The 72,089-nt window shown below is 33.6% G+C and overlaps 4 protein-coding genes across 5 annotated transcripts; 1 reads left to right on the top strand and 3 right to left on the bottom strand.

Moving 5' to 3' along the window:
• Window positions 1-11,766: 11,766 nt before the first annotated feature.
• Window positions 11,767-19,428, bottom strand: LOC128162528 (uncharacterized). The gene is made up of 4 exons (XM_052825761.1): window positions 19,072-19,428; window positions 17,879-17,912; window positions 12,957-13,169; window positions 11,767-12,412 (listed from the first exon to the last, which is right to left on the bottom strand). The coding sequence occupies exons 1-4, from the start codon at window positions 19,417-19,419 to the stop codon at window positions 12,195-12,197; spliced, it is 813 nt and encodes a 270-aa protein (XP_052681721.1). The 5' UTR covers window positions 19,420-19,428; the 3' UTR covers window positions 11,767-12,194.
• A 10,348-nt stretch (window positions 19,429-29,776) lies between these two features.
• Window positions 29,777-31,227, top strand: LOC128164167 (C1q-related factor-like). Its single transcript, XM_052827908.1, has 3 exons — window positions 29,777-29,972; window positions 30,231-30,481; window positions 30,905-31,227. Exons 1-3 carry the CDS (start codon window positions 29,789-29,791, stop codon window positions 31,067-31,069), a joined length of 600 nt encoding a protein of 199 aa, XP_052683868.1. The 5' UTR covers window positions 29,777-29,788; the 3' UTR covers window positions 31,070-31,227.
• A 2,385-nt stretch (window positions 31,228-33,612) lies between these two features.
• LOC128162392 (neuronal acetylcholine receptor subunit alpha-10-like) lies at window positions 33,613-55,279 on the bottom strand. Of its 2 annotated transcripts, none has more exons than XM_052825572.1 (9): window positions 54,978-55,279; window positions 45,618-45,766; window positions 40,049-40,093; window positions 39,346-39,455; window positions 38,793-39,226; window positions 36,229-36,333; window positions 35,530-35,720; window positions 35,095-35,181; window positions 33,613-34,729 (listed from the first exon to the last, which is right to left on the bottom strand). In XM_052825572.1, the coding sequence occupies exons 1-9, from the start codon at window positions 55,042-55,044 to the stop codon at window positions 34,346-34,348; spliced, it is 1,572 nt and encodes a 523-aa protein (XP_052681532.1). In that variant the 5' UTR covers window positions 55,045-55,279; the 3' UTR covers window positions 33,613-34,345. The 2 variants fall into 2 exon arrangements, with proteins under 2 accessions (XP_052681532.1, XP_052681531.1); XM_052825571.1 differs by having other exon boundaries at window positions 33,615-34,729; window positions 35,524-35,720.
• A 4,086-nt stretch (window positions 55,280-59,365) lies between these two features.
• Window positions 59,366-69,671, bottom strand: LOC128164255 (dnaJ homolog subfamily C member 1-like). Its single transcript, XM_052828026.1, has 10 exons — window positions 69,497-69,671; window positions 68,996-69,097; window positions 68,468-68,514; window positions 67,851-68,022; window positions 66,468-66,738; window positions 66,079-66,218; window positions 65,270-65,389; window positions 62,548-62,611; window positions 61,351-61,730; window positions 59,366-60,343 (listed from the first exon to the last, which is right to left on the bottom strand). Exons 1-10 carry the CDS (start codon window positions 69,629-69,631, stop codon window positions 60,266-60,268), a joined length of 1,509 nt encoding a protein of 502 aa, XP_052683986.1. The 5' UTR covers window positions 69,632-69,671; the 3' UTR covers window positions 59,366-60,265.
• Between the last annotated feature and the right edge of the window lie 2,418 nt (window positions 69,672-72,089).

The following is a 72,089-nucleotide window of genomic DNA, read 5'->3' as shown; positions in this document are numbered from 1 at the left end:
GTCTAAATGACCAATGTTAAGCATTCAGTTGATAATAAAAATCGGTTTTTTTTTAATCCCAGACAGTCAATAGATTTGTTATTAAATCATTGAACATTGAATTTCAAAAAATAACATCCGTAGGCAATATCCCGTAACTAGAAAAAAATACGTATTTACTTTTTTTGACGTCAAATGTACATTAGCCTCTAGCCTCATTACTCCATGTTACCTGTAGTAGATCTTTTAGAGAGAGAGAGAAGAGAGAGAGAGAGAGAGAGAGAGAGAGAGAGAGAGAGAGAGAGAGAGAGAGAGAGAGAGAGAGAGAGAGAGATTTTAGTGTTCAGGAATTCAATATAAACGCAACATTTGTCAATAAACGCATGTATACATGCATACATGTACATATCTAAATGTTTGAATAAATACAAAACAACCTTTCTTTTTAAGCCATGTGAAATACTAAAAACGTTGGTGCATTGCTAAATGTTGTGTGTATACAATCATTGAAATGGCGGCATTTCTTTGATGCCGGCAAAGCGATCCAGTGAACTCTAATGCGGTCGAACTGCAGGGGTGCTTCGGCGGCATGTCTTTGATGCCGGCAATGCGACAATCGTCCGAATTTAGCGAGCAGTTGACAGAAAAGAGCTCTATATTTGTACTGAAAAAAAGCCGCTATTGTTTTTATTTATGACAAAAAGAAAACGGAAAACATTCAAATCCATCATTATAAAGATAAAATCGTTAAACAAAACACAGTTAAGCAAGAACAAGTAAAACGGCACTCGGGGACTGAACCCGGGTCGCCTGGACACAATTCCACCACTCTAACGACTGAGCTACGCGGACTCTCGCTTCAGAACTTTGGAGCCCAAAATCTCGAGAATGCATGGATCGATTTTAAAACAGATTTCATATTCAGAGGTTTTTAGAGTGTCTCTATCGAATAGTAACATAAAAAAAATTCAAGTTCAAAAAATTGAAAAATTAAGGTTTTTCATTTCCTTCCGCTGACGACCGGAAGTGACGGCAGACGTTCGGATATGCGTAGTACACTGCGGCCGTTCACTCTCTACGATCTCTGAAAATTTGAAAGTTCTATCTTAAATACTTTTGGAGAAAACTCGTGAACAAGCAAAAACATAAAATCTTTAATATCTCGGGACCGGAAGTGACGACCAAAAAAATCCCACGTACTTTTCTTACAAATGTTGTCATAAACAAGATCTGAAAGTTTTATCAAAATCGACTGAAGCGTTTTCGAGAAAACGTGGGAGAAAAAAAAAAGAATAATAACTAGACACGATCTCGTTGCGAGCAACGAGGAGGTCTTCCGTCCGATTTTTAGAAGAGGAAATGACCTTGCCTTTTATCTTCATCAACGAAACATATCAGGAAATGCAGATGTGATCTAAAAGAGCGATGTATGAAGGATAATACACCCCGTTGGATCCCTAATTTATAGGACCAGCCCCATTTTATTTCATATTAAATAAGAGGTCTTTTGACCTAGTAACAGGTCTAATGACCTGTAATAAAAAGAAACCGAAGAAAAAAAAGAGGGTCTGCCTTTGTAAACGGGAGACCCTAATAACAATAAGAATAGAAGGGTCGTCCGCTGAAGACGGAAGACCCTAATAATAAAAGACTGTTTTTGTCTTAATCTTAATTGAAGAATGTTTTTTAACTTGCACTACAGTCCAACGACCCTTTTATGTTGAATATTTTAGTTAGTAAATTAAATAAAAAGGAGAGAAAGAACAAATCTTGGCTCCGGCGAGATTAGAACACACAACCTTTGCAGGTGTCTCAAAACATGGCTGACGCAAATAATTCCCGAATTTGTCTTTGAATTTGGGGCGTTTCCGCCCGGGAGAGGAGCTGAGTTTTTGTATGAGATGATAAACAACCTGTAAGATGTCTGCCTATTCAGGTTTGGTAACAGTGCGAGGTCATTTGAAATATTGATGCTGTGTTTGTGTCTGGAGGGGAGGGGGGGGGGGTGTGAAAAGACCCGTGCTTGATTTTCGTCTTAAATAAATCGAAAATAGAATTTTGAGGTGTGGATCTCAGATTCGGTTAACAACAATTAGGGGAAGTCCTAAAACAATGACTTATGCATTTTACTCTGTTGAGAATATGTTTTCGTGTCGTTTACTATTATGTTTGACTGTTTTATTTCAGCAGGATTGATAAAATCTTTATAAATGTAGAAATAAGGAAATCAGTAAAACGTAAATTTATTCGCTAAAAATTTGATGACAGTAATTTCCACAGTTCTAACATCCATAAGTAGTTCACACGCTATCGTAGATACTATCTACAGAATTTTTTTCTACAGTACATGTCAAGCACGCCAATCGAAACTCAAATGCCCAAAAATTCATAACTCTCTTAAAAATGAACGAATAGGTCTGGTCATTAGTATAGTAATCTAGACTTGAACTAAGTTGAAAATAAAGGTTCAAGATGAAAGATCCAGTAAAATCAGGCCAAAAAAACTTAATGATTTTGTGAATAGGAAGGGGGGGGGGGGTCGGTGGGTGTAATGTGTAAATTTAATTTCCAGGTATAGGCAATAAGCGCCGTTTAATCTCAGGAATTTCGTCTTAATTGTTCAATCCGCTGCATATTTGACAGACAATAAGAATGGGGTCCGAGGTTCATTTTCACGAATTTTCATTAGGATTGAGTGAAGGGCTTGGGAGTTAGAATTTTTTTTACAGTACATATCAAACACGACAATTGAAACTCAAATGGCAAAAACTTCATAACTCTGTTAATAATGAACGAATTGGTCTGGTAATTAGTATAGTAATCTAGAATGGTACTTAGTTGAAATTAAAGGTCCAAGATCAAAGATAAAGGAAAATCGGGGCAGAAAAACGAAATGATTTTATGAATTGGGAGAGGGGGTCGGTCGGTGACTTCTATTTTAAAGGTAGAATATTAAATTCTAAATATCACATATTACACAATTTCTAAATAAAATACATATGTTAGAACAATGTATAAGCGTTATTTGAAAGATGTAACTATTGATTTTTTTTTTTTACATCTGTTTATTTTTAGGCTCAAACACTCACAAACGGGTGGTCAGTTTTCAAATCTTGTCGCAGTCACCTGTTCGTTTGTATAGTTACGTGTATAAACTTCGGAGGTTTTTCTTAATCCCAGACAGGCAACAGATTTGTATCAGTATATAGACATGCACACACAAAAGTACACCGTCTTTAATAAAAATGACTTTTTAGCGTTGACTTCAAATCAGTAAGAAGACAATCATTAAACAATGAATTTTAAATTATTTGAATCCATAGACATTATCCCATAACTTGAAATAAATACATGTATAATTTTTGGACGCCAATGTACATTTAGCCTCTATCCAATTTACTGCATGTTACTTGTATTAGTTCTTATTCAAATGCTAAAACAGTTGTACTTTAGAGAGAGAGAGAGAGAGAGAGAGAGAGAGAGAGAGAGAGAGAGAGAGAGAGAGAGAGAGAGAGATTTCATAGTGTTTTATAGTGTTCAGGAAATCAATATATAAGCAACCTATGTCAATAAACGCATGTATTCATGCATGCGTTTATCTTTATAATTATGTAAATAAATACTAATTAGTCCTCATTTTAAAGCCATGTAGAATAACGTTTGTGCATTGTTAAGTAAATGTTGTGTGCATACAGTCAAGGAGATGGCGGCATTTCTTTGATGCCGGCAAAGCGACCCAGTGAACTCTAATGCAGTCGTACTGCGAGGGAGCTTCGGCGGCATGTCTTTGATGCTGGCGATGCGACGAGCGTCTGAATAAAGCCAACTGCTGACAGAAACGAGCTCTATATTTGTACTAAAAAAGCTGTTATTATCTTTATTTATTATAAAAATAAAACGGAAAACAATAAATACCATCATTTTAAAGATAAAATCATTAAACAAAACAAAATTAGGGAAGAAATATAATCGGCACTTGGGGACGGAACCCGGGTCGCCTGGGCACAAGTCCACCACTCTAACGACTGAGCTACGCGGACCCTCGCTTCAGAACTTTTGAGCTCAAAATCTCGGGAATGCGTGGATCGATTTAAAAACGAATTTCATATACTGAAGTGTTTTAAGTGTCTCTATCGAATAAAAACATAAAAAAATTTCAAGTTTAAAAAATTGAATAATTAAGGTTTTTCATTTCCTTCCGGTGACGACCGGAAGTGACGGCGGACGTTCGGATATGCGAAGGGCACTTTGGCCGTTCACTCTCTACCATCTCTGAAAATTTGAAGGTTCTATCTTAAATACTTTTTGAGAAAAATCGTGAACAAGCAAAAACGTAAAATCTTTAATATCTCGGTACCGGAAGTGACGACCAAAAAAAGCTCGTGTAATTTTCTTACAAATTTTGTTATAAATAAGATCTGAAAATTTCATGAAAATCGGCTGAAGCATTTTTGAGAAAACGTGGGAGAAAAAAAAAAGAATAATAATAATAATAGAGGAAAAGAATCAAAGCAATAACAATAAGGTCTTCCGTTGGAAACGGAAGACCTTAATAATAGAGGAAAAGAAACAAAGCAAAAACAATAAGGTCTTCCGTTTCCAACGGAAGACCTTAATAATAACTAGACACGATCTCGTTGCGAGCAACGAGGAGGTCTTCCGTCCGATTTTTAGAATATGGAATGACCTTACTCTTGACCTTCATCAGCGAAACGTATCCGGAAAAGGAGGCGGGATCTATGAGTAATGGGCGAAAGACTATCTATCCCTTTGGTGTCCCTTATTTGAGGGATCAGCTCCTATTCATTCATTTAATCAAAAGGTATTTTTGTGTACCACTAATAAGTATTTAGAAATTGGTTACCGTTTTTGAGATATCTGGGAAAAATCGTTTTGATATCCGGTCCTTATACTCCTTTTAGGGTCCAGATAAAAACAATATATGGTTGTACATTGTTAAGCTCAATATTTTTAGCATCTTTTGTTAAATATTGCTTTCCAAAGTTTTCCTCCATTTTGAGATATTGAGCATCAAAGCCTTAGACTTCTGGCCCCTTAAAATCCCTAATTACGTAACATAAGAGTAAATGATTGCCATGTACAGGTACATTACATTAGAATGAACATAATCACTTCTATAACGTATCACAAAATAATTAACAGTAAAACGTTATCATTAAAATACTTTAGAGCCCCCTCAGCCCCTTATTAGAAGGGCCAGCACTTTTTTCATGATTTCAAATGAAAGCTCTTGTCAATTCAAACACTTTTTGTTCAACAAGTAATTACAAATTTGGTACGTTCTTGAGATATTTTGAGAGGGTCGTGTTAGGGGCCAACCCTGTAACTCCTTTTAGGGACCGCATAACAAAGAAATTATAGTTGATTATTGTTAAGCTCAATATTTTAAGCATCTTTTGTTTAATATTGCTTATCCAAATGTTTCTTCATTTTGAGATATTAAGCATTAAAGTTTTGGACTTCTGGCCCCTTAAAATCCCTAATTACGTAACATAGGAGTAAATGATTGCCATGTATAGGTAAATAACCTTAGAATGAACATAATTGCTTCTATAACGCATCAGAAAATATTTCACGGTAAAAGGTTATCATTAAAAGACTTTATAGCCCCCTCAGCCCCTAATTTGAAGGGCCAGCCCCTTTTTATGATTTCAAATGAAAGCTCTTGTCAATTCAAACACATTTTGTTCAAAAAGTGTTTACAAATTTTGTACCGTTCTCGAGATATCTGGAGAGGGTCGTTTTAGGGGCCGACCCTGTAACTCCTTTTAGGGACCGCATAACAAGGAAATTATGGTTTCAGATTGTTAAGCTCAATATTTTGAGCATCTTTTGTTAAATATTGCTTATCCAAATGTCTCTTCATTTTGAGATATTAAGCATTAAAGTTTTGGACTTCTGGCCCCTTAAAATCCCTAATTACGTAACATAGGAGTAAATGATTGCCATGTATAGGTAAATAACCTTAGAATGAACATAATTGCTTCTATAACGCATCACAAAATATTTCACGGTAAAAAGTTATCATATAAAGACTTTAGAGCCCCCTCAGCCCCTAATTTTAAGGGCCAGCCCCTTTTTCTTGATTTCAAATGAAAGCTCATGTCAATTCAAACACATTTTGTTCAAAAAGTGTTTACAAATTTTGTACCGTTCTCGAGATATCTGCAGAGGGTCGTTTTAGGGGCCGACCCTGTAACTCCTTTTAGGGACTGCATAACAATGAAATTATGGTTTCAGATTGTTAAGCTCAATATTTTGAGCATCTTTTGTTAAATATTGCTTATCCAAATGTTTCTTTATTTTGAGATATTGAACATCAAAGTTTTGGACTTCTGGCCCCTTAAAATCCCTAATTACGTAACATAGGAGTAAATGATTGCCATAATTAGGTTAATAACCTAAGATTAAACATAATTGCTTCTATAACGCATCACAAAAATATTTCACGGTAAAAAGTTATCATTTAAAGACTTTAGAGCCCCCTCAGCCCCTTATTTGAAGGGCCAGCCCCTTTTTCATGATCTGAAATGAAAGCTCTTGATTTAATTAAGTTTTTTTGTTCTACATGTTTTAACAAAATGCTTTCAAGAAAAGAGATATTTAAAGAAAACCAAGAAAAATCATGACGCCTTTTTTATCTTAATTTTCAAGCTCGGGCGAGCTTCGGCGCTCTTTGAGATAAAGATGATTAATGACCATTAGACACTATTTCAGTCTTTCGTCTATCAGCCCTGAAAAGTTCAACATCATATCTTTAATAGTAAAAGAGGAGTTCTCCGCACAAAATACCCCTATAAAAACTGATAAATCCACGATATCTCAAGACAGGAAGTGACGTCATCAACAAAAAAATTTTTCAACAAGGTTCAGACCAATACCTATCAGAATTGAAAATTTGACGTAAATCGGTTGAGCCGTTTTCGAGAAATCGCGTGCACAAAATCGGTAAGAAAAAAAATAATAATAACTAGACACGATCTCGTTGCGAGCAACGAGGAGGTCTTCCGTCCGATTTTTAGAAGAGGAAATGACCTTCCCTTTTATAATCATCAATGAAACATAGTAAGAAATGCAGATGTGATCTTAAAGAGCGATGGATGAAGGATTATACACCCCGTAGGATCCCTAATTTAGGGACCAGCCCCATTTTATTTCATATCAAATAAGAGGTCTTTTGATTTCAATACATTTTATGTTAAAACTTTAAAAATTTGTTACCGTTCTTGATTTAGTTGAAGAGATCGTGGGAACGGATAACAACCAAGTTTTGGTTGCAGATTGTTAACCACATTATTAGCGTATTTTGTTCAATATTGCTTCTTTCAATTGATTTTTTTTAATTTTGGGACGTTGATAATAAGTTCGGACATTTGGCCTCTTAAAATCCCTTATTACATAATATGGGAGTAAACAATTTTCATGTATAGGTAGATAACATTTCAATTAACATAATTGCTTCTGTAATGTATTACAAAATATTTCACAATTAAAAGTTATGACTAATAGACTTTAGAGCCTAATTGGCCCCTAATTGAAGGGCCAGTCCCTTTTTCTTGATGTGAAAAGAAAGCTCTTGTCATTTTAAACACATTTTGTTCAACAAGAGTTTAGAAAGTATGTACCGTTCAAGAGATATCTGGAGAAGATCATTTAAGGGGCCGTAACTCCTTTTAGGAAGTGGTTAACAAAAGTTATTGTTACATATTGTTGAATACTGCTTTTAAAATTGTTTCTCTATTTTGAGATATTGAAGATCAAAATGTCTGACTTCTGGTCCCTTGAAATCCCTAATTAAGAAACATAAGAGTAAACAATTTTCATGTATAGATACATAACATTTCGATTAACATAATTGCTTCTGTAATGTATTTCAAAATATTTCTCAATTAAAGTTATGATTAAAGGACTTTAGAACTCTATTGGCCCCTAATTTGAATAGCCAGCCCCTTTTTCTTGATGTGAAAAGAAAGCTCTTGTCATTTCAAACACATTTTGTTCAACAAGTATGTAGAAATTATGTACCGTTCTCGAGATATCTGAAAGAGATCGTTTTACTTTTACTCCTTTTAGGGACCGGATAACAAAAAAATATGGTTGCAAATTGTTAACGACATTATTTGGAGCATCTTTTGTTCAACATTGCTTTTCAAAATTTCTCTCCATTTTCAGATATGCAAGATCAAAATTTCGGACTGCTGGTCCCTTAAAATTCCTAATTACGTAACAAAGAAGTAAACAATTGTCATGTAAAGGTACAAAACGTTACGAAGAACATAATTGCTTCTATAAAGTATAACAAAATATTTCAAAGTAAAAAGATATTATTAAAATACTTTAGAGCCCTTTTGGCCCTTAATTTCAAGGGCCAGTTCCTATTCCATGATGTCAAATGAAAGCTCTTGACTTTTTAAAGTTTTTTTGTTCTATAAGTTTTAACAAAATACTTTTGAGAAAAAAGATATTCAAAGAAAACCACAAAAAAATCATGACGCTTTTTATCTCAATTTTTAAGCTCAGGCGAGCTTCGGTGTTTTTTGTCAGAGAACAATGAAAATGCTTCTGTCATATTCACAATCATAGGTCTACAAACCCTGAAAATTTGAATCAAATATCTGTTTTCGTTTAGGAGAAAATCACCGGACAAGCCGACCCTCTAAAATTCGTAAAAACGTCAATATCTCTAAAACGGAAATGACGTCATCAATATAAAAATTTTCCAATAAGGTTCAGATCAATATGTGTTAGTTCTGAAAGTTTCGTTAAAATCAGCCCAGCCGATCCCGAGAACTCGCGTGCACAAAAATGCGTAAGAAAAAAAAAGAAGAATAATAATAAGGGAAACAGAAACAAAGCAATAACAAGAAGGTCTTCCGTTGGAAACGGAAGACCTTAATAATAATAATAGGGAAAAAGAAACCTAAGAAAAACAATAAGGTCTTCCGTTGGAAACGGAAGACCTTAAAAACCTTACAATCACTATAAGGTCTTCCGTTGGAAACGGAAGACCTTAATAATAAGAAACAGTACGAAAACAATAAGGTCTTCCGCTGGAAACGGAAGACCTTAATAATGATAAGAAACAGTACGAAAACAATAAGGTCTTCCGTTGGAAACGGAAGACCTTAATAAACAGCAATGTTAAAAAGATCACCGGGATATGAAGTTGGTTGGTAAGTGATCAAATCTACTGAGAAGCCCTTCAGGCTCCACAGGATTTGATCACGTGACCAACCAACTTCATATCCCGGTGAACTTTTTAAATGGCTGTTTATTTCTTAAATATGCCATTGCCCAGAGCTGTTTTTCTGCTGTTAAAGATAATGACGTCATATTATAATGCTCTGGGCAAGGGCATACCCTACTTTATTTAAAAGAGTTGTGGATTAATACGAGGCATAAAATTTCAAACGTTGATGATATAGGTGCACAAATGTCGGCTCTTGGGTTATTCGTAACTTTTGACAAGAAATGCGGCGAAAATTCAGAGGAAGATATATGCTTGTCTTATTTCTGATCAAATAGATTATTTGTTTAGGATTTTGGCCGTGATTTTATTATTAATCTTACTCTTTCGTGTTACCTAATGTCGAATTCGTTACATCTCGCTATGACGTCAAAGCGATTAGTTGCACTAAGATGAAAATGATCTTATCAGTGCATAGGGGAAAGTCAGTAAAATATACCAGTATGGATAAAACATTTTATTTATGTATTTTAAGTACTAGTAGATCATTTGCATGACATTTACCTTACTGGTATGCAGCCTTTACTCACCAACGTAACTGTCAAGTTGAGAAGAATAGGAATTTGAGATGATAAACAAGAAAAAAATTATATTGAATATTTATTAACAATTGGAACAAAACAAAAAATGCAAACGTGAGTTTAAAATTCATGCTATGTCTAAAGCAAGATGATACTTGGTACCAAAATGATCATACCGAATGAAATACCTAATGATATGATTTTCTTTATTTGTTCAACTATTATTTATAATTTGTTGTTTTTTTTAAATAAGTTTGAAATTTATGAGAAGCATTGGTAACATATATTTTACTTCTAAATATTTTAATTATTTTCTAACAACACATTTATATTTAGTCTCGTTCAATCAAGTACAATATATATCCCTGAGCAAAGTTTCAGAGCGGTGCACAGACAAAACGTCTGTTTAAGCGAGGCTAGTTCATAATAGATACTCAGGAACACGTGGATGAGAGTAGAATAGGACATTTATTTTTTAAAAGTTTGAAAGATATCTTAATGGACAAACAAACAAGTGTACGATGTATTGGCATGTCGAAAATACGTAATTCAATAAGTCATTATAAATCTACATGAAAAAAGAAAAGGTCATAATTTCGTCATTTATACATAACCAGGGTGGACAGTTCTACAATGGGTACATGTTTAACTACTCTATACATACGAGTTAAGTTTGACATTCTCTGAAAGCTAAGTGGGCGAAAGCGCTATTGAATAAATTGCTGGAGAATAACGTGCAATCTTCCTCTACGTTTTACTTTCGGTGACCACCAAAAGTTACATACAAAAAAATTCCCACGATTACAAATAAACAACTGATGAACTTTCTTTCCTAAGTAAACATTTTGAAAAAAAAATATACTCGTTTTTTTCTAAAGTTGGAGCATATACGGTTGGCTTATATTCAGACTTTAAAATACACTCAAAATCTGCAAAACTTGAAAGAGTTAACATTTTGTTTCGCTTCCAGCGACAACCATATGTGACGAAAGAAATTTGTGTTGCCCACTTTTTCCAATACATCTATTTTCCCTGAAAGATCCAATCTTTATATTTTTGATGTCCTTTAGGAAACTTCTGGCAAGAAAAACAGGAAAATGTGCACAACTATCTAATAGTAGTATTGGGACAATTTCATTCTTTATCATTCCTTAAGGAGTCGTGTATATCTTTTGAACCACTAATAAAAACACACATCTAGACAATAACGAAAACAAGAGGTCCAGGGGCTACATCGCTCACCTGAGCAACAATAGCCTTAACACTGATCAAATTACTACTACAGTATCAAAATCAAATATCTTGACAACAAGTACAGTAGATCTTGCTCAAAAAAATTTAAAATATCTGCTGATTTTAATCCACATATTTTTATGGTAAATACCAAGCTCCTTTTGTTGTTGTACATGTAAACAGATTTTTCTCTATTCCTATATAACCCTCCTCCCCACTTTGTGGCCCCACTTTTCTCTAGGGAATCATGGTTTGATCAAACTTTATTCTGCACAACCCGTGCTTTCACACAAGTTACTGCTTTTTGGACTGAAAATTTTCCCAGAATATTTTTAAAGATTTTCTCTATATTCCTATGTAAAAATTCATCCCCCCATTGTGGCCCCGCCCTACCCCCGGGGACCATGATTTAAACAAACTTGAATCAACACTATCTCAGGATGCTTCCACACAAGTTTGAGCTTTTCTGGCCTTATAGTTTATAAGAAGAAGATTTTTAAAGATTTTCTCTATATATTCCTATGTAAAAATTCATCCCCCATTGTGGCCCCGCCCTACCCCCGGGGACCATGATTTGAACAAACTTGAATCTACGCTATCTGAAGATGCTTCCACTGCAATTTGAGCTTTCCTGGCCTTATAGTTTTTAAGAAGAAGATTTTTAAAGATTTTCTTTATATATTCCTATGTAAAAATTTATCCCCCCATTGTTGCCCCACCCTACCCCCGGAGACCATGATTTGAATAAACTTGAATCTACACTACTTGAGGATGTTTCCATACAAGTTACGGGTTTTCTTGCCTAATAGTTTTTGAGAAGAAGATTTTTGAAAAATACCTACAACTTTTCAATAATTCTAAATTATCTCCCCTTTAAAGAGGGTGTGGCCCTTCATTTGAACAAACATGAATACCCTTCATCCAGTAATGTTTTGTGCCAAGTTTGGTTGAAATCTGCCCAGTGGTTCTGGAGAAGAAGATGAAAATGTGAAAAGTTTACAACGACAACAACAACGCCAACGCCAACGACGACAGACAACGACCAAATTTTGATCAGAAAAGCTCACTTGAGCTTTCAGCTCAGGTGAGCTAAAAAGTCATCAAAAAGAAAGAGTATGATAACAGTAAGACCTTACAGATGCTCAATATAAGGAACAATAAATAGGATTGGATCGAATGGAATTGGATTGAATTTAACCTTTCCGGTAAATTTCAACCTCACACGAAAATAGAAAATTAAGTTGCCCCGGCTTGGACTGGACTTGCATTTTAACTGTAGTAGCACGAGCTTTCGGTGGGCAGTAGAACGAAACTAAATCACCTTCATGTGACAAAAGACCCGGATAAAAGCCGCAGATGTTGGTGACATCGTTGTTACTGTACGTGACGTTTAAGTTGACCAAACCGACACCTGCAAAAGTGAAAGGATAAAGACGTGTTATTATCTGTCTGTACGTACATAATTATGGATTAAATTGCATTGTGGTAATGAGAATTTATGTTGTTGATTATTTCTTAGAACTTATTTGATGTAATACATGTAAATACATAAACCAAAGTGCAATATATTTGGCTGCGTTGCAAAAGTTCTTTGCAAAAAGACATAAAAATAATATTGATAAAATAATAATCTTTTGTGCTTTTAATATCTTTGATTATCTTGCAAGGACTGTAAATGATTCCTTTTCAAGACAAAATTTAGAATACAATGTCCAAGCTGTCATGAATGCATGAAGACTGTATGCATTATTACGAATTCATTTTTGACTACCACCAATTAATTTCCAATATTTTTATTGTTAGACCTGCCGCGACACACAGTCTTTTATGATGAATATCAGTTATTTTTGCTTACGTGAGGAATTCAATATTTTTTTTCTAATTTTGATTTTTCAGAAATTTAAAAAAAAAATAAGTTATCGGTTTTCTATGGATCCATATTTAACAATACTTACCAATACCATATACACCATTGTAGATAATTATTCTCCAAATCGTTATTGTCCCGGGCAGTGTTACTTCTAGCCATGGATTTGGTTCAAAATTTGAACTGTATACATTACTTATATTGCAGTCGGGAATCCCATCAAGAACATTGGAAACTAAATTGTTATTGGTCAGCTCTAATGTGGAACTTGCTACTGCTGTCAAGTTTGAGTTTGCGGACACTGTATATTATAATTAAATGATAATTTTTATAAGTTTATTGTAAAATGCTGTGTTACATGCAATTAACATATAGTTTGTTTTTTTTTTATTAAAAAAACTGCACAAAATAACAATTATGTTCGAAACACGCTATTTCATTGGCTTATTGACAAAATACATGCATAAATATTCTAACCGCGTTTAATGTAACGATATTTGAAGATAAAGAAATGAATAAATAAAAAATAAATTGTGTAGCTAGGTAATATGTAATAGTATAAACTACGTTGTGACAATTCTCTGTTTTGCGGTGAATGAAACTTACACTGTCCTACCCCAGGCATACTCGTTTACATTGTGTAGCTATTGAATTAACTCTCATGACATTTATTAAGGTCTTCCGTTTCCAACGGAAGACCTTGTACTGATTCTGTTGGAAATTCTTCATTATTATTTTTCTTCTTCTTTTTCTTCTAGACGTTTCTTTAAACTTTAATATCTCGCTTGTTTGTCATTAGATTTTATTCAAATTTTTAGGGTTTATTGGAAATGACAATAGCTTACTATAGCACAAAAAAATTATGAAATCGCTACTTCCGGTTTTGAGTTATTTCCCTTTGAATATTTTTTTAGTGGGTCTCGTGTACCTGCAAAGGCTCCGAGTTGATCAGTAGCAAGTAGTTTTAATTTACAAATCTTTAATGTAGACATCTTGAACGTTGTCCTCCTAGTTTCACATGTTTAATTAACCCACGTATACTTCTTAAAAAATTACATCGAAATTTATGTTTCAAAAAATGTTAAATTTTGCTTATATCTTTGCTCAATAACTTTTTAGTTGTAAATTTTTTCTAGACACATATAGAGCAAAAGTTGTGCAGAATATTAAGAGCTTTCATTTGATACCATAAAAAAGGGGCTAGCCCCTAAAATGAGGGGTCTAGATCCCTTAAAAGTCTTTGCTTCATAACTCTAAAACGGTAAATTTTTCGATATGGGCGTCGCTGCAAAAAATGTTGTTTGTGACTTTATTGATCTCATAAAACTGTTTTTGTGTTCGGGTATTGCATAATGTGAGGGGAAAAGTAATACGTGTTGACCAGTACTCGCGGCAATTTGGCCAAGTTAACGAAACTCTCCCTCGCCCGCGGTCGAGAAAATCGGTCACCATGGTCGCAGCTGGGCTACCTAGCGGTCAGCGGTTATCTAATACACGAGAGTTGCGTCTTTCATATACGAGTTTATTTAGCCGCGAACTCAAGAATTGTTTTAGTTTTGATTACACATAAAAGTTTATCGACTAAACAATTCGGTGTCAATTAAGAAATTGTTCAGTTAATTATTAAAAGCAATGTCATTCTCAATCTAAAGCAATATCAGACATAGATCAATTGTGGGTTTTAAGTTTAAAATTAAGAACTTTTATTTGATAGAATATGGTCATTATACTGCAAACTTTTCAAATCGTCCTGGGTTCTGACCTGTGCATGTCTGTGCGTTGTACCTTTACGTAGTACATGTATACCCTTCGTCCACGGACGAGGAGATCAGCCACGGCTGCACTACCTAGCGGTAAGCGGTTATCTAATACACAAGATTCGCACACTGCGATGCACACTTAGATGAATATGAACGTGGTTGAGTTTATATAGCCGTAAATACAAGAACTATTTTAATTTTATGTTATAAAAGTTTGTCCATCTTGTATTTATTTAATTAAAGATTTGAGTGAAAATGAATATTAATGAACGATATTACTCCAAATCGGAAACATCGTCAGACATAAATAAATGGTTGGTTTGTATATCTAAAAATGTTTAACCCCCCCCCCCCCCCCCAAATATTAAATGATGATCATCCTTCGCACATGGCCGAGGAGATATAGCGCGAGTGGACAAGTGATCCGCGGTCGGCTCGTGTTCTTCTACATGTATCTTATCACGCGTTCATGTTTCATATTTTGCACGGACAGAACTATATTTATTATGTTTTCAACTATTATATAGGTTTAAGATGAAAATATGAATTTATTTTACTTGTACAGCTGATTACGCATTGATTCAATTATACGATAGAGTACAAGGTAGTTTAAAAATCAACTCAAATTATAATTAAAGTTCTATTTTACATGTTTGCGGTAGGTGCTAGCACGATAAAAGAATGTCCTTAATTGAGGCATTTGATGATTATTTATAAGAATATTCACATGAGTTGTAAACAACTTAAGATTAGATTCTATCGGTTACATATTAATCACTCTGTAGTTTTTCTAATACATTGTTGTTCGTTTGAGTGTGGAAGCGAACTCATTGCTGCGCCCCCCCCCCCCCTCCTCCCGCTCCGCTGACAAGTGCCCGCGCTGGATTTTATTTAAATTGGCGAAAAGATATCCAGATCTGTCGAAAATCATTTTTGGTGACTTCCTCTTATGTGTAACATTTTCTCCTCAACGTGTTTCACTTTCCCACCCGTTTGTACATTCGGTCAGTCTGTGTTAATTCAATCGCCACGTGCGACCGAAAATCTTGTGTCGCTTTAGCGCACACAACTCAGAACATATGTAATTGAGTAACAGTTGGAAGGTGCTTTTATTAACAATAAGACTAATTCGAAGTCAATCATCTTCACATTAAAGAAGTGAAATCGTAACCTGAGAATGTGGCTAATAAATTAACCTCTTGAACATGCTAAACTTCTATAGTTATGGACAGAATAATTCATATATTATAATTGAAAGTTGGAAGTCAAAGGAAATTTTGTTCTTGGGAAATACGACTACATTACGCAATGCAGTCGATCGCCATAGAAATCATCAAAGTACTGCAAGTGTCGACAGATTTCTTATTTCGTTGCAAGACCATAATAGTTCACTTGACTTACAGACTATAATATAGCGACATATCTGCCTCCAAAAAATATATGCGCGTCTCAAAGTTACACTTAAGTGCGTTATTGGAGATTTTATTTATTGCTAATTGTACGAAAATTGATTTAAAAAATAAACCCTTTTAATTGAAGTTGTGTATTATGAGGTTGTAATGCAACTTAATTTACTTACAAGGTTAGCTAAAGCCAGTGGAATACTAATTTTAGGTTAACAATGGATACCCAATATATTAAAATACAAGATGAATTGTTTCCAGAACTATAATACTATGCATGTGTATATGAAGGTTGCACCCTCGTTTGCATGGCTGTAGGTGAGGAGGTAAAGGTGTATCGATATACATACAATGTATGACTGTACATACGGATTCCGGACCGTGGCTACAGACGATACACATGATAGTCTTTTAATACATCAATGCGCAGTTTGATCTAGAAACTGACCAGTTTCATAACTTCTTCGAATTTCTCTAATTTCTCTAATTCCTTCCCAGAATTCCAATTTACGCAAGTGTAATTGGAGTTTTTTTTTTCAATTTTATTAATCAACCCACTGACATAAAAATAAGGATTTTGCATATTATTACATCGTCGAGAGAGGTAATATTCATATCTGTAATAAGGTTATTTAATTCACGTTACATAGCGGTGTCTTTATGAAACAGCACCATCTGGTGTAAAATTTAGATGCTCGCTTTTGCATAAATTCTCCCGCTGATCTTTTTTATTTAGCTGATTATATATTATTTTGAATGTCCAAGTCTACTCGTATCATTAAATAATATCAGACGACACACATTTCCCTATAGAAAAGTTCAGAGATGCCATCAATTTTGACTAATTACTAAATTTTGTCAGCACGTAACAATTCTAAACTTGCACATAGTCTTCAAAAATTTAGAAAGATTTAGATAAAGAAGTTATCTTAGAAAAAAAGGTTACGTGTTTTGTAGGCGTGTTCGGTTTTAAAAAAAAATTACAATTCCTGACATGAATCATGAGTGCATACTGTTTATAACAATGCTTGCTACCCTTTGAAAATTTAACTCGCCATTTAACATCTCATTTTTTAAAGCCTTTTTGAAACGATTACACAAACTGTGTTCGACAAATAGTTTTCCTAAAACATTTTCTTCCTTTCTTTTTCAAAACATGTTTTATAGACAAGCTTTCAATCACAACACGTTTTTATAACAAAAGCAGAACTGAAAGTATAGTCATTGTAATTTTGACACCATATCACATATATTTTCAACCCGCAGCAACAACGGAAGACCTACTCGTGGCTTTGCCACGAGCTCTGCTCTAGTTTTAGTTATTTTTTATTATTTTCGCAGTTTCTCTATAGTTATCAAGCAAGACATCCACAAAAGGATGTATACTGTCATACGGAATAGATCATAAAAAGTGGGATAAGATTTATCAGAAAACTACTTGTCATGTTTAATGATTACCAGGGATTAAATGTCTACTGACACTTTCGATTTTATACAAGTATTACATACGTGTCACGGTTTTCAATACACTTCCTGTGTATAACGTCAAAGTATACAATGTGTACTTTGGTAGTTCATACAGTAATAACGCTTAAAATTGTTGCCAAAAACACATAATCTAATAACGATATTCTTGTGTTTTTAATGCAACGCATGCAACCCTTAGATTCTACATAAATTAATCATTGTTTGTTTCGGTAAATATGAACAGTAGTCAGATTTTTTTTTAGAAACAGCAAAAGAAAAGTACAGGTAACTGTATGGTAATAATCCACAAAAACCGACAAAGAAAGAATTTAATTCAATCTTGAAGTCAAGGTGAAATTTGTCTGTTATCTTATACTTACATCTGGTTCCTCTTGATTCCACGCTATCTTTGCTCTATGAATAAACGCAAACGTTTGAGATTGAGATTATATATATATAACTTATAGCAAAGGACAGTAGTAAAATGTATGTGGCTTCCTAAATACATGAAAATAATATTTAAAACATCATATCAAATAATGTTAATTCTTAAAGATATAATCATTGAAATTTTATTTTCTAAAATCTGATTAACTGCTTGGTACAAAAATTTATATGATTTATAGTTTATTTAATCGATCATATAGTTTGCATCCATAATCTTTTCCAATCAATGTAAACTGATAAAATGATGATAAAGTACTGCATGTGTATATACAGTGTATGACCATTTGTCGTTCGGGCTACCTATACCATATTAATACCTCAATTTTTTTTATCATTTTTAGTTGTTTTTTAAATAATATTTACATTTTCAACTGTCTTTGTCTGTGATACCATTACGAATCAATTTTGAACCCTAAAACCCAATAACTTCATAAAACATGAGTGACACAAAATGGGCGTGTCTTATAGCATAACCGAAAAACGGTATTGGCTGCGCCGCATAGTAATACATAGCATGTGCTATATAAGAAATGGTGGTTTTAAAATGATGTTGTTTTAAAGTGTACAAATTGGAAATAATATAAATATAAGTAATAAGAAATCATTCTTTGAATATTATGAAGTGATAATTTCGGTCGGAGCGTGGTCAAATCTATCATAAAGCCCTTCGGGCTTTATTGGATTTGACCACGCCCCGACCGAAATTATCACCTCATAATACTCAAGGAATGATTCCTTATTCCTTGAATAATGAATACTTATCCAGGTTTTAAGGGGCCTGTCATAAAATTTGCAAAGAGTAATAAAATGTTGCTATTTTATTTCCGTCAGTCATTTCTAATAGAAAACATTACTGAACATAATTTCTGCGTGATATGTCATTGACGATTTGAAAGTGGTCGCCAAAAAACGGGAAATTAAATAGTTTTGAAAATAAATACACATACTGCATTAAATTGAAAAACGGTCTGGGGATCATATTATTAATTTCAAATGAAGCTTTGATTTTTATAGGAATACCGGTTTTGACGCATTTTTTCGAAATCTAATTTACGTTACAATAAAAATCATGTCGAATATTTTTTTCAGAGTTAAAGCCATTAAAAATATAATTAAGATCACATACCAGTTCAAAATATTTGCAGCCATCAGTAGCATTTCTGGGGAGACCTCCATCTTTGTCAATCACGTACCATTCACAACATCCCCTGCACCGTGACAAGTCTGGTCGTATCGTGCAAATCTCGACCCCGACGCATTGCTGGTCCCTCTCACATCTAGGAAAACATGTGTGCATGACCATACCAATAGATTCCTTCTCAATTTCCCAGAGGGGCTTCGCTCGATCTTCGTGAAGTGACCCAAAGAAATTCATCGCGAAAGTTGAACATCGAGGTTTTTGAGTGCTTGAGATTTGGATACAAGCAAGAGTACAAAGAATTATTTTCTCTATCTCGAAATATTTAAACTGCATGTTGCCGGCCTCGTTGGTTCTGAAAATTGATCTGAAACAAATCTAGGTAGATACATGTATGTTCGTGTATGATAATTGTCAGACCACGTGAGAGAAAGTTTTATTAAATTTTATTTTGTTTCAAAATTTTCTACTTTATTTCCCAAAAGAATTGTGATCAGAATTTATTTCAGAGCTAGTGGTCTCAAAGAAGAAAACACGTGTTATAGTGCATTATTAATGATCAGCTGATGTCAAGATACCGTGCGGCCTGTTTTGTGGTTGTCCTTTGGGTCTTATCTCTTTGCTGTAATAACGACTATGTATATGTGTTTTGTGTAACCTCAATAGAATGCATCTAGTTTGATGTTAGACTTTGAATTGATTAACAACATCAATTACCTTCACAACACATACAAGTTGAGAATTTAAGAATTCTGTATGAATTTTTAAGACCCTAGTAGGCTTAAAACGGTTTCAATTACTTTAAGTTTCATTTCTGAAATTAATAAAAAAATAATCAAATCAATAAAGTCAATGAGCCTTTGGATTGATTTTGCAGCTCAGTTAATTTTTAGGAACCAGCATGCATGTTCACGAAACTTTCCTAAGATATGGCCTAAGTGTGTTCCTAAGATATGACTTAGGAAAAAAGTTAGGAACATCCTAAGACCAACTTAGGGCACGGCGGTAACTTAGGAACGTCTTAAGCTAGGATATCCTAACCTTCTACAACCATTCTTATTTTTCACATTTATTCACACGAATATGAGAGACTTGTGCAGAGATAAATCATTAATCATTTTGCCAGAGAAAATTGTTCGTGTCGGTAGTTAACACAATAGGCCAAAAACCACTAATTTCAATGTACGTGTATGCATTTTTAAAAATTTACATTTACTTAAATATATATCAGTGACCAATAGCAATTTAGTTAAACCCCCCCCCCCCCCCCAAAAAAAAAACAACAAAAAACAAACAAAACAACACAACACAACACAAAACCTAACTAACAAAAAGAAAAGAAAAGAAAAAACAGAAAGAAAAGATACCCCCCCCCCCCACCGAAATCTAAATAACTGCATTTTTTGAAGAAAATATGTATTAAAACAGAATTGGCTTACAGGCAAATAATTATTTAAACAACGGTTTCCATTCTTTGAATGTAAATTAACATTTGATAGTCTTGTCAATCAAGTACATGTAAGTAATAAACAAACGCTTTTCATAGAATTTAACGTTACATGTAGAAACATAACCAATTTACCTTTGATCTCCAATATATAGAATACACGAACATGTTAAATAAGAAATAAGTTGTAATATATCTTGAAAATACATAAATACAGTTTATTCAACATTACGAATTTTTTAAAGATTATTTTTTTCAGAGAATGAAGTGATAAAAATTGAGAATGATCATGCATGCCTTATATAAACCGATGTAAATTTACGTTTTAGCCAAGAACAATAATTGAATAATTTTTATCCTAAAGTATTCAAAACAATGAATGTAACTTACTTAGTGTACAATGTAGATATTAAAAACAAGTGAATAATTTTCATTCGCCAAACAGGGACAATATTTGAGGAGAAAAAAAATTGCTTAATTTGTCAGCTCTCAGGCAGGCATGTAGCAACGGGGAAGAGGGGTGAGGAAGAGTTTGGGGTCCCTCTCCACATAATTTTGTTAAAATGAACGTACATAATAAATGACTATTCCCCCCTTCTCCCGGATTAGAAATTGAGGTTTGCTGGAAATGCTGGAACTTAAGAAAATATCGCTTTATTTTACAGGTCTTAAAGCTTAAAGCTTCACAACAGTCCCAATATCCCAAAAAACGTGATTTTACAGCCTTGAGATGGTCTTAGGACAAGGTAAGTGATGTCCTAAAGTAAGGACAAAGTTATGGCGGTTCCTAAATTTAGAAGAGCTTCGAGAAACAGACTTAAGACTAAGACGTATCCTAAGAAGTACTAAGGACGCACCATAGTCCTAAGATAGCTTCTTGAACATGCCTGCAGAAAACAGAAAAAAATGACCTTAAAGTTTCTCATCAAATGAGCGAATATATGTGAAAAAATAATTTAACTCTTACATGTACACTGTCTTTTAATATATGATTTTGATCAAATAAATCTTTAAAGATCAAAGATTACCTTATTAATTAATTGTAGATACATTACATTGGTTTCGACGTGTTTTGGTATATTTACCTTCTGTCTGCACTAACGTGAAAATGTTGTGTCTATATTAAAAAAAAAACTAAAGAAAAGCGCCAATCTAACTTTAATCCTGCTACTGTTTTCAACTGATACATTTATCATACTTTACCTATTTGCAATGATCATAAATCGTTTGTGTCAATGTACGAATTTAATACTTCATATTAATATTTCATTTAGACAATTGATTCTCTTGCTCATCTTCAACCCAAATATTCTGTAACCCAAACAAAAAGCTGTAATCCTTCTCAGGCACGTAACATCAGGGGGGGGGGGGCAGGGGGGCCTGCCCCCCCCCCCCCCCCCACTTTTTCTCGCAGCAACAAATTTTTTAAAATTTACATATAAAAAATGGAATTATCATAGAGTTGCCCCCCCCCCCCCCCCCCACATTTTTGGGAGTATGTAAAAAATTGATATGAAAATAAGGAAATGAGAAGTGAAATTGAAGTTATTTAGTAAGCCAGCTCCCCCCCCCCCCCCCCCCCCCCCCCAATGAGTCCTCTTCACACGGAATGTAAGTTTGTGTAATCGATATACTAAATGCTTCTAAAGTGTGTGTGTGTGTGTGTGTGTGTGTGTGTGTGTGTGTGTGTGTGTGTGTGTGTGTGTGGATAGATAGATAGATACTAAAAGAAAATAATTCTTCAACAAAATAGCTATATACCATGAAAAAAATTTTTTTTTCTCTCTTTTAAAAAACTGAACAAAACTTAAGTTTTTTTTAATGATTATTTGTATTAACGTGAGCATGAAGTCTATGTGTATTTAGAGGTGTCTTTGTATTAAATTGTTTTTGATACAATTAATCTACTTAGCCTGTACAATGAGCTATTTTGTAGAGGAGGGTTAGAGTGTAGATGATGATATTCTGATTATCATTTTATAATAAGTGAGAATAGTTTATATTAAATTTTATAATATTAAATATTTTGAATTGAACGGCTTGATATGACTGAAGATCCCCCAGGAATCCTAAGGGTGGGGGTAACTCTCAGATTCAATCATTGTATTTTTTTTATGTTTTCCATTTTAGGCTTAGAAGCAAAAAAAAGTTTATACAATTCCATTTGTTTACCCAAAATCTAAGTTAATATGCACGTATTTACATTGCTAGGCATAATATAATGGTATGGCAATATAAGTCAGTTTAACCATTCATTCTTTGATTTGCACCAAGGAAAAATCCCGGTTAACGGACTTTTAGGTATTGTTTTCCTATAAATTAGATAATTACACACCGCTTTTTATATTTCTTTACGACAATTACTATGATAACATCATAAATAAAGACCTAGCCCGAGTTATCTGCCCCTCATCTGCAATACTTCGTCACGAGCACTCTTACATTAAGGAGATAAGTATCAATAAGGTTAAAGACTTTTTTGGACCCAGTAAAAATGAGTTCGCCATCTGAAATAAGATGAATAATTTGTTTATTCTTTTCGGTCTATTTGTCTCGACAGGATTTAATTTTTGACATGAATTCGTCAACGTTTTCTATTCAGTAATTTATAAGTTGTCATTTATTATTCCAAATTCTAGAGCTCGCACTTTACAAAGCCTATTTTAGGCATATAAATTCCTAATTTCCAATTGCCCATTCATATACAAACTGCATTTTTGTCGATAATAAACCAACATCTGTTAACCTCCATGTCAGTTTATTGTATTAACTAAATACGTCATAGAGATAAGGTTTCGCTTCATATGTAGCATAATATGAAATCGGCGGATTCACTATGTACTGTATCCCACACGGAAGTATAACTCGGTAGGATCAAAATACGTTTTGAACACCCCCTTTGTTAAAAAACTAGAGCTTAAACTACATAAGAAACTATGTTTTGGGGACTTCTAGCTCATTTTGACATATATATATAATCATGTATTTATGGTATCTTACATCTTAATTATGATGATATCCCGTAAATATCCGAAATATCTTGGTATCCGATATACCGGTCTTCTAGATATCGAAGTCCATTAGTAATTTTCAACAAAAAGAATATCAACGGAAAGACACCCTCGCCATGTCGCATGGTTCTATCATATATAGAAGGGTCGTTCAGTATACTACAGTAGTATTATTTATTTGTTGACGTGCAATTTACGTTGTCTAGGAGACAAGGAGTGCGTCTCCACTACCAGGAACATTAACAGAATATCAAAGCGTATCGTTTTAGTTTAATTTTTTGTCAAGGGTTCGGCATCTGGATATTTGAAATCGACACAACACACAAAAGAATAGATACTTTTCTCATTATAAAATAAATGTTTGTTTTTCCATATTTTTTTTATTTCAAAGAGAGAAGAAAGAAACACAGCAGGAGATAAAGAAGATATTTTTTGGGATTCAAATGCATAAATTTTAATTCATTATCAGGAATTTCAACACAAATGGAATATACATCAAAATGAATTGTTTACGTTTGTACGATAAGTGGTCGACTTGTGTTTTTAATGCACAGTTACTTTCGTTTTCCATACTGTTTCCCATATTCTTACATTTAATCATTTGAATTAAAGATAACAGGTTTAAATTTATATCCCCCCTGACATTCTTTTCAAAGATAGTATGACGTTGTCATTGCATGTTTATACCTTCCCTTACGGGGTCACAAACATGGCAACTACTGTATGTTTTAATATATTTTAAAGTAAAAAAGAAAAATATATTTTCAATATTTGATTTGGAAATTTCAAATATCTTTAAAAAGAATGCAGAGATATCCCCCCATATCTTTTATAAATCTACGATATGATCTTTTCAGTAAATTAATTGAAATTGAATGGCTATTTGAATGTTTGAGAAAAATTTAAAAAAAAAACCAGATGGTAGAATTTTGTATGCTTAGTACTTTTTACATTAAAGCATAACTTATCATAAATAAACATAAATTTGCACGACTAGTCTGTTGGAGCATTAGATGTTTATTTATATAGTGTAATAAGTCCTTCGTGATCAAAAATTGCAGATCAAAATACCATGAGCATGCGCAATGATGGTGTTATTTAACACAAAACATCTTTGCATCTTAATTTTAAAACTTAATTTGCTTGTCTGGTAAACAATGTCGATATTAAGATTATAGAAAAATGTACTAAAATGATACTTAATGGTATATCTATGTTGTCAGAGGAAAGAATAGCGTACACCTGTACCTTGTTTAACAGAGTTAAAGTACAAAAAAAGTGCACCGACCGTAACAACAGTACAAACGCACGTGTAATTAAGTGCAACGCCTTTGTTAATTTGTAGCACGTGTTAAAAGGTAAAAGTAACGGGTATTCATTTACTACAGTACTAAACAAGTAATTGTTGTACTAGTGTACCTTGTTTAACATGTTTGGGTACATGTAAAAGAGTTCACTGAAAGTACAGTCATCAGTACAAATGAACTGAAACAAGAAAGGTGAATGTAAGTTCACATCGTCTAGATCATTTCTAATCTGTATAATATGTATAGAAATGTACATGAAAAACAATTATGCTAAATTTATATCCAGTATTTATTTTCCGTAAGTTTGCGTGGGAAATATGTGACGTTCATTTTTTTTTCCTCAATAACACACACCAGACGTAAACAAGGCGCATGCGTGAGCACGATTAGGTTAAACGTAATTAACCGCGCGTTTTAAATGAATTTATAGTTGTAATTCTTTGAACATATTTCAACCCCATGATATGTATATTTGAAAAACACTCAATTTAATTTATGTCATCTTTAAGAAAAAAAAAACCACCTCAAAATATCTGGACCTCTGGATTTTGCCACTAAAGCGCGCAAAACACCGCGTTTGTTTTTTGGCTGTGTCATGTAAATTTTGAATTTACTGGGTGGGTGTAGTTGTCATGTAAATTTTGTATTTACACCCCCCCCCCCCCAATAAATTCAAAATTTACATGACAGTTGTTTTATCTTATATTTCGTATACATGTATATATCCGTTTATGATTGCTTTAAAACGACGCTGCACAGATATATATCCTACAAATAAACGCGAATAAAAGCATTTAATGTATATTTTGGGATATCGTCGCGAGGTATTCAATTTGTCTGCACAGCTTGCTGTGTAATAGGACCAACGACATCCAAAAATAAACATTCAATTGAATGAATTCGGTACATTTATATATGTGTGAAAATCAATATTAATTTCAAGTTTATTAATTGATGAATTGTTCTGAAATTTCAATGTTCATCTATTTTTACAAGTCTATTAATGCTATTTTTACCAAGGAAGTTATTTATAAAGTTCATTTTCCCCCTGGAAGTATTTTCATAGGGGAACTATTTAAAACGGGTGACGGATTGGTAAAAACAGTTCCATTAGAGTGCTATATCTTATGATAAATTGTGCGTGTTATCATTACACGTATGAAAATATTCAAATGCCAAAATAAGTAATGAAAGAGAAAAATAGATACACGGGGTGTCATAAACACGTTGACCTTTTCCATTATTAACGATCTCCGATCCTCAGCAATGTTCGATAACTCTAAATTATCCGGAATTTGTTTATTTGTACCATAAGCCTACCTTAAATATAGACAGATTTAATTGGTCTTGAAGTGTTAATATAACGCAAATCCATTCAACGAACTGCTGGGTTAGTGATTCCGCGGAGACCTACTACCTAGAGGTAAAGGGGCACGAGCCATCGGTACAACCATGTTTTCTTTCTCAACTTGTATACGCTATTTATTCCATAATATTGATCGTGGCCAAGATTGAAATAACTTCATTATATGGCATTTGATATAGTAAAAGTCGGCTTACGTTATTATTTCTTCTAAAATCCGAAATTGGTTGACGTACCAGAATCCCCCCCCCCCCCCACGGTGTAAAAGGTCTTGTAGAAAGCCTCAAAGAAGAGCATTATTTCATCTGCTGTTTAAAAATAACAATCATCAATATAAGCATTTTTATAAATGCCTATTATCAGGTACTTTTTTGAAAACAAATAAATTACAATATATACTTCAAATTGAGATAAAATTGAAAAACAAACATGAAAACTCTTCGTAGAGAGAAAAAGAGACTAAACGAAAGAGAAAAATACTTAGATATACCGATGCAAAGTTATGATCCTAGAATGCTATTGTATCTCATCTCTATCAACCACGTTTCAATTCTGGTCTAGTCTGGTAAAAAAAACCCAACATTTTAATTCTTGCAAATGTACTCCGACTATCACAAAAAATCTCCAAAATGCTAAATTCCTTAGAATTTAGAAAAGGACAAATACAATCTTGTCGCTAAGGAAATGTGGTCTGATCTATATCATTATACTGATTATAATGATACCTATACATTGTAGTATAGTATTATATCGATTGTATAAACAAACATAAAGTGTGCAAAATACGAGCATATCTTGTCAAATCACGGACGTTGTCCCACCAGATTCGACAAAAGAACCACTATTTATCATGATGAGACAAAATAACTTATCACAAATAGTTGCCAAAGCTATGGAATTCTGACGGTAAAACTATCCGGTTGGTTGACAACCCTAATGTATTCTTGACCCTGGCAACCATCAATACATACAATGTCGGTAACAAACAAATTCTGCGCATTGTTTTTCTGCACTTTCCTCTGAAAATAATATTATTAAAAAAAAGGCAGGTAAATGAAGGGGGGTTTCCGCATTCACGCCTTTTGGGATACACAAACTAGAGTATGATATTTAATGTGCGCGGATCAAGAATGTTTTTCCATGGAGGGGGGGATGTGGGTGGGGATCCGACGATTATTTGAGTTTGCCAGGAGGGTCCGAAGCATATCTGTGGTGATTTTATAATGTGATTAAGATAAATTTGAATTTTGCACGGGTGAGGGTGGGGGTGGGTGTTCTGGATCCCCCTTTAACGTGATACTCTTATATGCATACATGCACCTGTGTAAGTTTATAACAGTAAGAACTGAGGGAAATAACTATTAAAATTAAATTGTCATATATATTTAAGTTCATTTGTAACTGCAACTATCAATGCAGTAGCAGAGAGAGAGAGAGAGAGAGAGAAAGAGAGAGAGAGAGAGAGAGAGAGAGAGAGAGAGAGAGAGAGAGAGAGAGAGAGAGAGAGAGAGAGAGAGAGAGAGAGAGAGAGAGAGAGAGAGAGAGAGTTTTATAGTGCAAATTCGGTGGAGACAATTTTCTTTATCAATAAGAGAAATCTAGCAATTCTTTGCCAGACTTATAAAAACGGATAAAATCGGTTTTTGACGATCTCGAAATAGAAACCTATTAGTTCAAGTTTGACCGATGATCAGAAGAAATCAATGGCATTTAGAGGAAACTTGTGAATGACAAAAATAAACTGACAGAATCCAAGCGATCTGAGATATGAACAAAGTGCCAGATATGTCTTGAACGGGGATAAATGATTGGATAAGCAGCCATAAATAAATAATTTCAAGTTGATTGTACATGTATTGCAAAGAAAAACATTACCCCCCCCCCCCAAAAAAAAAAAAAAAAAAAAAAATAAATGATAAAGGTAAAAATAATCCCAAAACACATAGACAAAATAAAACAAAACCGTCAAACAAAATAATTAAAAATGGAACAGTCTGAGATTTTTAATGAAACAAGAGAAATAAGACTTACATGTATAAATGTTACTTATTGTTCATTAAGTTTAAGTGATATTCATTGATCCTGGAATTTACCGTACGTTTAGTAAAATCATATCTTTAAGGAAACTTACATTTTATATAAGTCAAACGTGATCAAATTGCTTTAAACTGGTAAGATCTCTCTCTCTCTCTCTCTCTCTCTCTCCTCTCTCTCTCTCTCTCTCTCTCTCTCTCTCTCTCTCTCACACAGTATATATGTGATAACTTAATAAGCACTGTACTAAAGTTATATATTTATATACCTTATATATTGTTAAAATTGTTGATTGTTGTGAATAATGAACAATTTACATAGTTTTCTATTGGCTAACCACCATCATAAAAGACCACACTTAATAATGTGAGCAAGTCCCTCAGTGATAAAGTGTACTACATGTATATTACAGGAAGCCAATCTATGGCCCCTGACAATGTTAAATAGCACTAAATACCTACCTTCTTATTGGTCTGGTCAATTCATTATTTACACCATTTTTGGAGGGAGGAAAAACGTCAACAAGAAATAAAAATGGCCATTGATGGGAGAAACTATCGACATGTTGTCTACAAAGTCCTTTACGGCGATCTAAGGAAATTTAAAGTCATTGATGTGACAATACAGTTGGATATGTACTTGTAAATCAAAAGAGGCAGCTAATATGATTTAATCTTAAAACAAAAACATTTAACTTCAACAAATGTAGATCTGATAAGGCTTTCTCAAGTTTCCTGAATAAAAATGGCTCTTACTTATTTTAAATTGTTCAGAGGAAAAAAATTCGAACGCTGTACATTCATTTATGAAAACTAGTGTCGTGAGGAAAACTTGTTTTCAAATTAACTAAAATTATATTTTTGAATATATTGATTTAACAAAAATAAATTCTTCTTTTAATCCGATGGCATGTCTCAATTTACTTTTCGGAGTAAGTGTTATGTAACATTACATATATTATTTACCTTCTGTCAGGGTTGCTAAAATCTATGTCTTTTATGTTTTGTCATCTATTACTCTTGTAAGTAATTGATCTGTTAGGTAAATTGTGTAGGTGAAAAAGTTAATAAACAAGGATTTTATTAGATTGCTCAAAGCTAGCTATCCTTTGTGTTCGGATTAAGTATAGTCCGAGTTTCTATCACCTCTAATGTGTTGTCAAATTGTTACGTAATCAATTAGCCATCATCATGCACGCTTCGTATGAACACATGTGCGCTGATGGACTCATTGACAATTAAAAATTGTTAATTAGTAAAAGACACTAGTAATACGTATTATTTTATTAAAAAAAATAAAAACCAAAAATGAAAAAAAAAAACAAAACAAAAACGTGCAAATAAATTTAACAAATTCTTGTAAAAGCATATAATTATTAACTAATTTTTTTTTTTTAATTCAATTCCTAGTATTTGGTAATATGATATTAATAATGTGGTATTAGCACGATAAAAAGGTGCGACAGGTGTTGCATTAATACTTATATAAACCAACAAAGCAAGGCTTCTCCATTGAATATTTAGAATTTCAAAAAAAAAAAAAAATGTTGCTGACTCTGTTGTTTTGGACATCCCTCAGTGTACCCGGTGTGACGTATGGCGGGAACACTATACAGACAGACAAACGGACAAAGGTTGATTTGATAAAATCGTTAATTTACGACAACACAAAGGCCACGGTCACCCTGGATTCCTCAGCTCTAAAACAACTGATTCATTTGTCTTCAGGTAAATATTATTCCCGAATTATATTTTGTTCTTCTAAAAAATTATACTGTTCTATGCATGCATATATTACATAAAAGAATTTAAAATTGGTATATTTGATAAAATTTAAAATTGGTATATTAAATAGAGCTTATTATCACAAATTTCAATCGGTACAAAAAATCATGTACACTTTATAATTATTCTATTTTTTTGTACACGTGTCGATTGTGTCTAATTTTACTAAATACATGTACATAACATTAAATATCTATACAGGTACGTCCACTCCACTGCGACGGGTCAGTTTTTCTGTAACCGTTAACTTAAACCAAATTATCAAACTCAAAAATGGACAAATAGTGAAATATAACAAAATCCTGACAAATGACGGAAACGGATATGACGTCAGAACGGGAGTGTTCACGTGTCCTGTGGCGGGATCCTACATGTTTGTTGTCGATTCTATGTCACAACCCGGGACCTGGTTATATTTGAAAGTCAACAAGAACACAGTTGGTAAAATGTATGCATAGGCGTCGGAACCGGGGGGGGCTAGGGGGGGCTTAGCCCCCCCACTTTTTTTGCAAAGTTATACCTAACCACTAGAAACATAGCATGATAGAGGGTTCAGCCCCCCCACTTTTTCTCGCAGGAAATATTATTGTTCCTAAATTTACCTTGAAAGATTGAGAAGTTGGATTCAAAAGCATACTAGCCCCCCCCCCCCCCCCCCCCCCCCCCCCCCCCCCCCCCCCCCCACGGATTAGGAATTTCATGATTTTAGGGGAAAAAATTGGGTTAGTAAGTTTTTTCTTTCTTTTTGAAGTATAGGTATCCCCCCCCCCCCACACACACGGATTAGGATTTCCATGATTTCGGGAATTACTTTTTTCTCAATATTTGTGAGGATTAGTCTAGCCCCCCCACTTTCAATTTGCTTCCGACGCCAGTGGTATGTGTCTGTGGACCATAAAGATAATCCTTTAATCCAAGTTAGCAAGACAGTCATTGTGAAGCTGAAAGCAGGGGACCATGTCAAAGTTGAAAATGATGGACACAGCGGTAAAATGTACTATGACATGTACTCGGGATTCACAGGAGTCCTCTTGTATTGAACGATATTCTGGACCGTGTTGAATGAATTGAATTGACCCCAAGCTAGCTCAATGACTACTTTTCATGTCTGAACCATTTTGAGACATTTTATTTTACCATTTTATCAATGACAACTTCTTAAATAAAAACTCCAGATCGATGTAGGTTTTATTTAATTTTTTTAATTAACTTGTAGAAATGCTGTAAGATATGAACAATTAAAATTTATTTAGCAGAACGCTGATTTAAAAGCATTAAATTTACAATATTTGCTTCAAAACCCAGGCCACCTAAGTCTTTTCCTCCTTGGTAAATCGCCACACCATTGTCTAACATCTTTATCCAACTGCTTATTGGTTTTCTCTGTTATGCTCGTACACCTACACGCAAAGGAGTGTATGTACCTTAAATTCCATGATTAATTGCCTCTACCAAGCCCCGCTTGACCTTTCCTTCTTCTTCTCCTTTTTTTTCAACGAGCCTCTAATTAATTTCCAGAAAAATGGACGACTAGCTCTTCTAGCTATGGAGTATCTCCATATAGCCCGGTATAACGTCGATTGATTGCTCGATATAATTCGTGTTAGGGGTCGTGAATTGTAAGGATCCAGGGTCAAGATTATTTATCTTATTTCTATTGATCACATTAGTCTGTTTGTTTATGGGGAAAAAAGAAAAAAATCTCGGGCATTCTCCAGTTTTCTTAGGATCTTAAAAACGTTGTTAAGACCATCGCTTTAAAATATTAAACATGAAATTAAGTTTTTTAAAGCAGAATTTGATATTAAGAGTTATCGTTTATACTAATTTTTAATGCATTTTCATATTGGAGTTATACCATATATATTTTTTAGATAAAGGTGTACCAACATGATACAAATAATCTATCATAAAATCAAAGAATATAAAACTTGTTTTATTATTTAGGTTATCAACATAATCAACATATATTCTACTCTGTGCATAAATATTATCTTGAAACCGATGTTGTTAGAGTTTTTTAACAGCTGGGGACCTTTTTTTAATCTGATTACAGATACAATTTTACCGTCAAGCTAACCGGATATGGACCACCCAGTTCTATCTATGATTGTATTTAATGTTGCGCCTTAACTTTAATAAATGACAATGTTTTGACAAATTAAGAGGGATGAATGTTATAAGTCACTTTTAGACTAAAATATTCTCCTGAAAAAGAAGAGCTCTGCACTGTGAAGATATAGAAGAATATTCAAATGTTGAAGCCGATATGTTTAGATTTTTTTTCTTGCCTCAATAGAGATTTAAGGTAAACCTCATTTGTAATTTGTTGACAACCCATGAATCCTTCATAAAATGTTACACAAACACAGCGCAAAGTCGCATTGGATAAGTCAAAATGTTTGAACATTTATAGATATTTTTAACACAATATGCAGACGATTTCCAGATTATTTCTTGGCAATCGCAGTTTGTTTGATGAAGGTACATATTTTTGCCGAGTTTTGTTCCGATTAATTACATGCATTTATTTGCCCTATTGCATTTCCATCTGTCGATGAATAAAAGAGATCTTAATACAGACGTTTAATGAATATCTGATTGCATCCTATTCATTATATAAACATAAGAGTACATATCTTAATTGAAATTACCGCAGCTGTAGCATGCTATTGAACCTTATTAATTTACAAAGGATAAAGATGCCGTGACAACGGACAAAATAAAATCGAATGAGTTGAACAAAATGGTAGAATGCCAGCATCTTATGGGCGACGTATGATTCACTAAAATATTGATACATTTACATTTGTAGAAGGTTCGATTTCTCAAGAGAACAACGCTTCTCGAAATTTCTGCAAAATAATTAGTCTTAATTTAGATAATTATATGATATTTTGACTATTGCTGATTCCATAAGTCAAAATAAAGTTATTGTTTAGCCCCAATTGTATTTTTAGTAAATTGCGCAACTCTAACATTACTTTACTTTTGTGCAAATCTTTTTTATTACCTTATTTTACGAGTATGAAATGTAAAAGTCTGCCAGCAGTAAATACAATAATAGCTATACAGCTAGGAATAATTCAGATTTTTGGCCAGGGTGGCAAGTAACGTTATATCAATATCAATCCTAACTAAAAAAATCCAAAACAGATAATTAAAAAGATAAAATTATCGATCAACACAAACATCAGCCATAACAGTTCAACATAAAAAAAATTATGTAAACTCAAGTAGATTTATCATACACTCGATATACAAATGTAACAAGGAAAAAGTAATTTCACAAATTAATGTTTCCACCTGCTTTATCAATTAACGTAATGTATTTGTGAACAAATAAACCTTAGCATTCAGCTCCGTCATATAGGATACATATTTCCATATCTTTCTTTACAATCTATATCAATTCATGCAATTACAATCCTTTGGTATCAATCATAGATCTATTCAGCAGAGAGAGAGAGAGAGAGAGAGAGAGAGAGAGAGAGAGAGAGAGAGAGAGAGAGAGTTTCTAAAGGCTTCATTTCGTGAGAACAATTCTTGGTTTTTTGTGTTTTTCTTTCTTTCTTGCTTGTAGTTATTTTCTTTTCTCAATCATAGGTTTATCTTTATATTGTTATCTTGACAAATATAAATAAAATTAATTAAATTAATAAAATTTAATAAGTAATGAAAATAAAGTAATGATATCCATAAAAAACAGTAAGATCTTACAGTGATTTAAAAGGTACATGTTATCTATCTATTTTCTGTTTTGATCTACATATGCATTAACAATTCACACACATAAATAAATTCTGTTTTTTTTCACAAATATACAAGTTAATTTCATACGTTTCCAATCTCCAAGACAAGTGTAAAGTATGTCACGTCTTCAAAATGAACAAGTTTCTCTTATATATTTATATATTTCAATCTCCAAGATGAATACCTAAATTTAATTTTTCCCTCTCCAAAATTCAATTTTTGCACGAATGTACAAGAATATTTTATCCTTTTCAAATCTCCAAGAAGCATGTGATACGAATGTGTATATCAAATGTCTCACTCTTCCAAAATGTGTACATCTTTCTTCCACATACAGTAACCTCCAGTCTTTGTTGTATGCATTTCAAGTCAGCTGAACAATGTTGCTATGTTCTGGGTATGTACACACAACTCTATAACAATCCATTCAGCTCCTCAATGTAGCTGTGTTTAATGAGGACATCTTACGACGGCAGCCATCAGGAGAAAACCAAATCTTCTGAAAGTGTTCCAACACCAGCAGGACACACAAACCCCTTCAAATCTACCGCAGTCTGATGGCTTCAGGGGTTATCGCTTTGCGAAAGTGGCCCTTGCATTAAGATGGCGGAGGTCATGATCAAGGTTATGAGCACAAAAACTGTCAACAACATCCGGTCTACGACAAGCGCCAACTGCTGCCACTCAAATCTCACGGATTCTCGCACGTCCTGTTCTCGTTGGCGAGACTCGTTGTTTTCGATCGTGTGGCAGACCTTGGAGAGAACCTTGGTGAAGTTGTGTTCCAGTGTGCTGGTTGTCTCGTTGTTTGGGGCGGCGAAAATTGGCTGGTTGTTCTGATGTTGTTCCGGAAGATGGTTTTTGCGGACATTGTTTTCCGGCTTCATTTCATACGCGTGGTTCATGGCTTGTCTGTCAAGGTTGCAGCAACAAGACCTAACGCCGTCCTATTAAAAAGAAAACACTGTTTAGAACGTATTTCTCAAAAGTTAAGAATGTGAATAATACAAGCTTCAAATAATCCAATATTAATAAATGATTCATCTTAGACTAGTAAATTAATGCTTATTCTATTTAGACAATATTTAGAGTTTTTCATATATTGTTTTTTTTTTTTTTTGATGGAAGGGGGGGGGGGGGCTGAATATTAATTGCATTTACTCATATGAACATACCCAACACTCAAAATATATGACATTCATTTTGATTTTTTTTTTAGCAAAACTGCAACCCTTCCATGGTCGCGGGTAGTTTGGTGACGGTTCATGAATTTTGAACTACCTATTTAGTTATTGATAAAGAAATACTTGACCTCCAATAGCTTTGTCCTTTCTACTTCGGATCCTTTCGATACCGAGGTGTAGTTATTGGTGACGTTGCTGGCAAAGTCTGGGGTGTACTGTAAAATTCACAAATCTTCATAAATTGACAGATTACTATAGCATCATAACACAAGTGCAAGCGTATAAATTTTGTTTGTATCATACCAAATTACTGTGAACCAACATATATTCGCGCTGGTTTCATTTCGCGATTAAATACTGATTGACTGCTTCCGCACCGACAAATTTTCGCAATTACAAATTCTTTAATTGATAAAGAAATAGGTATAGAACTCTCACAGCGAGAAATATTTTCAAGACTGTAAAGTTTTTGGCGAATTTGTTTTCACACGCGAACAAAAGTTGGTTCACATATTTTAACTTCACAGAAAAACAAAATAAGAGTTTGAGAAATTTACCATTACTTTAGAAGAGTTTCTATTGTAATCTCCGTCCATTTTGACGCACATGACTCTAGCGAACACGCCAAAGAAAATTTTCCGGATGATGGGCGAGACGGGGTGGCCCCTTTGGCCCTTGTGGTGGATGTTGAGAGTGAAGACGGTCATACCTGTGGCTAGGGACACGATGATGATGGTCAGGCCGTAGTATATACCTACAAACACACAGGTAAGTACAGGTAAGTCGAGTCAATTCTCGAACACTTCCCTTGCCTGATGCAGAATTAATTCTTCGAGCATTGGTTTGGGTATGTAATTATATACATGTACATGTATTTTCATGTTGACTGAAGTTTATAACTGTCCATCGACACGACTTTGAAGGTCAGGACATATACATGTACATACAACAATTTAGGGAAAATGAATCTCAAAACGAAAAATAAGCCTCGTTATTACTAGAAAAGTGGTTATTGTCGCTATTGTTAAGTCAGTAGCGTTTTAGAACTATAGTCAAACAATACGCTTGGGTATACCAAATACGCAGAAGTGTGACTTACTGCACTAAAGTTTTGAACTTTTCCCATACGCACAGGGTATTTCACGCAGTTTTAAGCTTAACGTGTAACCATAAGTTAAATTTCACCCACGCGTAAATAACCACGTACTGTTACGTGTACATATTTATAAGGCCACCGACAGAATATTACTGGTGGTAATTACCTATGAGAGGAAGGACATCGGAGGTGGGGGGCATGTTCTCGGCCACCAGCATCATAAACACCGTCATGGAGAGGAGGGTGGTGATACCCATCGTCACCTTCTCTCCTGAAATACAGAAAAAAAAAGACCGTTAACATCGATTAGAATCAAATGGTCCCTAAACAAATAAACTACTAGTACGTGATCATGATATACGCGTAGTGTTGTAAAACAAATGTTTTTTTTTTATCAAGTTTTCAACTCCGATTGAAAAACTTAAAAGGACCTATACACGGTTTGATCAAATTTTTTATTTATAAAATGATTTACTTGTGCATTCTGAATGACTGGCCAAAATATAAATATAAGGAGTCAATTTACAGGCGAGATACAGAGGTAAGAATTCATTGTTACGTCATCAAAGCTCGATTCTTATATTAATGTTGTTTACAAATAATGTAAAGTTAAGTAATTTATATTTCTTTGCCAAAATGACTCGTGGCAATCCAGATAACTGATACAATGTTTTTATAAAATTATCAATAAAAGAAAGGACCACTCCATTGAAACTCATATCAATACAACACATGTAATCAATAACAAGACTCGAGCTATGTTTACAAAACAAGGAATTTTGAACTATGTACCTTTTACTTTCCAATTTTGATGAAGCATTAAAAATGACAATTTTAATCATTTTTCACAATAACAAAGGAAAAAATACAAATTTGATTTTTATTTTTAGCTCAAACCATTTCAAGGACCTCTTTAATGCATCATGCTACACTATCAAGTAGTTTTGCCGACTGCAGTGATTGCAAAAATTGCAAAACACGAGATTCTCTAATGCGTTTCCTTCAGTATCATCCTATGTTGTTCCGTGCCGTCAGATTGGTTTTCATCAGACTTATCTACATCGGCGATGCGCGTTAGTGAATACCTTTCACTGGCGGAAGTGGAGGCCCCGCGGCACGATATAGAGGCTCCTGATCTAATAACGGTCTATTAATTTTTGGTAACAAAGCGGTTGGTGTAGTTAATGGTATAATTGGTAAGACAATCCCGAGCATCGGAAGGAGAGAAACTGCAGACCTATGTACGCATGGAAGAAATAATCTGCTGCATCGCATTATAATTATGACAAACTGAAATCTGTTCGGTTATTTGATAGCCTGACGTCATTTCAACCAAATGTTACGGAAATTCGAAATTCTCATTCCACCGTGCGAGAAACATTAGAACAACCATAGTCTAGAAAATCCATCAACTCTTCGATTTTTGTCTCTCTGGAAAAATACGTAAATTTTCATTTGAATACACAAAAGTATTATATTCTGGTAAACAGTTTTTTCCGCAACTCTATTGGTTTGGGGATTAATCTCTTTTATATCCAAAAGTTGCTATATAGTTATGTGCATTTAAAGACCTTTCAAAAGAACTGCAATTCAGATAATTATACTGTTTGATAGTTTAGAGCTATGCATAACTGTTTCTCTTAAAAGCTATGAAGCCAACTTTTGCAATGGTTGATCTGAACTTATTGAATAAGCTAAAAGAGCAGAACGAAAGTCACTGAAATATGTATGAAAGCTCTATTAAATACTTTTGCTGTATTAGGGGTACAGAGAAGGACTTTCCGTGCCAAAGTCTCATGCAGTCTTCTTAACAGCGTACTGCATGCACACATCGCAAATAATAATCTCGACTCGCCAAATCTTTTCTTCCCTCCCAAGTCGAGATTTACACCAATGTTTATCGCCAGAAGCTTCGCTGGTCTTTTAAATAACATTAAAACATAAAAACAAGACCAAAATAGTCTAGCTCTCATAGATTTTCTTTTTTCCAAGGGATTCCTTATCAAAACGTTTTTCGACCTTAAGGATACCATACAATATCTCGTGTTTGGACAAAATTAGTTCTGATGGCCACAAAAGATGTTTATTATCATCTCTTCATGTCAATCCCTACAACTCTAACCGTATTTACACGATCATTAATTCAATAATTACCTTAGCGACCATCAGTGCATTAAGTTCAGTTAATACCCCCTTTCTAAATCTAAGTATAGCCTTAAGATTCGATGTACGCCATTATAATCGAATTACGATCTCCTTTGTTATTCCCTCTTCTTACTTTATTTTATCACCGATCTCTCTAAAGCAGACTTTAACGGTTTTCCATAAACATAATACAACATTGTTTATGTGTATATCAGGATATTTTATATTCTCTGTTTTTAGCGGGTTTATGGTTCTTAACTCCGTTAATATCTAATTAATCGATAATCCAAGATTGAAATCATATAAAGAGCTGTTAGAAACTGTCTCTTGAAACCTTATCATATTTGGATCAAACAGAGAAGTTTTTAGGATAATGTGTATAACTTTGATAAAGCTGCCAAATTATCAATTGAACCCAGGACCGTTCAGTTTAAAAACAAACGCTCTACCGACTGAGCTAAAGGGTTAACCCACTAGCTAGTTCTAGTAGGAACGTGGCAGTATTAAGCCTATAATACACACACCATTACACAAAATAACAGGTAGATAAATAAAATCGTAAAGAATAAGTATAAGCCTCATTACCAGAATCCGATGGTATGTAGAATCCCAGGAGGGCCACCAACGTGATCATAATACACGGCATTACCATGTTAAAGACGTAGAACAAAGGTCGCCGTAAAATGTGGATGTAAAACGTAATATCCGGATACGGTTCTGCGCAGCAGGAGTAATAAACCACCTTCCGGTCTACGTAGAGTTTGTGTAAGTGCCATTCACTGTTAGGAATGTAGTTTGAAATGTCTCCTTCGAGGGTGTTGAGAATCAGATTAATGTGGAAGCCGTCATACGTCCAAGAGGCGAATGTCATCGAACAGTTCTGCTCGTCAAACGGGAAATAGCGTACGTTAATGGAGCAAGAACTCTTAAAAATCACCATGGACAGCCAGGTGACGTTGCCTTGTGACGTCACGATGACGTTGGAACTTATGGACGAAAAGTAGGTTGACACGTCAGCACTGCAAAAAAAAAATTCCCCATCATTTTAGTCTCAAATGATTAAAAGACCTCGGAATAAATATGAAAGAGTCATTTATAATTATTTAAAAAAAATAACGATAATGAAAAAAACAGTTACTTATTATATAGAAATATGTCAGGTCTCCAGATCTGGTCATAAGGGAGCCTAACTACTTTGATATCTCCATATTCCTTCGGATCCCATCTCAAACCATAATCAGTCCACATCTGCAAGGTTAAATAATTTAAGGCATATAGATATACCAAGTATCTTAACTTGTTATAAGTAAAATACGGATTTAAAATGACACGTACACTGCAAATTTTATATGAGAAATTAATTTTTTTTGTAGTTTTGATTTGTTTTTTCGTAAAAATAAGTTTTAAGTTCTAAAAAAAAGATCAACAATCTGAATTTTTGAATGCTGTTTTTGAAATATTCGTTTGCTGGTACACGCGTAACGCAACACCATCAATTCTGTATAGTAGTACTTTCAGTACTTTGATTTCTAGCAATGCTCAAAGCGCGGAACGCTTTCATAGATCGCGAAATAAAGTCGTTGCTTACATAGATATTAGAAATTGCTGTAGTAGTTTGTATTAATTTTTAAAACAAATCTTCAGTTTGATTGAAATTTACATACGCAATTTCAGCAAACCTTGTTTTAGTAAAAATTGACAAAAGTCGATTTATTTTTATTTAATATTTACTCTACAGCAGAATACAGTTTATAGTATATTTTATGATGCCAATTTTCTAGTGAGAGTTACACGTGTATTTCTCTTGAGAGATGGTTAATGTACCTTAAAGTGTCACTCACCTGATTCAACCAGCAGTTTGTTGTCAGGATCTGATTTTTCTCATCCTTAAAAAAAGAAATTGATGTCACATACCTAATTACAAGCATTTACATTATCAGAGAACAGCTATAGGGTTATTGTATCTATAAAGTACTGTATATTTGAGACCCCCTCCTCCCCCATTCACGATAAATGCTTGTGATTTTACCCTGTTAAACTCTTTAATTCGTCCGGGTATAGATTCGAGGAGAAAAATTAATTTTTTAATATTACATTCAGATTAAACTTTAATATTAAACATGCATACCTGATCAATTAAGTCTAAAAATGATACGGACTAGAAAAGATCACTTGTCCGCGGGGCATTTCTCCCCATGGCCAAATATGGCTCATACTTTATCTACAGCTAGGCGCCTTTGTGTAAAGGGCGTGTAGTGTGATATATATATATATATATATATATATATATATATATATATATATATATATATATATATATATATATATATATATATATATATATATATATATATATATATATCCCCTAGATATATATCTCGGAAGGACGAACAGACGGACAGACAAACTGATCACTAAATGGCGCCCGCAGAACGGGACCTTAATACTGTAATAAGAAAACAATAATTGGAAAAAAAGTTCTTAATCTAAGTTAATGTAGAAAAATTCTGAAATAAAATCCAAAAAATATGAAAGTGTAGAAATACAGTCTCCCTTTTTCGTACACAAGAGTCAGTTGTATTAATATCTTGATTAGTTGTCTGGACAGTTTAAGTTTTTTATGCTGTCCATCATAATAGATCTATTACATAATTGTTGCATGTCTTAATAACCTTGCTAGCAATATATATAGAAACATTTATAAACCAAATCTCCCTGAAGATTTCCCTATTTGTACATCAATTCTAGGGGATTAAATGCAGAAAGCTTGTATCTCTTATGATATAATTCAATATAAATTCACTGTATGTAAGTTTATAAATATCAATTTGCAAGTAATTCATTCTGTAATTGATATACAAAACGGTAAGATTTTTTTTCATGATAAAAGACTAGGCAAAGCAATTTAGTATGCAATTAATCAGCGGATACACGTATTTATCAGAGACAGATTGCAATTACCATCGGGGAAAACAGTTGCATTAGGAATCACTAAGCATTTTATTTTTATGTACAATTGCATTCCAAAGCCGTTTATGTTTTGCTTAGTAATTACTTCCTGCTTACATACATGTATTTATTTCATAATTAATATCGACAAAATTCGGGTTGATATTTCTATGAAATGCATAATAATTATGCACCAACGAGATCTAGGCGATATTCCTATCGAATACGATCATATTTGCGAACCCAGGATTGACTGAACTATTTATTACAATCGTTCAGCAATGAACTAGACATAAGGATGCTGAATAGTGAACACATTACCCATCAAATCTACCTTAAAGTTAGAATCCTAGGTACAAGCTTACAACCATAAACTAATTTTAGATAAAGAACAAAATTAATCCAAATATCTAAAATTTAATCTTGAAAACTGTAAACCAACTTTGATTCGCGTGATAAAAATTTTTTTGCTATAATTGTCGGCACGAACCTGTATTTGCCATAAAGTTGTAATTAAAAAAAACCCAGGTGCATGAGGATAATCCTTGTCGCGAAAATTAGGCACTGCGAACCAGTTCATTTAAGGTAAATCGCGAAAAAAAGTCGTTGCGAATAATGGTTGGTTTACAGTGTCTTCATTAATTTATATACAGAACTCTTCTTTCAATGTAGTTTATATATGGTCACAACGATCCAATCCTTTGTAACTTATTACAATGTCTTTAAACTCAGGCCCTCGCCTATATTGCAAAGTGAAGGTGACGCATTTATCAGAATGAATATACTTTTAGGCCTAGAACAATAGACTATTTTGAACTCATTGGACTGTAATATAATTTCAATGGGATTAGGCACAAGTTCTAAAAGTTATGTAGCCCTAGCGCACACTTAACAAACAACACAACCAATGAACAAAAATCCAGCCAACCTAGTAGCACACTAATAAAACGTTTTATTAATAACCCACTCACATACTTAACCAAAAACACTCAAAGGAAAAAGAACCCAACTAACCTTGTATCACACTTATAAAGCATTTTATTAAACAAATTTTGGTCCATTACCATTTTTTCTTGATTTCACAAAAGTCAGGCGGCAATTCATTTGTCTATAATTAAGATATAGTTTGCCATTAAACAGGCATTATGCCTTCGCACTCATTGCGTTGACCCCGTTTTCTTTCAATAAAGCGGTGATGTATCCTTCATATTTCATAAAATGATTTAGTTATGCACTATGATCTATGGTTCCGCAAAAATGAGTGACGTTTAAGGTTAACATCACTCTTCTTTTCAGAATGCAAATGGTCCAGATTAATATAACTGATGACTTCATGTGAACCAGTTTTTGCATCGCATAATTGTATCACAATTCAAGTTATGTCTGGGAGAAGTAGAGCTATGAAAAAACGATATCGACTTTGCGTAGGAGATTCATGGACTATATTTCAGTGCGAGTTCCCCCTTAAATGTATCAGATTGAATTCTTTGTAAATATTATACAGCTATTTCGGATGTGCAGTCGGACAAAAATAGACAAGACTTTACCCTGGAAAATATTCAGCATTACAGTGAAATGCTTTTGTAGATTCTCAGCATTTCAAACCCAAAAAATCAAGAGGCATTTGTGGTTTGGGGTCATTTAGAGAGTGCAAGGGCTATAACAATTCATTTATTCTGTGATTTGAGTAATATTGGAGGGCATCAATTTTCGCTGATGAAGTAAAATTCACATGTTAGAGGATGCGTTTAAATTTGTGAACAAAAGTCATATCATTAACATTAAATATCAATTTAATTTTATACTTCGATGAAAATACGAATTGTAGAGCGGCTTGACAACGAGATAAGACGAAAGTGGTCCGAATGGGGGAAAGAGTGAAATGTACTCACGAAAAAAGATTCGTATAACAGAAATTATACAGTTTTCTTCTCCAACGGGCCTTAAACTATATATACATTTTTAGTATTTGGCATAAATTCAACACAGACAGAAAGAAATGCTAATAATGCTAAAATGTTTAGCTGTCATACTTCTTTTTTTTTCTTTTTTTTTAAATTGAAGATAATTTTCATATGTTCATTTACCATTAATTCCTCTTATAAACTTTGAAAAGACGCACGCGTACCTTGGGATATGTCATTTCAAAAATAAATATATTTTTTTTTCGAGAGACCGGATGGTCAACAATTTAGCAATCAGCTGTACCCTATTTTTAAACATATTATTTGGACATAAATTATTTATCAATTAAAGAAAATCCCCTAATTATAAATTTAAAAAAATCTATATTTTTATTAAGCGCTTTATCTTAGATTTTAAATATTGCACGGTATAACAATGGTGACCAGCAAGAGCTCGAAATATATTAAAAGCAGTTGGATTCCTAACCTGCAATTAATTGTTTGTTTGAATGAATACAGATTAATGTTCTAATTTCCCTCCGAATTACTGTTTGGCAATAGCTTAATACAGATGTTAAACATTTATTTTTTGGCTGAAGACAGATGATTTAACATACCATAAAATCCTTAAAGCGTGACCATTTTTACTTTTTTGAAGCGTGTAGTATTGATTCAAAGAGAGGGAGGGTAAAAGCTCCTGTTCCCTCAATGTTTCGACAGTCACACGAAACTTTGCAATTTATCGCTCCAACATTTCCCCCCTAATGCATTAACAAGTGTGGCACCATCATTGACAAATGATTCAAATTAATTCTGTTTTCATTCTACGCGGTGACGTGATCTATCGAATAAAAAAAATGGGAGCAATCGGTTAAACCATTTTCCGTGACTTTCTACAAATAATAAAAAGATGGGGGGGGGGGGGGGGGTATGTGAATTTTTTTTCTATGTTACGTGCCCCCCCCCCCCCCCCAATTCATTGTTAATGGTTCATCCATAAGTAGGAAGGGTGGTCTACTCTACAGATTACCCTCAGATCTACCTTAAAATTCTTGGTATGATTATTCAAGCTAAAAAATTATGATTAATTAATTTCAATTCCAAATAGTTTTTACTTTAACATGTGAATAGCTATCTATGCCCATTTACACAGCTTTTCTTCTAAAGGAGGTTATTGCAGTGAAAAAAAAACCCGGTTATGACCGCATTGTTACAACGCACTTTGAAAAATAACGCACTTTGAAAAAAATTTCAAGGTGCGTTAATTTGGTAAAAAATTTAACGCACTTTGACAAAAAATTTCAAGTGCGTAATTTTTTCAAAGTGCGTTGCCACACCGCATCCATTTCTCCTTGCTACTGATGCCTGTGTCTGTTTTGAGCTCGATCCACAATATTACTGAATATTTACAAACTGTGTCTGAAATTGAGGGCAACATTCATCATGTTTAATCCCGAAGGTACGAAACAATAACGATTGCTCAAGGCGAAATATTCTTTGCAGTAAAGTAACTTGAATGTCAATAATCTTTTGATGTGCTAAATGTCACTTAAATATAAAGAATTCCGTACCACATATAACAATGCTCTTAACATTGTCGATATAGTGGTCGCTTTTCATGTGTTTCTATGGCATATTCCCATTTGGATTTAGAAAAATGAATGTCATGATAATGAATTTCAATGGAATCATTTAAATTCGTGGGGGCAAATTTTGTAGATTTTTTGAGCTTATTTATGGGGATTTCATTTTTTGGGTGCGTCGGTTTTCTATTTCAGTAAAATAAAATAACTCTTTCAAAATTCGGCGAAGACGTAAATTTGTGGAGTAATGCTATCCACGAATGCCAAGAAAAATGAACAATCGTGAATTCTTATGATTCCACTAGATATAAGAAATGATATGAGTAATAGGGTTTTTACTCCTTTTATTTTTAAGGTAATTTTTGAAAGTTGGTGTTATGCTTTTGAGAAATATAAAACGTTGACTTTCCATCAAAATCTTTTGAATTTTTAAAAATCAGTTTAAGAAAACGTGTAAGTTCACTAAAAGATTGAGAGTGAATGATTTTTTTTTATGTTGGACAGGCCCATCTTCTAAAAAAGTGAAAAAGAATATGACAGTAAAATTGAAAAAAAAAATTAAAATTGAAAAAAAAGCAATCAAACCAATATCATTTGATAGTTCTTGTGTTCGCGCCAAAATAAGGAATACCTTTCTTTTCTTGGTTAAAAATATTGATAAGTTTTTGAACATCGTTATTTAACTTGAGAGCATTTTTTCATTATCTCTACATCATGATTATGTCCCCACGACACATGAAATAAACGAACAGACAATATGATTTTATACATATATATGTATAGACCTATTCCCCAAAGTGTCATTGTCTCGACTCGTTCAAATGGTTTCCGGATTTATAGTTTGTCTTCGTCCTATAATTTCTTACACCGTCTACCGAGTGTAAAGTATTTTAACACATTAAACGCTAACAACAGAGACGAATCGTCAGCTGGATGCGTTATGGGGTGAGACTCTTTGGCTGGTCTATACTTACGACATCAATAATCTGCGAAAGAGCCAGACCGAATGTCACGTTGAGCGGAAGTGACGTGTTGCTTGGCATGACGGGACGAACTCTCTTGTCGTATCCGTTCAGAAGATCTTTGACCAGTCGCTGTTCGTTTGTTTCTTCGCGGCGGATACCTGAAATTAAAAACACAAGAAATAGGACTTGGGCTTGATAATAGAACCATTTTAACAAGACCTTGGAATTTCGGTGGGACGAACATGTAGCTATCTATTTCTTGCGTCAAAACAAGTTATAAATGACGCGGTTTCAAGCGAAATATGTGCCGATTGCGTAGTCTTAGCTCAAAATCCAGACAAATCTTGTTGATTTCAAAGAGCCAGGGCTGAGTGGCCAGCATTGAAATAGACAGGCCTACGTCACATTGCTGTTTGACACAACTACCCAAAAGTCTAAGCTCTTTTTAAAATGGTTCTAATGACATCATATGAGACACAAACATTTCGAACTTTATATTTAATTTACTAAAACATTTTTTTCATATTATCGCAATTCGAAATTTGAGTCACCATGAAAATATTGTAAAAATTCAATGTTCTTATACATTTTCAATCTAATCTTATCTAATCTAATCGCAGAAATACGGTATATATATAAAACAATGTTAGCAGTTGGAATGACTCAGGTAGATGTAATTAAGGTACAGGTATAATTATAACTGTAGTTTATTTTCCAACCCCGCAGCGAATTCAATCCCGTAGATTTAACACATTTACATATACATCAATTGGATTAATTTCACAGATGATGGTGTGCATAACATAATTATTTGTATATTGTGTTTGCAAAGTAATAATATTATTCGTTTAAAAAAAAGGTACATCATCTAAAGTTGATTATTAGATTCTTATGTATTTTAATCTGCGACTTGATTTGTCTTATATTAATAAACTATTTGGAAAAAAACACCTCGTGCAAGAAAAATGTGTAAAGTAATCTCGATGCTACACCCAAAAAAACCTGTTGTTTTGACACCATCCATATATTGACCTATTATTTGGCATACTACAATTTACAGAATAATGCGTCCCTAATATCAACCCATTAAAAACAAATATGATTACAAACGCAAACAAAACTAGAACTGGTGTCAAAAAGAGGAATGGTTGTGTCCTCTTTTTTGTCTTTTTCGTCTGTTTGTCTTAAAATTTTGTCGTTTTAGCAAGCTAAAAAAAACATAAAGAAATAGAGTTATGGGTACATTTATCTGAAATGAGAGAGAGAGAGAGAGAGAGAGAGAGAGAGAGAGAGAGAGAGAGAGAGAGAGAGAGAGAGAGATGATTTCTGATTAAAATAAGTACCGTTTGCCACAAAATATAAACAGAGGGAGTCTATCGTTATAACCATGTGCTAATTGGTTAGGAATAAAATAAAGTAAAACTCGGTTATAAACGTCCTTATAATGTCAATTGGTATTGCTCACTTTTGAAGCTAAAAAGAATTTTGTTATAAGAGTTTTGAATGTCTTTATTTTTCTTCTCTACGTCCACCTCAAAATCAGTTAGCTATATCCGTAAACTCGTTAAAACCTTAAATCTGTCTAGGATTTGTTTAAGATGTCGTCATGGCGTCTTTAAGCCTTCGCTATTTATCGGAGATTTCCCTATATTCATATATACTGTATGTAACACTGTTGCTTGAGACAATTTTTTCTTCTTTCTCATGAATATCTTTTTTTTTTTTAAAACAAAACGACAAGAGTTGGCACGAGATGGTTTATATTACAATATTGAAATAACGTACATTCTAATTTACTTGAAGCCCCGTACAAAATTCGTCCGCCTGTGCACCAGAAATATACATTGAACTTTGCGAAGATGGAAAACACATGGACGCAACAGGGATTCCAATTTGTTTTTGTGAAGCAATATAATTATTAATAACTGATCCAACATAATTTTTTTTTCTCTCTATCTCTGTAAATTCCAAAATCTTCAGGCTCTTAACATGAATATTGCGTAACACAATAGCTGAGAGATCCCAAAGCCCACCCATCTTAGCTAAATAGAGATGGCTGATTTTTATCTGATGTGTAACTCATGTAATTAAGTATTACGGTTTTATTTTTTAAACCCCCCATCATCGTCCATTATATAACAATGGATTCCTCTGCGAGGCATTCATTTCCAGGATGTATTGCAGCCCAATCGATTAATATAGTCATCAACCACAATCGTTTCTCCAAACTTTATCACGAAATAGAAAAATCACGTCATGCGTTTTTTACATTGAATTATTGTTACTATTTGGGTATGATATTTATTTCCATTTTTTTAAAAATAAGGTTCAAATTTTCATACAATTCATTCTTGGGGTATTTAATGCGTTTTTATCTAAGTGTTATGTATACATGTATCAACAGCATAAAAATACTGTATGATAAAAATTCGAGGTTCAGTATAAAGGTATCAAAATGCTAACTCAACGCCACTGATCATGCAGATTAAATTTAACTTCATGCTTTCTGAAATTAATTTATGCATGTATATATAAAACATTATAAACACACACACGTCAAACATGTATTTAAATCATTTTTGACACACATAACATTTAACCTAACACACTTAAATACATGCCCACAATCTCCCTGCCCCTCTCCGTCTGTTCGTCTCTCTCTCTCTCTCTCTCTCTCTCTCTCTCTCTCTCTCTCTCTCTCTCTCTCTCTCTCTCCATCGCTGTGATGACTACCCAAGGCTGTACTTTGATATTATTTCATTTGATCTGTATAATCTGTCGATTTGTCCCAAGAATGCACGCGACAACTTGCCAATTTGTCAATCAATGGGTGTTTTATTGAGCCCATACGATTCACGGCTGTTGCAATATTGATAATTAATTGTACGTTTTACTTGGGCCTAACCGACTCTATGAAGTAATTAAATACTTCGGAAGTGGTACAATAGATCATGAAAAAATCCATAATCATGTGCGGATCCAGTTATTTTTTCACTCGGGCGGGGAATCCGAGGGTTATTTAAATTTGCCGGAGGCGATGTCCTAGGCATATCTATGAACGTTTTACTTAGGCCTAACCGTCTATGAAGTAATTAAATACTTTGGAAGTGGTACAATGGATCATGCAAAAATCCATAATGATTATCATGTGTGGATCTAGTAATTTTTTCCCTTGGGCGGGGGATCCGAGGGTTATTTAAATTTTCCGGAGGCGATATCCTAGGCATATTTTTGATAATTTACTTTGTAAATTTAAGAAATTTCAATTTTCCAAGCCCCCCCCCCACCCCCAGATAGATAGATTCGCGCAATATATATTCACATAAGCAGTCATAATTCTGTGTTAATCTTTAACACATTTTTAACTTTACTTAGAGGTTGTACAAAATACTTAATGTACTGTATTACACGAGTACATTGTACACGTATCTGTGTTTTGAAAAAGGTCGTTATTAAGGGGAAAAAAGATCACCTCGGAATAACTGCATACATACAGTATGATTATACGATTTATTCATGCTTAAAATATTTAGTGTTCATATGCGTAATATTTTAATAATTTCAATTATTAATGGTCACAAAATGTGAAATTCTCAACTGAAACCATAGTCCTATAAATCAGTGTTGCGTACCTTAACATTGAACATGATGATAAGAGGTCCATAAACGAAATGACTTCCATCAGAATTTTAAACAGTTAAAAAATATCGAAAAATGTAAAACAAAAATTAAAAAAAATATTTACAATGGTTTGCGATTTTTACCGTTAATAATTACATGTACATGTATATGTGACTCTGCAATAGTTATGCAGGCATACATGCATTTACCTTGAAGAACTACGTGTCTATTTCAGCTATTTAAGAAGTACAGTGTATAAATTTCCCATGGGCTTGATTTTAAAAAAATTCTAGATCTGCGATATCTTTGAGCACAACTTTTATCGAATGCGATGAAGTTTTATAATGGTTGCATTCCGCATTAACTCCCTTGCGCTTTGTGCTTACATCAGGTTTTTTTTTTTTTTATTATTATAGAATACTACATCCGTCATTTTTTAGTAATGTCAGATGAGTTTATTCATGCAATCATTAATGTAAAGCGCTTCCACACGCAGCTAGCGAAAAGTATAAGAAATCTAAGAAAAAACACAATAGAATTTCCTCGTGGTCACTCCGAATAGCTGCCTGCTACATTGTAGGTCAGACTCTCAGCGTGAGATTGATTCCTCAATTGACCGATTGTCGAGACATTCTAACAGTTTGTATCAAAATAGATGGTTAATCAAATTGCTAACGATGCTCCAAAGCAAACTGTCTTCGCCACATACAGAGAATGAATATATACTTTTGAAACTGATTTTTATTTGATTTTACATTCCATGTTGCGGTTATTCTATGTAATTGAGAAAAAAATGTTTTTGTCAGTTAAACAGGTAGGTACTAGTATTTTATGGGCTATATTTAATAATAAAAAAAAAACATGAAAAAAAAACAAAAAAAAAACAAAAAACGAGGAGAGTTACAGGAAGCATATGCATGATATTGCATGATCTCGCGAGTTCTACCGAAACAACGCGAGATTTTGAGTGTTTGATTAGTTTTCGTGGATTTTGTAGGAACTTATCACAAATGATATATCATCTTAACGATTTGTAAAGCTGAATTTTCATTCATTAAAAAAAAATCATCGGATAAATTACTGCTAAACGAAATTGTTGACAAATCTGGCGGCATCCCACGAAGATTGACAAGGTGAAAATCAAGAATTATTACAATTTCTCAAACCTTCATTCATTCTTTAGCATTGAATGTCCTATTATAGAATTCGGGCATTAAAACGTCATGTTGTTAATTTTGATTTAACTGCGTGGGCGTCAATTATACAAAAATTTACAACATGACAAGTTGTAAATTTTGTATTTATTAAAAGTTTAGACTTTATCAAGTTAAACTTATCTATAACTTGATGAAGTTTAAACTTTTAATGTAACATCACCCAGTAAATTCAAAATATACACTCAACCAGTTAATTCAAAATTTACACCCATCCAGTAAATTCAAAATTTACAACATGGTAGACACAAAACAACAAAACACAACGTAATTGAAGATTGATTGAAACAATATCCAAATTTTTAGTCACAAAAATATTATACATGTAATAAAAGTAGCATGCACTTAGCGGCGCTTCTGTGGTCCTGTGTTTCCTCACTAAGACCTTGTGATCGCCTGTCAGTGACGTCATAATAGCAAGCTGCAATGATACTCTTTATGATGAATCATTGATGACCGTGCAGCGATGGAGTGAATTCAATAACCATTTAATTTAGGGACATTTTATCCTATCAAATCAAACCAAACCATCCCGAGTAGTCAGATCTGCATTTTACATGGGATAAAAAAACACAGTATACCGAGAATCGGTGCTTCGACCTGCGCCATTAAATACGCAAAGGCACGCATTCATAACAAGTGTTCATTGACCTTATACATAATGAGAAAATGTAACACAGTTAAAGTGTAACTTTAGAGAAATAAAAAAGATGATGTCCCGATTAATATAGCGTAAATTGTTGATCTTTCCCTTGGGTATTTCCCAGTCGTCATTTACACTTCGAACACGTTGAGAAGCTCAGTATAGAAATTATCTATGATTAATTCATTGGTAGTCATGTGGTTTTAACGACTAGATATTATTCTAAAAAAGCAGGCTTTTCTAATTATATCAGTTTTATATCTTAGCTTTTTAGGCGCAAATTTTTGTGTCAGTGTATACATTATTTTTATAAGCGAATTAACCGGAAATAAAGTTAGGAAATGAATTTTACAATGTGGTTTATACAACCACATATTAATACAAGGCAGGAAACTATAACAGGCCTAAAATTCTGAAGGGAATTCTTTGTATACATTTCAATTGAATTAAAGTAAAATAATTCGTTTTAGATTCAATCTTTTCCTTGGTTGTTTATTTTTTATTGTCGTTGGAAATGACATGCCGAGATATTGCGTGAATGCAACTCGAGAGATTCAAGCAGAAATCCTGTCATCCTGTTTTAAAAAAAATCTCCAAAATTACGCAATAATGATGAAGTTACGGGAATTTAATGCCACATTTATTTCAATTCGCTTCGAGGAGGTTTGCAATCGCCTTACAAATCTGTCACCCTCTCAGGAAATAGTGTCAACTTGACTTCAATGGTCGGCAAACTAGGAGTAAATTTTTCGAATTTATGTGTTCCCTAGGTCGGAGAAAGTTAGGCTTCACGCACGTGCTCTAGTTGGTAAATTCGTGAAAATCTTCGTCAAAGCTGATTGCGACTAAAGTGAAGTAGTTTTAATGAATAATTAAAGTCGTTAATTTATACCGTATAATACGAAATTTTATAACGTTTGAATTCAATTCATGAATGAACGTGATACAAACACCGGCATGATTAAATAAGCTGTTGCACATAATTATGAAGTTTTTATTAGGCGATAAAGATCAAACTCATATCAAATATGAAACTCTTGTGAATAGCAAAACTTTTTATTGTAAAATGATATTGTCTGAGCCACTGTCAAGTGGATCAGGAAATGTTTAACCTTATTGGAAATTTCAAATAATTGTGTCGATTGATTTCTATATATTTCTAAATTAAATTATCTTGCTGTAAAGTTTGAAATAACAAATAACAAAACAAAAGCTTTGCTTAAATAGCAAAGAATTGTAAGCTCTGTAACTCGCTTATAACTCAAAAAATGACGCTCATATTTTGATTGCTTATTAAAAATGCCTTACTGAGAGATTGTAAACATTAGAAAAGGAAAAATAATTTTTGACCAAAATCGTGACCATGACCCTTTAACAATAAAATCCCCACGCCCTGACAAATAATAAAAACTTAAAAATATCGCAGACGGGGCGTGCTAGTATAAAACTATTTTGGAAGTAAAGAATGTTCTTAATATTTCTAAATGTAATCAATGTGTGAACAAAATATTTATAATCTACCTCATTCATCTATAAACTGTATTGTCGTATTTTGCCTACAAGGTATTTTTATTTGAACAAACAAACAAACAGACAGACAAAAGAACAAACGGACGGACAAACAAACGGACGGACAAACAAACGGACGGACAACCGGACAGACAAACAAAGGGACAGACGAACAGACAAAAAGATGGACAGACGCACGTATTAAAACCGAAAGGAATTTAAGAGAGCTAACAATAACGAAAGAAGTGAACAAACAAGAGATAAAAGAAGAAAGGCGATTGTTTACCATTAGTAAATTACAGGCGTTTAAGGCGAGATTTATGTACAAGTATGTTAGAACATTCAGAAATCGTTAAACGAAGACCTAGTGTGCATAGGAAGTTGACTTATCTGGCTAAAAACAAAACTTATAAAACAATCCGATGTTGCAGTTTTAAGTGCTATTCCAACAGCAAAAGCTTTTAAATCTCTGGAACAGTTGACTTTAATGGTCGTTCGACTGACACCGAATCAAAAGAAACCGGATACATTAGTTTCATCCTCTTCTTGAAGCATCGCAATTTCACAAGACTCAGTCACGGCCGAAAACAGGGGTCTTTACACGAACTTACTTTCTTTTTTTCCATCTTGTTCAAACTTTAAAATCGCTATATTCAGTCTACTGTTCTAATGGTTTTCATCATCAAAATAAAGGATTATCAATTTTATTTTCTGTAATACGGTTACAAACAATGCATTGTGAACGTGTCACTATAGGTTTTGTGTATGTACTTTTATGTTAAGATAAATGTACATGCACTAAAAAAGATAACTATATAAAATATATTGATATTTGATGTACGACTTTTTGGCGTCTTTAAAGGCGATATTTCGACATTATAGATCAACTTTCATAATAACCAAAGCAGAGTTGAATTTCTATCGGTTTTGATTTTTTTCCTACGGTAAAATGTTGTCAGGAACAATGTATAATTAAATGCAGTAATTAACACTGAAAGATTTATGATTTAAAGCTCTCAGACACGAATTCTTGCATACGTATCTTTTTAAAAATTTTTGTCAAGTGTCGATTTAAATGAATATACAGATATTTAACTTTGCAACATAACTACAAGTTTATTTCATTTCAGCTATTATCAGTTATAATGCATTTTTGCTCGATAAAAAAATGAATTCAGAATCGAAATATTCATTATTTTGATTTTTTGAAATTATCAATACTTATCATTTTTCATTGCAGTATGAAAAAACACTCTCTACGAGGGTCAATCAAAAAATACGAAGACAATGTGGCTGTCTATCATATATTTTTAATGAGAGTCATACATAAGAGATTAATCTGTGCACCAACACTTATGTTATTGGTATGCGAAGTTTTAGTCCATTTGATGAAACGGTATTTTTGTTACCCCTTTTAAAAAACAACATGTTTTGTCACCACGGCGCACGGTACCGTTCAAAACACGACGTCAAGATTAAACACGCACAGTTTATAGATATACCCCATCTTTTTATCACGCTTAGTCTCTTGTGCCTTTCTCCTTACAAATTAAAATGGCACTGAAACACTTAACATCTTACTTGCACACATCTGTTCGAGAATCATAAGTTAGTTCTTCAAAGTTTTTATTTTCTAACCGTGTATCTCTTAGTTTACAGCAAGGATAACCCTAGACGTCGGTTGACGTAACTTATTTTTTATGACCAAATATTTACAGATATTCTACTCTCTTTCGGACTGTTTTATATTCAAAATACAATTATCACCACCCCAACAAAATTTATTACAGTTAAACACAAACTTGCAATTAATTGTTGACTTATTTTTTGCACCATTGAGCATTTTCACAGCTTGTGTCGGCTTTTTCCTGGGTCAAATCCATTTTGTTTGTACCTCTCGTTGCGCCGTGACGTCCGGCGACGTCGATGTTTTTCGTCAATTTTAAAGAGGACTATCTGTCTTTAGTTAATAGTATCTGCTCGACAAAACAATCTATCCTGTCATTGTTTGGAACTTAGAATACCAAGACAAAACTTAATTTAAGGTTTCAATATCATTTGTTTTTAAGCCCAATTTATAGAGATATTACTCTCAACATTATATGGATTATTGTTGACATTACACAAATTTTGACCGTGCGCCGTGACCTCATTTTTGCAGGATTAGATTCTAAATAATTCTTAGAAATAAAGTAATCTATCAACTTTTTTCCTTGGAAATTATTTGAAACTGTTGCCAAATTATGTCTACCAAATTTAGTAATGATATGACGTTAAGTAACATAGCTATGACAAAAGTCTTCGTATTTTTTGATTGACCCTCGTAGTACCATATATATGCACAATCTATTAAAAAAAAATAAAAGACCAAAATCAACTTACCATTTGCCTTCAGCAAAGAAAATAAACTCCATATCCAAACTAAGATAAAGAAAACTCCAAGTTTCATGGTTTAAAAAAAAACAAAAACCAACAGCTCTTCAGAATTCACAAAGAATGTAAATGAATGATCAGCAAAATGATGTCAAGTTCGCTCAAGCAGTTGTTTCGGTGTTTAGTGGATGCCGTATTTGTTCACAGTGGTACAGCTGTTCAACGGAAAAACGAAATCGCGCGGTCAATCAAAATCAATGCAAAACAGCTGATCGCCTGTGAGAGAGAGAGGCCTCCTGTATGCAGAGGGTCCTAGCTGCTGTTTACGTTTAATTTCCTCGACAAATGCTTTATCATTTAATCTTATATTAGCAACATTAATATCGAAGACATTCGCTGTTGAATTAGTTTAGGTAGCATATCCTCTATCAAGGTAGAGGAGTGGGTGGGTGGGTGTGCGGGGGTAGAGGGTGTGGCCGACTTAAAAAAGTAAATAAACGGGGGCCGGGTGTACATATACTTACTAAGTATGCCCAAAATTATTTATAAGCAAAAATTTCATGTTTTTTTTTTAAATCAAGAATCAAGTAAAATACGCATAAACTTGAATGATTATAACAGTAAAACACATTCATTTGAAAGGTTCTCTGCAATGATACTTGTTACATTATGTCGAACATATACAAAGGACAAATTATGATAAATAACCCAAGTAAAGATTTACTAGGCTTCTGGTAGTTTTACAACAATTAGTCTTAACAATTAACAAAGTACATGCAAAACATTTATTACGAACAAAGATATTGAATGCGAAACCACGGATATAGCGAACATTCGTGTGGCTCACGGCAGTATTCTGTATCAAATTCGTTACACTTGCTGTTACGAATTCGTAATTTCGGACATCGCGAATCAGATCTACTGGTCCCTATATGACTTCAGTATAACCGAGTTTGACTGTATACCTTTTTGCATACTACAAACATAAATTGTTTTTGCGAAATAAAACTATTTACTCTCTGTGTTCGAATGAAATATCTGTAAAATAAACTCAGAATTAAAGATTCTAGATGTCTTCATCATGTAAATAATTTCGGAAGTGTGGATTTCCGTGAAAATAAACAATATCAATTTGACATTTCTTAAGACAGGACACCCATTTTTAAGTGGCTTATTTGGTACACGTCTTTCTTTTTATTTAAGATAATAACAATAAAATTAGGTATTAAATTTTCTTGGATGAAGTTTAAAAGAAAGGCGTGCATGTCCTATGTGTATTACTTCTTGCATAATAATTAAATAGATGAAAATCTAATTGACGGTTGCATACCAGAACCTCGCATTCCATTTCTAAGAAAACTGTGTTACTCGTCTCGAAAAAAGTTTCGTTTCAAGGTGCAAGAATATGTAATAATTTCAAGCGTTTTTTTTCAATTAAGTTTAATTAAATTGATTATATCTTCATCAAAGATAACTAGCACTTAACGATGGATGAAAGGCACCCACTCAGTTGTACGGTGTATAAGATGAGTTTCTACATGCATACGTATGTGAGATAAAGCGAAAGAATTATGTAAAGCAGAGAGAGAGAGAGAGAGAGAGAGAGAGAGAGAGAGAGAGAGAGAGAGAGAGAGAGAGAGAGAGAGAGGATCGTTATGTAAATGGTTTAATGCCTCGACATCGATTAAACTTGTGACTTAATTACATGTATGATATATGAAATAGTACATGTAGTTTTGGGTTTACTAACCATTCAATATTATAAAGGTTTCGAATTCAAATGATTGATTAAATGAGCATGCACATTGAAATGTTAATAATACATATACATGAACATATGCCCAGTGTTAAAATTTGTGTTCTCAAATTCAGTTAAACTGTTAGCAACTGAAATTCAATTGAGCAAACTTTGTTTATTTTGACAACTTAATCCTTTTTGGAGGGGGGGGGGGGTGTTTTTCCTATAGTTTTTAACATAAAACTCAGGCAATTCGTTTGCTATAGGTAGCTAGCCTTTTTTCTCACCTTTATCGTTAACTATCATTGAACGATACTTTTCCTAATAATATACTAGTAGTACATTTTGGCGTGAGGAGGTCGTGCGCGAATCGGATCTGGATCCTCACCCACCCCTTACCCCGCCCCCTGGAAAATTGGCAGGGGCCCCTCTGGAAAACAAAATTTTCCCTCAAAGGGGAAAAATTTCTGGATCACACATTGGAGTTGTAATTAATCAAAATGATCCATTGTTTGCCAATTTTAAGTACATTTATATATACATGTATATGTAAAAACTCACTTTGTATGGTTTGTAGATTGCATGATTTGTGCATTCTATGCGGCTCGTGTAAATTATGTCGATCGCTGATTCTTCATCCTATATTCTATCGATTTTTTCTCTATTCTTTAAAAAATCAGATACATGTAATCAAATTCGATAGTCAGTATGCAACGGGGAAAACATCACTTTTAGAAACTGTACTAAGAAATCACCGGGGTTCAACTTTCGGGTAAGCATGTTACACGTTTTTGTTACCCCTCCCCCTTCTAACTACCTCAGTTTCTTCCCCTGGGGGATCATAATCCACCTTTAAAAGTGTGACATCGTTATTAATGCCTGTCGACGAGAGTACATGAAACCCAGAGCCTGCGTCCTGACGTGACATCTGCATCACATCTCGTGGCTAAATCAATTGAAAAACAATATCCCATAGTCCGAAGCTGACCAGTTGACCTCGATATGGGATTTGAAGTTGTGGCCATCACTGTCTTTGATTTCTTGGCTGCTGAACTTTTGTAACTGCAATTTTTTTTTCAGATTCCACACCCTTATCTACATTCGTATAAAAATGTTGCTTTTGCATTTAGTACATTCAATCAGGAGAAATCTACATTTTGTAAAATTGCAATCACACGAAATATTAACTAGTATATACATCTTTGGTACACCATACATACAGGGAAACATTCAACAACAATAACACATACAATCAACTTGCCAGTTTTGTATAAGACCCAGCATAATATAACATACATGTACGAATTTTAGATATTATTCATAAGCGAGCCAATAAACCTGAAATATTTAGCAGATACATTGATTCAAATTGATCTTTCAGGCAGCCAAAACATGGTTCTTTAGCCGCGACACGTTCTCATCAGTTTTCTCGGGGATAAGGGGTGTGTGTGTGTGAGGGGGGGGGGGGGGTTGGAGGGGGTACTAGGAGTTTTGAGGAAGTGTTGGTTCCAAGGTCTGTTTGTAACAACCTCAGCTTAATTTTAACTTTGTTTGAATTTATTAACACCCTACCCCTTAACCTCTAGGTCTGCGTATTTCATGCTTTTGTTCAAAAAAAAATGAAATACCGATACCTTCGTGTCTTTGGAAAAACACGTATATTTACATCTACAGAGTATGATTCCCTCTATTTCTTACAGAAACTTTACGTAGTTTTTCTGCAATGTCGCCACCTTCATACCCCGCATGAATCACGAGAAAGCATTTCATTGTTTAAGGTGGAATAAGACATCATCACAAAATGGCTGACCTCTGATCGAAACGTTTTATTAAAACGATTTTATGGACTGAAACATGTAACTTACTCAATAGCCGATCGAGTGGATAAAGTGTCGGACTTGTGATCCGTATATCCCGAGTTCGAATCCCGCAGGGGTTTTTGTTGTTACTTACTGAAATAATTATTTTAGATATTCATTTTTTATCCCTAAACTGCAAATTTTTCGATTATTTGACATTTGTACAGTTTATTTATAATTATAATCTTTAATTTTAAAAAAAAATTCAGTTAATTTGAGTGACTTTTTCCAGATGTGTTATTCCACCTAAAATGTATAATAAAAGATACCCGCCTTATGCCCCGCCCACTCCACTCACCCACCTAGTAAACAACTTTGAAAACAAATGTTGCCAAATGCAATTTCAGTCAACAACCTCTGTTGTATTCTTCATTGCAGATATAAGTATAATTTCAAGAAACAACAAGCCATTTATGTCACACAAAAGATCAGATGAATATCAGTTAGCCATAGATGTTGAATTTGTACTGAAATCACGTTGTTTTGATGTCCATAACTCCATTACAAAGTAATTTCCCTTTTTTTAAATCGTGACAAGACATCAAAATTAAACGTGGTAATTTACTTTAGTCCGTTTTTCCCGGTAATGTCAAAGAATATGTATCGTCTCATGCAAGGTCCGAATCCGCTTATCTCCAATCTGATTAAAATAAGATCCTACATCCGCTCCTTGTTTTTCTAAAGAGAAAAACAAGGAGCGGATCGAGGATCTGATTTTAATCAGATTGGCTTATCTCCATCGGCCGGTGGTTTGCGACAATTTAGAAAATGATGCTGTAAAATGATTTAAATACTTAATAAGAAACAACATTTTGCAAATTTCTTCAACATTTATTTGCAATTTATTCAGCACCTGATATGACTATTAAAGACAAAAAACCCACACACACTTAAAAAAGTACATGTATAGTCAATCCACGGAAACAAAGATCGATTCAATGTGATATGGGACACCTTTAGATACATATGTACATGTGCATCTATGTATATAACAGTACATCATAATAAATATAATCAATATTTGGCCAACACCAGACAAAAACGCATTTTAAAAATTCTCAGAGAGGTAAGAATTATCATGCCCCAGATGGGTTCGAACTCATAACTTTCCGGTCAATAGCTGACCCGTTATCCCTTTTGCTAAGCTATGCATCAGGGTATACATTGTACTTAGGAAGAGAGAAACATACGTAGGAAGAGAGAAAGTGAAAAGTTGTGACATTTTTTTTGTTTATTTTAAAACAAATGTTAAAATTATATAAAGGTGTCCCATATCTCCTTACTTAAGCAATAATAGCATTAAACGAACTTTAACACCAGCTATAAATTTTCAAAAATTAGAAGCATAAATAATTGTGGTGTATCTGCAATGTGAGACATTTTGAACTATTTCTAGGATTTTAACATGAGGAGTCATCCTTAATCCTTTGGTCTGTTGGTCCTTTAATTTGGTTTTTTTTTCTTTGATGGACTGTTGCAGTTTCAGTTACTTAGTAGTTTCTAGATCTTTCAGTCACAGGTAGAAGGTTTCCTAGTGACATTGTTGACCTTTTTAGTAATTTGTTAACCTCTCAGTTAATGCGATTTATTATTAAAGTCTTTAAAAGAGGTGTAAATCTTTTTTTTTATAGAATCTGTAACATTTTGCTGATAATATTTGATCTTCAGAATAAGTAATTTTTCTATATAAATTGACGTTGTTAATCCTTTTTGGTGGTTTGTTCTTTCTTTTTCTTCACCAGGTCCACTAGATACTTATATCTGGCCACACAGTCCTCCTGTAAATAATACACAATGAAAAATCATTGGTATATTCACTATAAATACCATTGCTAACAGAGAGAGAGAGAGAGAGAGAGAGAGAGAGAGAGAGAGAGAGAGAGAGAGAGAGAGAGAGAGAGAGAGAGAGAGAGAGAGAGAGAGTATATTACTAGTGAAATATGATTCACATTTCTGTAAATACAATCATTCTTAAACACCTTTTCACAATTGGTATCAAATGGCACTCACACTTAACCCTAATGGCTAAACCAGGAAATTCTTATTACATGCATGATAAACACAATTTGGGATAATATTAGATCACTCATGATATCCTGAAATGTAAATATTAACAGATATCCGAAACCTTTAGTAAATAGTAAACATGTTTTTAAGCAGAGCTTAGTTTTCAAGAATAAACAGCTGTCTTTATTCAGGAAAAAGGATGTGGGTGGGTGGATGAGATAGGAAAAAAGGGAAGAGGAGAAAATAGACAAATTATGCAAAGATGACATAAAATAGAACCATTTTAACAGGAGCTTGGACTTTGGGTAGTTGTGTCAAACATCAATTTAACCTAGGCCTGTCTATTTCATTGCTGGCCACTTAGCCATGACTCTTTGAAATCAACAAGATTTGTCAAGCTTTTGAGCTGAAACTATGCAATCTGTGTATATGTTACTTAAAACCAGCCTCATATTTAACTTTTTTGATGCAAGAAAAAGATAGTTACATCCTACAGTCCAAGGTCTTGTTAAAATGGTTCTAACAAAAAAAAATACAGTGCTAATAAATCTCATTACTTCATATTGGATCCAGAAATTTTTTAGAGATACCCTGGGATTTGAGATATCGAGGTTAAAAATGATAATTAGGAATAAGGGGTTGGGACTGCCATATCACTTTAAATTGACATATATCCATGGTATTCAAGATTGTACAGAATTTTAACAGTATAACTATACTTCTCACATAGCACTTACCACTATTTTACCAAAGTTATAAAAGGACTTTATATAAATACCTTTGATTTTCCTGGTAGATGTTCTGCTATTTTCTCCCACCTCTGTTCGGTTCCCTTGGGATACTGTCGGAGAGCCCACTCTAGGATCGTCTGTTGATTCTTGTTCCAGTCCTCGGAGTCGTCCGTTATCTTAACACCATCTGGAGCATTATTACAGGCACTCTCCTCTTCAGAGGTGAGATTGTCTCCCTTTGGAGAACTCTTCAGCGTTTGTACATCTGAGATCATTAGTGTTTGATCAGCAGTCTTTTTCACATTTCTGTTCCTCTTCCTGAGCTGGGAATCACTGTCGGAAGACTGGCTGATGCCATTTTCTACAGTCTTTTGAGATATGATTTCGTCTGATATTACCTGAGACTTTTTTGCTTTTCCTATTCCACCTACAAGGATGATCATTAAAATTAATCAAACTTTTGTGAAATTTTCCTTCCCTTCCAACTCATACTAATACATGCATACTATGACATTGGTACTGTATACAAGGAAATATTCGCCCCCTTTTTATTTTCACCCCTTCACATTCCTTGTCAGTGGGCAGATTTAAGACTGGGCAATTTACAATGTCTTAAATTATATCTCTTTAAACACACCCATGTCTGGGCGAATTCAAGACAAAGCGAAACTGTTTGCAAGGAAAGAAGGGCGAAAATAACACAGGGCAAAAATACCCCTGTATACAGTTTATTTATGTCATACAGAATGTAAGATCAATAAAAAATTTTTCCAAGACAGTAGGTGGAGGTGTCCAAAGCCGGTTTTTGTTAACTTTTCAAGTCTGAATTTTCTATGGGGTCCTGACCCATCCCCTCTTGATTCTCACCTGTCATTCAGAAACTATATTAATGAACATAAAATGCAGGTTCAACTCTCTCAACCCAACCCTCAAATCCCTTCCCTTAAAAAAATCAATAATATTATAATGAACAGCATCTTGTTCAACATGATATTAATTAAAGACAATTTTTGTCACAAACGCAGAAGTGATAGATACTAACTTACAGTCAAAGATGAAATGAAAGAGTTTAGAAAGAAATATTATCAATTTGAATAGAAATATAACCAAATACAATAAAAAAAATCAAATTCAGACTCCTAGCCCCAATGAGAAACTGCACTGCATATATTCAAAACATTAATTTCATGAAAAAATAAATATTGCATGCATTAATACTGGAGGGAACATATCCTTGCTATTACCTTGTACAGATGCTGACAGGGTCATCGTGTGGGAATCCTTCATCTGCTGACACCTGGCTATCACCTGGCAGAGATAAATGGGGTTCAAACGTTAATCATTAAACCAGTATTTCTTTATGCTCCCCCCCCCCCCAAACCATAAGTTAACTAATGTCATTTTTCATCCAGACCAATAATCATTAGTTAATGGTTTATTTAAGGAATGAATTCAAATATTTATAAGTTTTTACAACATAAAATGGTTTGGGGGAGTTTACATTTTAAGATAAATTCTACATAAGAATCAAAGTTTTATGGCCACGCAGATTTTCTTCATACTTTACAATTTGACAAACTTTGATAAGTAAGAAAAAGCCTAACACCATTTATTTGTTGCTAGGTGGTTCCGTTGCCATGGTAACAGAGAGTAAAGAAGTCAAAATGGCATTTCACTGATAATTTGAGAACATATTGTTAAAGTAAGTAATGTGCACAACTTATGATTCCCAGGGTTGAATATATCATTGAAAAAATTGTCATTTTTAAAATGAAAGAAAAACATTAATGGAAAAACGCATATTTTGAAAGTGTTACCATGGTAACTAAACAAAAATTTCAAAATATGATTTCTTCATTAAATTTGAATCATAAATGCAAATCTTGATTTTTTTTGATACACACTATTATGAATGTACAATTAAAAATTTAAAAATAAAAATTGAGAGCCATTGCCACGGTAACAAGGTGAAAAAAAAATGTAAATTCTAATATTTTGAGTAATTTTTTAATGGTTGTAATTCACATATTAAGTTAAAATATATAATATCAAGTGGTGAGAAAATATCCACAAGTATGTCCATTGCAGTGGTACAGTACTTTTGTTTTGAATAACAAAGCCTTTTGTGATATATAAAAAGAATTTAGGCATTTTTGTAAACATTCAAACAAAAACAATTGCTAAAAATTTCTAAAATCGTGAATTACAGCTGATCAAAATCATCTTCAATTTTTCAGTTGTTCCGATTTATTGGCCTTGTTACCATAGCAACGGGTGTCGATTTTTATATATAAAATATTTATTGCATGGACTTTGTAAGGTGTCACATTTCAGCTTGATAAAAAAAAGGCCAAAAAAACTACCGGTATTTCAAAAATTTTTAATGGTTTGAATTGGTAACATTTTAAAAGTATTCTTTTCCCATCAGTTCTCTTCTTCAAAATAAGAATTGGCATTGGCATTTATATATATAGGAGAAAGGTTGTTTTATGTTTTTGATAGTTTACATTAGTGGGCAAAACCTTTTAATATGGCTTCAACGTCGGTAAGTTGTGCTTTTTTTTCCATTTTTAGCCTTGGTTACCATGGCACTGATTACCCCTATGCAACCAACTTTTAGTGTATTTTTGCGATTTACACCTAGGTGTGTTCTTGTATGAAATATAAAGAAAATTGGTTACTATGCATGGCCAGACCCTAGCTTATATAAATCATTGATTCTTACATAAAATTGGTATTAAAACCCGTGCAGCAGTTTATAAAATAGATCAAAACCATAGGAAAACCCCAATATTTTGATACAAAACATCAATTATTCAAAAAAAGACAATCTTCATGATGTCATTTCTACATTGTAATGTCACTGTGGTGATAACCGATTACACATTTGTTTTCAATACGCTTTCAACTATATTCCATCATATTTTTAAAGCTCTTTAGAAAACTTTAAAATAAGGGGGGAGGGGGCAAGAAATGCATAATTCTGCACATGCAATGTAGTCCTTTAGAATAGAAAAGGAGGACTTTGTCTAGAAAAATACAGAGAGCACTCCACAAATTCTATGTGTACACATGCATACAGCACACAACCAACATATTTTTTGCACATGTTTTTTTTTTAAATTATATTAAGTGATTTTTTTTTAATTTTATAAACTTGAGTACCCTTTAAATCTCAAAAAAAAAAATTCTAAATGTAATGTATGGCAGACAGGTAGTTCATTTCATAATTTTATAGCAAGGTTTGTAAAGGGAAATCACTCAATTTTCATATTTTAAACTTAAATTTAAATCAAAGAACGAAAAGTATTGAACAGCAAGAAGCCTGCAGCATGGTAGCACTCTGAAAGTTATTAAGGTCATACGACAAGTTCCTCAATTTTATATAACTTTTTCCAGGATGATTGACTACTATTTTGACTATATGGTACCTTACAAAATACAAGAGTATACAATTCCCTAGTATATAATCTTCTTGAAAATACACTTGAATTGCTGATCAATATAAAAATAAACATACAGAACAGCGAAATTCACTATATTATATATACACTCGGCCGGGGCAGGGCTTTGAACTCATGACCTCTAGAACCTATACACTTCTGGCAGTGAGCAGCAACGACTCTAACCACTCGGCCATTTCGACATATATCCGTGCACAAGTAAATTTTAATCATTTTAGAAATAATTATAAAATTAATATTTTTTATTGGAGCTCTTTATTACGAGGAGATACAAAAAAAATGCTCGAGGAAAGTTTGCTGCTTGCCTTAATATTTTTTATTTTTTGAAATCAGAACAACGTAACATATCATTTTGTTCACTATATAAATGTCTTTTTCTTTATATCATTAAATTTAAATTATTTTGCTCGACCCCTTTCATCACTAATAAATGTTTTGATTTCAAACAGACATTTTGATGAAGATGGAAATATTTGAACTTTAATTTTAAAAGTTTACTCACTTCATCTGTGGTTCGGCCAACCATGTCGGCTATTTTTTGCCACCTGTTGGGGGTTCCACCGGGAAATTTGTTGGCAGCCTTCGCCAATTTTGCTATTTCCTCATCAGTCCATTCCCCTTTCTAAGAGGCAAGAAAAAGGATACGTAATGATAGTATTTGATGTTTTATGCTGCATAGTGTGAATTTCAAAGGGAAAAAAGTGTTTTTGTAATGTATATTTTCATTCTTTTGCAATTCATTTATCTTAAAGTTTATGAATAATAAAATAGCCTGCATTTCTCTAAGGTTGAAGGAATTAATAAACAAAAATACTGATAAATGAATTTTTTTTTGGTTTCCATCATCAACTTATAGCAACATTTTCAGCATATGTAGGTGATTGCAGTTTAAATGATGTACATGAATGTATTTGATGTCATAAATAAACCATATCTGTACATCCAATACAATCAGCTACACAGAATACTTGAACCAATTTCATGCACACTGAATTTTATGTCTAAAAGAATTTAGCTGTAGTTTGAATGATTGTCCTCAGAATGAAAATTCAGCACTCTACCAATGGAGTCGAAAAATTATCTACTAGGAAATTCATATTGTAGACCAAGCTTAGTCAAAAACCTCAAATTCTCAAGCTTATTAGGACCGAGCCCCCCCCCCTCCCCCCCCCCCCCTCCCCGAAAAAAAAAAAAATAATAATTCTAGAAATTATGCCAGTAAAGCTAGGTTTACAGAATCACTCAACCAATAAGCAACAGAACCATTTACATGTATCTACAACATAAGCAATGACAAAGCTTGTTACCAACCTTGATCTGTTTATACTCCTCATCACTTGAGTGTTTGACTGAATTAGCATACACCACTGCCTCAGCCTCGGCCATTTTGATGGTTGTTGGATTCAAGGCAACATCACAACGAGGTTTGGACCTCTCTTCCTTTGCTTGGACTAAAATCAAAATTGAACAATGCTGATCCCTATCTTGTGTGTTAATTGATATTCTCATAAGTAATTATTATACATGTAACTATTAAAAACAATCACAGAGAAATGTACTAGGAATTTAGATTTCAGAGCATTTGATAATTAATAATTTGGTAATAACTGAATACAGAAGACATTATGCTCAGGTCTCTGGTGGAAATAATAAATAAAAATAATAAATTGATAACATATCATAAGATAAATAATCTTTACTTTCTTCCTCTTCCATCCTCTTCTGTTCCTCCTCTTCCTGTCTCCTCATCTCCTCCTTTTCTTCCATCCTCCTCCTTATATTCTGAGGAGCATTGAGGACACTCATCACAAGGAAAATGACCAATTGGATTGGCCACAGCTTGGAGAGGCGGGGCCGAGGTACCGCCTCCATCTCTGCCTCTAAGAGTGTGTCAATCTGTTCCTCCAGCTGCTGCCGAGCTTTACGATTTTTACTTCTCGCCCTCTCTCTCATTTCGCCAAAGTTTTCTGACTGTAATACCAAGCAAAAGATCATTACATCACAAGAAAAATAAAACTTTTCTGGCCTTTATTACATTACATTCTTGGTTATTTCTGATAGTAACACATTTTTTTTAAGAAGATGATACCAAATAAAAACAAACAAGGCAACATCATAGCAAATGAAAAGAATTGAAAAGCTGTCAATGTGACAGCAAACCTAGTTTTCTTTTATGTGAACTGTATCCATAATCCATGTCAACCCTGAATTGATAAACACTACAAACCATATCCAGTGAAATGGAGGACCCTATATGCAATTTTTTTGATAAAAAAAAATGACTAAGTTCAAAAGCTGTGTTTTTTCCCCATAAAATATCAGAAATCAAAATCCTAGCAATATGCACACCTGTGATATATGTACAATTGATCTGCAAAAGAACAACTTCCTATCTTTAAAACTGTAGGAGGAGTTATCCGTACAATAAGGGTTCCCTTTTGGCAGCCGCCCGCCCACCCACCCGCCCACCATTTTCACCATTTTAATAACCGGATTTTTTCATTGGAAAACCCAGTTAAAAATTAATACTTTTAAGGCCTTTAGCTTTGCATACAGAATATAACAGTCATGCATTTTTATATAACTAATATTTTAAAGAAAACAGCCAGATGTATGTTTAATAAAATTATGTGTACAACAGAATTTCCCCTTCTCAAAAAAATTGACTGCTCTCTGCAATATCTAAAAAAATTGTTATTCATAAACTGGTACAAAAGAAAATAATTCTATATTAAGAAAAATTAATACATCAAGGATGTGTCAAGATAAATGATACTATACATGATTAATTTCAAAAGAAAAAAAAACAACTGTGTATCTGTTTTATTTCGTGTTTCACAAAATTTTAGAAAAAAGTGGAAAATATCATAATATGTAGCATTTTTGTTTGCGTCAGTCAATTTTTATGATTTAAAATGTTTCTCATAGAAAATTATACAAGATATAATTTTTGTGCATTCAATATTTTGCGATATGAAAGAGATCGCTAAAAAAAATGAAAATTAAATTATTGTGGAAAATACCAGATATACGGTTTTGTCACACTAAAAGCTTAAATAACTTGTAGATAATTATTTCTATACCAGTGTAAACTTCTTTTCTGCAAAGGCGGCCCACATGACAATGTACTGTCCTATTGTAGTTATGACAAATATCACGGCGAAGAACTCGGCAAGTCCCATCTTACGAACACGGCGGTAGTAATAAATAGGCTGTCGCCAGTCGGGCAGTCCATTCTCTAAAACTAAGTGATACCTGCAAAAGACATAGGCCAATCTTTACTACAGTGACATACATTACTATTACATGCAGGTCATATACGTTTTCATGCAGACAGAAATATTTTTAATACAGTAAAATTTTAGTGATTAAGAAATGGCAGATGGGGATTCACCATAATTATGGTGATTTAACTTCTGCTGTTCGGAAAGGTCCATGTCAGAACAAGTAAAAGCAAAATATGAATAGACGTGGAAAAAATTCAAAATGAGTGAGGAGACATCACAAACTGTAACACAGTCACAAAAATAGCTGGAATTTTATAATGTAAAGAATTTTACACATAACTTTCATACAATAATGAAATTGAAAATCATCAACACAATATGGTCAACTTTTTGTTCATCATTCATTTGATTTTGTATTTCCCTCCACATTTTTATGTAACTGTTATTAGTTATGGAGATTAATGTGAACAAACCTTTTTCTCTTTTCCTCATCTTTAAGAACTTCATATATTCCAACCAGCTAAAGTTAGATAAATCAATGTTTATCATAAAAGGCAAAATCAAAATGTACTATTGTACACATAATCTGACAAATGATTATTTTTAAATAATTAAATTAAATGTAAGTATACAAATATATAATGTAATGCCATATTATTTTCTTAAAATTTTTTACAAATTAAGATAGCTAGAATATAATCAATTTAAAAGAAGAATGTTAATGCTGTATGCTTTAAGGAGGCTTGATGGTCAACAACTAACAATCAGATCGGCTTTAAACTTTTAAATATGATATTTTAGGCCATAACTATTATTTAGTTGTAAAAGAAACAAATTCAAATATTTTAGCTTTGAATTTGAATATTTTGAAATTCCTATATTTTCATACAGAGCTCTTCATTTTAAGAAGATAAATATAGCTTAAAAATGGCCATGAGCATCCAGCTCTCTTAAAATAAAATGTTGAATTTAAAATTTAGCAGCATGTGTATAACGTGTACCTGTCTAAACTGGGCCTCTGCATCTTCTTCCTTGCTCTTGTCTGGATGAAGCACGAGGGATAATCGACGGTAGGCTTTTCGAATTTCAGCGGATGTAGCTGTCTGAAGAAGAAATGCTCAGCAATGAAAAGGGTTCACAGACGAATACCCACTCAATCATGTTAATGCAGTGCTGATCTAAAGATGTCAGCATGCGGATGTTCAAGTATTCTCTTTCGAGAAGTGGACAGGCATAGCCTACATCCACGTAGGCTATGCCTGTCCACTTCTCAAAAGAGAATGATGTTCAAGTAAAATAAGTTTTAACTTGTTTTTACATCATGAATTCTTTTAAAGAAAGCATTAAGGGATTTCAATCCAATATGGTAGAAGCAGAGTGGCCGAAAATTGGAAGGAGAGACCAGGGACGTATATACATGTACGATCCTTGGACTGGCTGTAGGGATGATGGTGATTATAATCTCTCTGACATATGGCAGTTATGGAAAGCAGATTACTTACCGATGGTACCCCTAACACATCGTAGAAATTTTTGTTCACATCTTCTACCAAATCAAACAACTCTAAGTCATCCGTGTCCCAAGAAAACGCCGTATGGGACAAAATCGTCCACGTTAACACATAGAATAACTTCATACTCTTTTGTTGCGAGGAGATAGAAATGGTGGAACAAGATAAAGGTCAAGGCAAAATAAACGATGTTCCAATATTTTCGTGACTCGTACATTTGACACCGGATGTTTCCTTCTGAATGAGTTGACAGTTATCTTAAATTTAATCAAATTGACCGTGACAGGAAATTATTCAACAAAGAAAAGAATTCCTACACAGTAAAAAAAACTTACAATATAAATAAAACTGGTAGATAAAAGAATGTTCCATTAATAGAAAGACGTTAATATGTTCTTCAGAGATATAAACCCCAGCCACCCCCCCCCCCCGATTCTGATGCCTATGGAATTTATTAAGATGAATATTATCAATATAAGAATGTCCCAAACCTCTCAACGCTCATGTTAAAACGAACTGTCACTGATAGAATACATATTGAGAAACTATTGTTGTTGAAGAATTGAAAATTTGCTGAGTATGAAAAGTATTGGCAAACTATTTGCGATTTGTTATAAAATGTGTTTAAAATAGCTGCAAGGAAATTGTAAGCAAATAATGGCAAAAAAATATAAGTCTACTTTTATGTATCCTCTTGCATTTGTATGAGTTTTTGATTGATAGTGTTCCCCTCTCTTTCTCCACCCTCTTTCACCCCTCCCCCACCTCATAACTAAAAATACTCAAACTTTCATGGGTGATAAAAGCAAGTTTTCGAGATTGTTTGTGCATGTATATGTCTGTCTGTCGGTGTATACACTTGTCTGTACATGTGCTTTTATCTTCGGTATGTGACTGTGTCGACGTCTCTATTTTACTTTTATTCTAAATCTCAAATGAAGTGAATACATATGTGATGTGTATGCACTGTAAACTATATATATCACGGTGTAGTACCTAAACGGTTGCTATCCGTAAAAAAACGACGTTCGCTGTTTCTATTCGAAAATTATACGGTTACTAGCTGAAAAAGATGTCCGACACAGTAAGTATTTTTCTTTTCAGATTGAACAAAATGCTCATTTTCTCGAAGATTTTAATTAACCTGCAAACTTGACAACCCTTACGGAACGTAACACACATTTCAACACTAAAATATCCAGCTACCTACATACAAGATGAAGAATTGACTTAAAACTTCGTGAATAACTGTCGTTGATTTGGGCACATGCGCAGTCGAATTAAGTTTTTGGACATGATTGCGCCAAAATCAAAGTTTTTTTTTAAAAATTGAAGCGGCTGATTTCTCAATATTTGTACACAGAATAGTTTGATTGCAAGAATTATCCATTTTCTATGTTTGTATAAAAACTATGACGATTTTACTCGATAAGCCGTATGTTACGGCTACTATTAGACAACGACACCGGTTTCTATTGGAAATGTGCACTTTCTAACCTCAATGAAATAACATCCATGTATTATATATGCATTGAATCATACAGTTGAAATATGTTATTCTATAGTAACCGTTTAAAAATACGACTTTCGCAACTCTCCGACCTTTCCAACAGAGCTCGAAACCACCTCGAATGTATCACAGGTGCTTGGGGACGCGACCCCCCCCCCCCCCCATATTCCCCCCCCCCCTCCAAATTCCCGAGTTATTTTTTCATCAATTATTTTTTTAATTATAAGTTGATGTATGCTGCACTAGAAAAAAAAACCACAATTAATGCGAAATAAGCTATGTATAAAAAATTATATACCGGTACCACTGGTATATTTTTTATATATAGCTTGTTTCGCGTTAATTTTGAATTTTTAGTGTAGCATACAATACATCAACATATAATTAAAAAAAATAAATGATGAAAAAATAACTGGGGAATGTGGGGTGAATGTTGTTGTGGGTGGGGGGGGGGGGTGGGTTCCCGTCCTCATGCACCTGTGGAATGTATTACATAGTCGTTCATGACACCCCCCCCCCCCTTTTTATTTATTTTTATAGAATTTGATTTAAATACATTATGTTTTACTATCCGTCGTGATGTGAGCTAGCAGTGCCCGAGAAGTTGAGACTGTTTACCTGTAAGACCTACCTATAAATGTACACATTTCATCCTTTATCAATTTTTTACATTTCATGAAAATAATATCGTTCCGCATGAGGTTAGTTAATGTTTGCGCAGTACTTGCCCGCTGACAAAAGAGGCGAAAGGGACGAAAATAAAACGGGAGAATACTTCCCTGTATACAGTAGTACATCATAAATTTTTGCGAGTAACAAAAATTTTAACTTTGCAATTTGGAAATTCTAACTTGCATTTTTTGAGATGTATACCGGTATATACAGTGAATTTTGAACTCTGATACCCATATGATATCAATAGAAAATCATGTTAAGGTGTTCTGAGACTCTTCCGAATGGGAAAAAGATATCAGATTTTCCAATTACAAATCTCCATTAGAAATCTGTTTTTATTCCTGTGAAAATCCCCCGGTAAAAAAGGGATACCCTCCATAAACAAATATTCAATATTTT

Source organism: Crassostrea angulata, chromosome 9 (genome assembly GCF_025612915.1).
Source record: "Crassostrea angulata isolate pt1a10 chromosome 9, ASM2561291v2, whole genome shotgun sequence".
In the NCBI taxonomy this organism is placed as follows: domain Eukaryota; kingdom Metazoa; phylum Mollusca; class Bivalvia; order Ostreida; family Ostreidae; genus Magallana; species Magallana angulata.
The sequence above is the reverse complement of the archived record's forward strand: the minus strand, read 5'-3'. Positions and strand labels throughout refer to the sequence as shown.

Coding starts and splice junctions, on each gene's coding strand:
- LOC128162528 (XM_052825761.1), bottom strand. CDS start 19,419: ATGCAGTTTAAATATTTCGAGATAGAGAAAATAATTCTTTGTACTCTT. Junction 13,170..17,878: donor GGAATCAAGAGGAACCAGAT/GTAAGTATAAGA, acceptor TATAATATACAG/TGTCCGCAAACTCAAACTTG. Junction 12,413..12,956: donor CAATGGTGTATATGGTATTG/GTAAGTATTGTT, acceptor TCACTTTTGCAG/GTGTCGGTTTGGTCAACTTA.
- LOC128164167 (XM_052827908.1), top strand. CDS start 29,789: ATGTTGCTGACTCTGTTGTTTTGGACATCCCTCAGTGTACCCGGTGTG. Junction 29,973..30,230: donor ACTGATTCATTTGTCTTCAG/GTAAATATTATT, acceptor ATATCTATACAG/GTACGTCCACTCCACTGCGA. Junction 30,482..30,904: donor ACACAGTTGGTAAAATGTAT/GCATAGGCGTCG, acceptor TTCCGACGCCAG/TGGTATGTGTCTGTGGACCA.
- LOC128162392 (XM_052825571.1), bottom strand. CDS start 55,044: ATGAAACTTGGAGTTTTCTTTATCTTAGTTTGGATATGGAGTTTATTT. Junction 36,334..38,792: donor CTACATACCATCGGATTCTG/GTAATGAGGCTT, acceptor TCTGTATTTCAG/GAGAGAAGGTGACGATGGGT. Junction 34,730..35,094: donor AAAGGACAAAGCTATTGGAG/GTCAAGTATTTC, acceptor TCTTTTTAATAG/GACGGCGTTAGGTCTTGTTG.
- LOC128164255 (XM_052828026.1), bottom strand. CDS start 69,631: ATGAAGTTATTCTATGTGTTAACGTGGACGATTTTGTCCCATACGGCG. Junction 68,023..68,467: donor GATGAGGAAAAGAGAAAAAG/GTTTGTTCACAT, acceptor TGTCTTTTGCAG/GTATCACTTAGTTTTAGAGA. Junction 60,344..61,350: donor ATCTACCAGGAAAATCAAAG/GTATTTATATAA, acceptor TATTATTTACAG/GAGGACTGTGTGGCCAGATA.